The sequence below is a fragment of the Mytilus trossulus genome, chromosome 2 (genome assembly GCF_036588685.1).
Source record: "Mytilus trossulus isolate FHL-02 chromosome 2, PNRI_Mtr1.1.1.hap1, whole genome shotgun sequence".
Classification (NCBI taxonomy): Eukaryota; Metazoa; Mollusca; class Bivalvia; order Mytilida; family Mytilidae; genus Mytilus; species Mytilus trossulus.
In genome coordinates, this window is record NC_086374.1 from 58,483,915 (window position 1) to 58,545,239 (window position 61,325).

Genomic DNA, 61,325 nt, shown 5'->3' on the forward strand with positions numbered 1-61,325 from the left:
TATGACAGTTCTTGTCAATTCGTTTTTGATGCGTTTTGTTATTTGATTTTGTCATGAGATTATGGACTTTCCGAATTAATTTTCTTCTTAGTTTAGTATTTTTGTGATTTTACTTTTTACACCAGGCTAGTTATAACATTGCGTTAGAACGTTTGATAACATGCAGGTATTCCTTCTTACAAAACGGTATAAAGATATGCATGGAACAGCCTTCCCCAACCTTTGGTGGAAAGTAATGTACTAGATGCTTTCACACAGTATAAAGATATGGAACAGCCTTTCCCAACCTTTGGTGGATAGTAATGTACTAGATGCTTTCAAACGGTATAAAAGTATGGAACAGCCTTCCACAACCTTTGGTTGATAGTAATGTACTACATGCTTTCACACGGTATAAAGATATGGAACAGCCTTCCACAACCCTTGGTGGATAGTAATGTACTAGATGCTTTCACACGGTTTAAAGATATGGAACAACCTTCCCCACCCTTTGGTGGAAAGTAATGTAATAGATGCTTTTACACGGTATAAAGATATGGAACAGCCTTCCACAACCTTTGGTGGATAGTAATGTACTAGACGCCTTTACACGGTATAAAGATATGAAACAGCCTTCCCCAACCTTTGGTGGATAGTAATGTACTAGATGCTTTCACACGGTATAAACATATGGAACAACCTTCCCCAACCTTTGGTGGATAGTAATGTACTAGATGCTTTCACACGGTATAAACATATGGAACAACCTTCCCCAACCTTTGGTGGATAGTAATATACTAGATGCTTTCACACGGTATAAAGATATGGAACAGCCTTCCCCAACCTTTGGTGGATAGTAATGTACTAGATGCTTTCACACGGTATAAAGATATGGAACAGCCTTCCCCAACCTTTGGTGGATAGTAATGTACTAGATTCTTTCACACGGTATAAAGATAAGAAACAGATTTCCCTACCCTTTGGGGGATAGTAATATACTAGATGCTTTCACACGGTATAAAGATATGGAACAGCCTTCCCAAACCTTTGGTGTATAGTAATGTACTAGATCCTTTCGCACGGTATAAAGATATGGAACAGCCTTCCCCAACCTTTGGTAGATAGTAATGTACTAGATGCTTTCAAACGGTATAAAGATATGGAACAACCTTCCCCAACCTTTGGTGGATAGTAATGTACTAGATGCTTTCAAACGGTATATAGATATGGAACAACCCTCCCCAACCTTTGGTGGATAGTAATGTACTAGATGCTTTCACACGGTATAAAGATATGGAACAGCCTTCCCTAACCTTTGGTTGATAGTACTGTACTAGATGCTTTTACACGGTATAAAGATATGAAACAGCCTTCCCCAACCTTTGGTGGATAGTAATGTACTAGATGCTTTCACACGGTATAAAGATATGGAACAGCCTTCCCCAACCTTTGATTGATATTAATGTACTAGATGCTTTCACACGGTTTAAAGATATGGAACAGCCTTCCACAACCTTTGGTGGATAGTAATGTACTAGACGCCTTTACACGGTATAAAGATATGAAACAGCCTTCCCCAACCTTTGTTGTATAGTAATGTACTAGATGGTTTCACACGGGTATAAAGATATGGAACAGCCTTCCCCAACCTTTGGTGGATAGTAATGTACTAGATGCTTTCACACGGTATAAAGATATGGAACAGCCTTCCCCAACCTTTGGTGGATAGTAATGTACTAGATGCTTTCACACGGTATAAAGATATGGAACAGCCTTCCCCAACCTTTGGTGGATAGTAATGTACTAGATGCTTTCACACGGTATAAAGATAGGGAACAGCCGTCCCCAACCTTAATGGATAGTAATGTACTAGATGCTTTCACACGGTATAAAAACATTGAACAGCCTTCCCCAACCTTTGGTGGATAGTAATGTACTAGATGCTTTCACACGGTATAAAGATAAGGAACAGCTTTTCCTACCCTTTGGCGGATAGTTATATACTAGATGCTTTCACACGGTATAAAGATATGGAAATGCATTCCCAAACCTTTGGTTGATAGTAATGTACTAGATGCTTTCACACGGTATAAAGATATGGAACAACCTTCCCCACCCTTTGGTGGATAGTAATGTACTAGATGCTTTCACACGGTATAAAGATATGAAACAGCCTTCCCCAACCTTTGGTGGATAGTAATGTACTAGATGCTTTCACACGGTATAAAGATATGGAACAGCCTTCCCCAACCTTTGGTTGATAGTAATGAACTAGATGCTTTCAAACGGTATAAAGATATGGAACAGCCTTCCCCAACATTTGGTAAATAGTAATGTATAAGATGCTTTCAAACGGTATAACGATATGGAACAACCTTCCCCACCCTTTGGTGGATAGTAATGTACTAGATGCTTTCACACGGTATACAGATATGAAACAGCCTTCCCCAACCTTTGGTGGATAGTAATGTACTAGATGCTTTCACACGGTATAAAGATATGGAACAGCCTTCCCAAACCTTTGGTTGATAGTAATGTACTAGATGCTTTCGAACGGTATAAAGATATGGAACAGCCTTCCCCAACCTTTGGTTGATAGTAATATACTAGATGCTTTCGAACGGTATAAAGATATGGAACAGCCTTCCCCAACCTTTGGTGGATAGTTATGCACTAGATGCTTTCACTCGGTATAAAGATAGGGAACAACCTTCCCCAACCTTAAGTGGAGAGTAATGTACTAGATGCTTTCACACGGTATAAAGATATGGAACAGCCTTCCCCAACCTTTGGTTGATAGTAATGTACTAGATGCTTTCAGACGGTTTAAAATTATGGAACAGCCTTCCCCAACCTTTGGTGGATAGTAATGTACTAGATGCTTTAACACGGTATAAAGATATGGAACAGCCTTCTACAACCTTTGGTGGATAGTAATGTACTAGATGCTTTCACATGGTATAAAGATATGGAACAGCCTTCCCCAACCTGCGATGGTTAGTAAAGTACTAAATGCTTTCACACGGTATAAAGATATGGAACAGCCTTCCCCAACCTTTGGTGGATAGTAATGTACTAGATGCTTTCACACGGTATTAAGATATGGAACAGCCTTTCACAACCTTTGGTGGATATTAATGTATTAGATGCTTTCACACGGTATAAAGATATGGAATAGCCTTCCACAACCTTTGGTGAATAGTAATGTACTAGATGCTGTCACACGGTATGAAGATATGGAACAGCCTTCCCCAACCTTTGATGGATAGTAATGTACTAGATGGTTTCACACGGTTTAAAGATACGGAACAGCCTTCCCCAACCCTTGGTGGATAGTAATGTACTAGATGCTTTCACACGGTATAAAGATATGGAACAGCCTTCCCCAACCTTTGGTGGATAGTAATGTACTAGATGCTTTCACACGGTATAAAGATATGAAACAGCCTTCCCCAACCTTTGGTGGATAGTAATGTACTAGATGTTTTCACACGGTATAAAGATATGGAACAGCCTTCCCCAACCTTTGGTGGATAGTAATGTACTAGATTCTTTCAAACGGTATAAAGATATGAAACAGCCTTCCCCAACCTTTGGTGGATAGTAATGTACTAGATGCTTTCACACGGTATAAAGATATGGAACAGCCTTCCCAAACCTTGATGGATAGTAATGTACTAGATGCTTTCACAAGGTATAAAAATATGGAACAGCCTTCCCGAACCTTTGGTGAATAGTAATGTACTAGATGCTTTCACACAGTATAAACTTTATACTGTGTGAAAGAATCTAGTACATTACTATCCACCAAAGGTTGGGGAAGGCTGTTCCTTATCTTTATACTATAAAGATAAGGAACAGCCTTCCCCAACCTTTGGTGGATAGTAATGTACTAGATTCTTTCACACGGTATAAAGATAAGGAACAGCTTTCCCTACCCTTTGGTGGATAGTAATATACTAGATGCTTTCACACGGTATAAAGATATGGAACAGCCTTCCCAAACCTTTGGTGTATAGTAATGTACTAGATCCTTTCGCACGGTATAAAGATATGGAACAGCCTTCCCCAACCTTTGGTAGATAGTAATGTACTAGATGCTTTCAAACGGTATAACGATATGGAACAACCTTCCCCACCCTTTGGTGGATAGTAATGGACTAGAAGCTTTCACACGGTATAAAGATATGAAACAGCCTTCCCCAACCTTTGGTGGATAGTAATGTACTAGATGCTTTCACACGGTATAAAGATATGGAACAGCCTTCCCCAACCTTTGGTTGATAGTAATGTACTAGATGCTTTCAAACGGTATAAATATATGGAACAGCCTTCCCCAACCTTTGGTAGATAGTAATGTACTAGATGCTTTCAAACAGTATAAAGATATGGAACAATCTTCCCTTCCCTTTGGTGGATAGTAATGTACTAGATGCTTTCACACGGTATAAAGATATGAAGCAGCCTTCTCCAACCTTTGTTGGATAGTAATGTACTAGATGCTTTCACACGGTATAAAGATATGGAACAGCCTTCCCCAACCTTTGTTAGATAGTAATGTACTAGATGCTTTCAAACGGTATAAACATATGGAACAGCCTTCCCCAACCTTTGGTGGATAGTTATGCACTAGATGCTTTCACACGGGTATAAAGATATGGAACAGCCTTCCCCAACCTTAAGTGGGGAGTAATGTACTAGATACTTTCACACGGTATAAAGATATGGAACAACCTTACCCAACCTTTGGTGGATAGTTATGTACTAGATGCTTTCACACGGTATAAAGATATGGAACAGCCTTCCCCAACCTTTGGTTGATAGTAATGTACTACATGCTTTCAAACGGTATAAAGATATGGAACAGCCTTCCCCAACCTTTGGTGGATAGTAATGTACTAGATTCTTTCAAACGGTATAAAGATATGAAACAGCCTTCCCCAACCTTTGGTGGATAGTAATGTACTAGATGCTTTCACACGGTATAAAGATATGGAACAGCCTTCCCAAACCTTGATGGATAGTAATGTACTAGATGCTTTCACAAGGTATAAAAATATGGAACAGCCTTCCCGAACCTTTGGTGAATAGTAATGTACTAGATGCTTTCACACAGTATAAAGATAAGGAACATCCTTCCCCAACCGTTGGTGGATAGTAATGTACTAGATTCTTTCACACGGTATAAAGATAAGGAACAGCTTTCCCTACCCTTTGGTGGATAGTAATATACTAGATGCTTTCACACGGTATAAAGACATGGAACAGCCGTCCCAAACCTTTGGTGTATAGTTATGTACTAGATCCTTTCGCACGGTATAAAGATATGGAACAGCCTTCCCCAACCTTTGGTAGATAGTAATGTACTAGATGCTTTCAAACGGTATAACGATATGGTACAACCTTCCCCACCCTTTGGTGGATAGTAATGGACTAGATGCTTTCACACGCTATAAAGATATGAAACAGCCTTCCCCAACCTTTGGTGGATAGTAATGTACTAGATGCTTTCACACGGTATAAAGATATGGAACAGCCTTCCCAAACCTTTGGTTGATAGTAATGTACTAGATGCTTTCAAACGGTATAAAGATATGGAACAGCCTTCCCCAACCTTTGGTAGATAGTAATGTACTAGATGCTTTCAAACAGTATAAAGATATGGAACAATCTTCCCTTCCCTTTGGTGGATAGTAATGTACTACATGCTTTCAAACGGTATAAACATATGGAACAGCCTTCCCCAACCTTTGGTGGATAGTTATGCACTAGATGCTTTCACACGGTATGAAGATATGGAACAGCCTTCCCCAACCTTAAGTGGGGAGTAATGTACTAGATACTTTCACACGGTATAAAGATATGGAACAACCTTACCCAACCTTTGGTGGATAGTTATGTACTAGATGCTTTCACACGGTATAAAGATATGGAACAGCCTTCCCCAACCTTTGGTTGATAGTAATGTACTACATGCTTTCAAACGGTATAAAGATATGGAACAGCCTTCCCCAACCTTTGGTGGATAGTAATGTACTAGATTCTTTCAAACGGTATAAAGATATGAAACAGCCTTCCCCAACCTTTGGTGGATAGTAATGTACTAGATGCTTTCACACGGTATAAAGATATGGAACAGCCTTCCCAAACCTTGATGGATAGTAATGTACTAGATGCTTTCACAAGGTATAAAAATATGGAACAGCCTTCCCGAACCTTTGGTGAATAGTAATGTACTAGATGCTTTCACACAGTATAAAGATAAGGAACAGCCTTCCCCAACCTTTGGTGGATAGTAATGTACTAGATTCTTTCACACGGTATAAAGATAAGGAACAGCTTTCCCTACCCTTTGGTGGATAGTAATATACTAGATGCTTTCACACGGTATAAAGATATGAAACAGCCCTCCCCAACCTTTGGTGGATAGTAATGTACTAGATCCTTTTGCACGGTATAAAGATATGGAACAGCCTTCCCCAACCTTTGGTAGATAGTAATGTACTAGATGCTTTCAAACGGTATAACGATATGGAACAACCTTCCCCACCCTTTGGTGGATAGTAATTGACTAGATGCTTTCACACGCTATAAAGATATGAAACAGTCTTCCCCAACCTTTGGTGGATAGTAATGTAATAGATGCTTTCACACGGTATAAAGATATGGAACAGCCTTCCCCAACCTTTGGTTGATAGTTATGTACTAGATGCTTTCAAACGGTATAAAGATATGGAACAGCCTTCCCCAACCTTTGGTAGATAGTAATGTACTAGATGCTTTCAAACAGTATAAAGATATGGAACAATCTTCCCTTCCCTTTGGTGGATAGTAATGTACTAGATGCTTTAACACGGTATAAAGATATGAAGCAGCCTTCCCCAACCTTTGGTGGATAGTAATGTACTAGATGCTTTCACACGGTATAAAGATATGGAACAGCCTTCCCCAACCTTTGGTAGATAGTAATGTACTAGATGCTTTCAAACGGTATAAACATATGGAACAGCCTTCCCCAACCTTTGGTGGATAGTTATGCACTAGATGCTTTCACACGGTATAAAGATATGGAACAGCCTTCCCCAACCTTAAGTGGGGAGTAATGTACTAGATACTTTCACACGGTATAAAGATATGGAACAACCTTACCCAACCTTTGGTGGATAGTTATGTACTAGATGCTTTCACACGGTATAAAGATATGGAACAGCCTTCTCCAACCTTTGGTGGATAGTAATGTACTAGACGCTTTCACACGGTATAAAGATATGGAACAGCCTTCCCCAACCTTTGGTGAATAGTAATGTACTAGATGCTTTCACACGGTATAAAGATATGGAACAGCCTTCCCAAACCTTTGGTGTATAGTAATGTACTAGATCCTTTCGCACGGTATAAAGATATGGAACAGCCTTCCCCAACCTTTGGTAGATAGTTATGTACTAGATGCTTTCAAACGGTATAACGATATGGAACAACCTTCCCCACCCTTTGGTGGATAGTAATATACTAGATGCTTTCACACGGTATAAAGATATGAAACAGCCCTCCCCAACCTTTGGTGGATAGTAATGTACTAGATGCTTTCACACGGTATAAAGATATGGAACAGCCTTTCCCAACCTTTGGTTGATAGTAATGTACTAGATGCGTTCAAACGGTATAAAGATATGGAACAGCCTTCCCCAACCTTTGGTAGATAGTTATGTACTAGATCCTTTCGTACGGTATAAAGATATGGAACAGCCTTCCCCAACCTCTGGTAGATAGTAATGTACTAGATGCTTTCAAACGGTATAACGATATGGAACAACCTTCCCCACCCTTTGGTGGATAGTAATATACTAGATGCTTTCACACGGTATAAAGATATGAAACAGCCCTCCCCAACCTTTGGTGGATAGTAATGTACTAGATTCTTTCACACGGTATAAGGATAAGGAACAGCTTTCCCTACCCTTTGGTGGATAGTAATATACTAGATGCTTTCACACGGTATAAAGATATGGAACAGCCTTCCCAAACCTTTGGTGTATAGTAATGTACTAGATCCTTTAGCACGGTATAAAGATATGGAACAGCCTTCCCCAACCTTTGGTAGATAGTAATGTACTAGATGCTTTCAAACGGTATAACGATATGGAACAACCTTCCCCACACTTTGGTGGATAGTAATGGACTAGATGCTTTCACACGGTATAAAGATATGAAACAGCCTTCCCCAACCTTTGGTGGATAGTAATGTACTAGATGCTTTCACACGGTATAAAGATATGGAACAGCCTTCCCCAACCTTTGGTTGATAGTAATGTACTAGATGCTTTCAAACGGTATAAAGATATAGAACAGCCTTCCCCAACCTTTGGTAGATAGTAATGTACTAGATGCTTTCAAACAGTACAAAAATATGGAACAATCTTCCCTTCCCTTTGGTAGATAGTAATGTATTAGATGCTTTCACACGGTATAAAGATATGAAGCAGCCTTCCCGAACCTTTGTTGGATAGTAATGTACTAGATGCTTTCACACGGTATAAAGATATGGAACAGCCTTCCCCAACCTTTGGTAGATAGTAATGTACTAGATGCTTTCAAACGGTATAAACATATGGAACAGCCTTCCCCAACCTTTGGTGGATAGTTATGCACTAGATGCTTTCATACAGTATAAAGATATGGAACAGCCTTCCCCAACCTTAAGTGGGGAGTAATGTACTAGATACTTTCACACGGTATAAAGATATGGAACAACCTTACCCAACCTTTGGTGGATAGTTATGTACTAGATGCTTTCACACGGTATAAAGATATGGAACAGCCTTCCCCAACCTTTGGTTGATAGTAATGTACTACATGCTTTCAAACGGTATAAAGATATGGAACAGCCTTCCCCAACCTTTGGTGGATAGTAATGTACTAGATTCTGTCAACCGGTATAAAGATATGAAACAGCCTTCCCCAACCTTTGGTGGATAGTAATGTACTAGATGCTTTAACACGGTATAAAGATATGGAACAGCCTTCCCAAACCTTGATGGATAGTAATGTACTAGATGCTTTCACAAGGTATAAAAATATGGAACAGCCTTCCCGAACCTTTGGTGAATAGTAATGTACTAGATGCTTTCACACAGTATAAAGATAAGGAACAGCCTTCCCCAACCTTTGGTGGATAGTAATGTACTAGATTCTTTCACACGGTATAAAGATAAGGAACAGCTTTCCCTACCCTTTGGTGGATAGTAATATACTAGATGCTTTCACACGGTATAAAGATATGGAACAGCCTTCCCAAACCTTTGGTGTATAGTAATGTACTAGATCCTTTCGCACGGTATAAAGATATGGAACAGCCTTCCCCAACCTTTGGTAGATAGTAATGTACTAGATGCGTTCAAACGGTATAACGATATGGAACAACCTTCCCCACCCTTTGGTGGATAGTAATGGACTAGATGCTTTCACACGGTATAAAGATATGAAACAGCCTTCCCCAACCTTTGGTGGATAGTAATGTACTAGATGCTTTCACACTGTATAAAGATATGGAACAGCCTTCCCCAACCTTTGGTTGATAGTAATGTACTAGATGCTTTCAAACGGTATAAAGATATGGAACAGCCTTCCCCAACCTTTGGTAGATAGTAATGTACTAGATGCTTTCAAACAGTATAAAGATATGGAACAATCTTCCCTTCCCTTTGGTGGATAGTAATGTACTAGATGCTTTAACACGGTATAAAGATATGAAGCAGCCTTCCCCAACCTTTGGTGGATAGTAATGTACTAGATGCTTTCACACGGTATAAAGATATGGAACAGCCTTCCCCAACCTTTGGTAGATAGTAATGTACTAGATGCTTTCAAACGGTATAAACATATGGAACAGCCTTCCCCAACCTTTGGTGGATAGTTATGCACTAGATGCTTTCACACGGTATAAAGATATGGAACAGCCTTCCCCAACCTTAAGTGGGGAGTAATGTACTAGATACTTTCACACGGTATAAAGATATGGAACAACCTTACCCAACCTTTGGTGGATAGTTATGTACTAGATGCTTTCACACGGTATAAAGATATGGAACAGCCTTCCCCAACCTTTGGTGGATAGTAATGTACTAGACGCTTTCACACGGTATAAAGATATGGAACAGCCTTCCCCAACCTTTGGTGGATAGTAATGTACTAGATGCTTTCACACGGTATAAAGGTATGGAACAGCCTTCTCCAACCTTGATGGATAGTAATGTACTAGATGCTTTCACACGGTATAAAAATATGGAACAGCCTTCCCCAACCTTTGGTGGATAGTAATGTACTAGATGCTTTCACACGGTATACAGATAAGGAACAGCCTTCCCCAACCTTTGGTGGATAGTAATGTACTAGATGCTTTCACACGGTATAAAGATATGGAACAGCCTTCCCCAACCTTTGGTGGATAGTAATGTACTAGATGCTTTCACACGGTATAAAGATGTGGAAAAGCTTTCCCCAATCTTTGGTGGATAGTAGTGTACTAGATGCTTTCACACCAAGCATGGGCAATAGTACTTAGAGGACTGTACTGTATTGGAAGAACAAAAAGAACTCTGAAATGATATTGGGGACACTACTAGTAAAAAGGTCAAAAGGCATGTTATGATTTTTACCAAGACCAAATATTGTGTATAGTTTCCAGTCATTTCAAAAAATACTGAACTCCGAGGAAAATTAAAAACGGAAAGACCCTTATCAAATGATAAAATACTCGAACGAATGGACAACAACTGTGATATTCCTGACTTGGTACGAGACTACTAGTTTTAGTAATCTCAGTTTGGTACAGGCATTTTCAAATGTAGAAAATGGAGGATTGAACCCGGTGGTATAGTGCTAAACCTCCCACTTGAATGACAGTCGCATCAAACTCCATTATATTTACAATGGAGACATGGTAGGTAAAATATTCGTTAAATTTGTTTTAAGATGTTTGATTAACATGCTCTACATTTGTTAGCATGTATGTGAATGGATAGACTACTGCAGTAACAACCATCAGAAGCTTATTACTTGACAACTATTGGACTTATGTAAACACACATATGGACAGAATAAGAAGATCCCATAATATGTCCCATTGATGACAATTATATTAACATTTTCAATTAAGAGCAATAAATCCTATCTAAAGGAAGTCCTTGGATAAATTAGGTCTACAGTGATAAAGATCGGGAAATTTGGTGCATTGATGCTTTATTAGAACTGTTCATTTTATTGAATTAAAGAAAAGTATACAATTACTGGCATTTTACATGTGTACAATGTATAATCTGTCTTTATTCATGATAGGAAAGGTTTACGTATGGCAGGCATAATTGATATAGTTTTCAAACCCTATGAATGGCTGAGTTTGGATTATATTGGACTGGTGGTTTGAGAGAATATTTTGTAAATGTTAATATTGACGTTGAATGCAGAAGATTGATGAAAACGATGGATGACAATGGACATTTAGTGATGACTTAAAATGTATAACTCACATGGACCCTCTGTTTTGAAAGGCTCAAAGCCGAAAATTTGAAAGCCAAGCATGTAAACAACATGTTTAGCAATCTAATTTCAAAAATGGTGTTTGGTACAGGCAAATAACTTCTGATCTGTAGCTTCTTTGGAAAATACAATTTTAGTCTTTTATACTACAACAAGACTATTCAATGTTGTCTTTATTTCCAATATAGTAACATAGTGATAGTTTGTACAACCATAAGAATGTCCTGCAATCACCTTTATTCAAATTTTATCAGACACATTTAATTGACATGATTGTAGCGTAGTACCATAACAGCAGTATAAAACAATGATCAATGTTTGAAAATATTTACCGTTTTTGTTTTAGGCCAAAACACTTTCCACCTTAGACCAAAGGACATGCTTTGTAATTGTATAAAATCATCACTGATTTGTTTAGAAAAATGACTATCAATATCTTGGGTGAAAATTGCAAAGCAGGACAAGTGAAAATAATAATAATAATAATAGATTCTTTATTTTCAGAAGGTAACACAATTAACAAAAATTAACAAAACAGTTAATCCATCTCGTGGCCTTCCAGTCTACATGTACAATACACAATTTTTAAAAGATAATAATACATAAACATAAGGGCAGTATAGCAAAAATATACTACACTGCACATACTGTAGAAACAATAATGTTTATGGGGTTCAAACTTCGTGGTTTTGTTTCTATATAAAATTAATCATAGGAATTTAATTCCATGGTTTGCATTAAATGAAAGTGATTTAATATGTAGGTTAAATTTGCATGGGTTTTTTAATTTCGTAGATATCCTTTCGTCAAAATAAACGTAATAAACTTATTGCTTTTACAGTATATATATATCACAGGTTAAGAATTACCTTTCACTTAAATAAAAGTATATTTATAGAAAAAATTGTTCTCCTTGTATTTTAAGAGATAAGATTGACATTTTGCTTTAAAATCATTTATACTTTTACTATCCTTCAAAGTGAGAATTCCACAAAAATGTTCCAGAATACATGAATTTTTCTTTACCATTATTAGTTTCACATCATTGAACAAGTATATTATGTTGCGTTGATGATCTTAATACATGTTTATTAAGGAAGCTGGCTTGTCATGTTTTGGATTTTTTGTCAGATTTTCGGAATCCTCTGGTTTTATCCATTTAAATGCCTTAAAAAATTTGCCCGGTGACCCCCATTTTTCTTTTTAAAATTCTTTAACATGTATAAAGAAGAAGCCATATGTAAAAGTCTTATAAAATTCTAATTACTTTTTAGAGTTTTTGAGAACTTTAACTTGACAATGAAAAACCTATGAAAAGTCAAGAGAGAATATTTTCCCGCCAAAATTTCAATAGCTCATATCTCGAAAACAAGCATGGTGACCTATATATTTTTTTTACTTTTTGGATTCCTTTATTAATTCCTTATCAATATAAACTAGTGTTTTGAAAAGTTAATTACTTTGAAACTGAGAAGCGAGCTCCCTTAACAACTGAACAACTTGAAAAAAGTTATATAAATATGCAGGTGCTAGTAGATTATTCAAACACTTATAAACCATTGCTATGCAGAATGAATTTTGGTCTTTGGTATAAATATAATATGTTCATATTGTAATATGTCAAAAAAATTGTTTAAAATGTCAGATCTTTAAAGCAAAATAGCATTATACATTTAAAATAAGATTTCAAAATAACACACAGATGAGGTGTTTAATGAAATTCATTCCTATTATAATCACAGATAGGCATGTATATATAAATATTTACCATAAAGTTTTAAAAATAAAATTAATATAACAGCATAAATAAATAAAGTGTGTACAATTCTTGAATACTTAAACAGTTTCAATGAAAAACATAAAGATGCCCTGAAAAATTAACATATTAATAATAATAAATAACCTTCTGCAAACAACTTTGTTTCATTCACCTTACATCATTAAGAATCATAATATTCAAAAGTGAAAAGTGAAAATGCAAATAAACAAATATCAGGTCAAAAGTATTAAAACCTATTAAGTTTCAAGTTTCAATGATCAATTTGGTTTTAAAACTAATGCATCATTTTGGAAAATATGTTTATGTGTTAATTGATTACTGAAAAATTAGTATTAAAAAAATGTCATCTTCAACTAAATGTTTGTTTTTTAATAGCTGAAAACCCATTTTGGATATCAGGAAAAACTTAGTTATTTCCTTTCAAAACGTATACCTTAAAGTTAGGCTTCATGTACATGTACAAAACACATGATTGTAATTGTAATCTTTCCAGTGGCAGCTAGTCCCAGTCATTTTTAAAAGGGGGGTTCCAAACCCAGAATGAATGGGTGTGTGTTCAAACATATGTCCCCATTCGAAAGTATTAATGGGGTTCCAATACCTGGAAACCCATCTCCCTCCTGGATCTGTCACTGCTTTCTGTCAAAGAATAATGTTTTTGCTGACATTATACTACGTCATTCGGCCTTGATTGGGGATAAAATTTGTCAGTAATTGAAAAATGGGAAAACTATCTCAATTGGAACAATTTCCATTTAGCGCCTTACATCATCTGCCTTACATAAATATTCTATATGAAAATTTCTTACAGTCTAATTAATGCAAAAATAGAGATTAACTATTGCTTGTTTTACTATTTCATAAAATGTGCATATTAAATTAGTATGGCGTTCCTTATCACTGTACTAGTATATATTTGTTTAGGGGCCAGCTGAGTGACGCCTCCAGGTGCGGGAATTTCTCGTTACATTGAAGACCTGTTGGTGACCTTCTGCTGTTGTTTTTTCTATGGTCGGGTTGTTGTCTCTTTGATACATTCCCCATTTCCATTCTTAATTTTATATGAAGATCAAATTCATTATGAAGATATGTAACATATACAGGTATAAGTGAAGAATGAGATACAGACTTTAAAAATTTAAACATGAACATTTTGAATAAAATATATGGTAATTTTCAATGCCAATGAAATGATAGCCCCAAAAAATAAAAAAAATACAAGGTACCAAAAAAAAAAACATTGCCAGTTCGCAGACATCTTTCAACAAATCTTATATTTAAACAATAATAAAATTAATCAATCTAAATAAAATACTCTAAACCAACTTATTTTCACGAGCAAATTATTTTCGGGAATCAAAAATATCGCTAATAAAATTTTGCAAAAATATGAAACTTTGATTTTTCGTTACTTAAATACTGTACATCAAGTAAATGTGAGAATCGATTATTTAAAATAAATCGCTGAAAAATGGCCTAGAAAGGTATAAACACGAAACAAAGTATTCACAAAAATAAATTGGTTTTCAGTAAATGATGCATATTGTCTTGGATCTATAAAGGCTGTTGTGTCTCCTCTTTCTTCTTCTTCTTTGATTCAGAATATCCAGTATAAGCCAGTCCACCAACCACAACAGCTGCACCAATGCCCATTACCCTTTGCAAGAAACTATCAGCCTGAAATAAAAAAGAAAATGGAAATGGGGAATTAATCAGATTGATTGGTGTTACAACGCCACTTTTAAGTGACAAATTTGGGCTATTTTGTTGCAGCCAATTTTAATTGGTGGAGGAAACCAGGATGCACACAACTCCTAAACATATAAATGAACTAAATGAACTAAATTTTATAAAAACAAGACTAACAAAGGCCAAAGACTCTTGATTTTGGATAGGCGCAAAAATGCAAAGGGTTAAAACTTGATTAGTGAGATCTCAACCAGCTCCTATACCTCTAGCCAATGTAGATTAAACAAACACACAGCAATACACACAGTAAAACTCAGGTTAAAAGAGTCAGCTGTCAGAATAGGTATGCAAAATGACAATGATATTTGCATACATAATTTGTTCACAAGTTGTGCTGTAACACCACTGTCCTAAGTTTGGGAATGGGTAACGGACACTTACAAATATGATTAACCCTGTCACATTCTTTGTGTGTCTGTCCCAAGTCAGGAGCTGTAGTTTAGTGGTTGTTGTTGGTTCATGTCTGAATTATTAGTTTTTTGGTAAATTGTTTTGTTTTAAATTTGGCCATTAGTTTTCTCATTTGAAGTGTTTCTTATATTTCATGTCTTGATCTGTTGAAGCATTTTAAACGAACAGGTTTTTCTCAGTGTTGAATGTCAAATGGTTTCCTTCAATTGCTTTCATCCACTTGATTTGATGGATATAAGTTTCATCGGCAATCATACCCTATCTCCTTATTTAATTTGGATACAAATATTTTATAAGATGTGACCGGTTTTGTGAGAGAGCTGATTGATGAGTTATTTTTTGTCCTTTGTGGAAATTTGCTTTCCAAGTTGGATTTTTTCATGGATCTATCATCCGTGACTTGTAATTAGCACATTTTTCTCTGTGATGAATGTTTACATAGTCACCATTTTTTGTGAACAGTGATGAGGATGTTAAGCTGTTTAAGGTAGTTGATGATGGAAGCGTTTAACAATTTTGACTGTATATACATCCCTAATGCACGGTCAGGGATATACTGCCATCTTGAAGTGTATATCCATAGTAAATAATCCTTCTAGTAATATGTTTCATGTTCTAATTTGTTTTACAGTTATAAACATATAAACATTCATTATATGTTTTCAAAAACATATATATAAGCTACCAACCTGTTGAGACCAGTTTTCTCCATTTCTACACCAAGCAGCAAAGTGTTCACAGTTACACCACAATACATTATAAGGTATTGATCCTATCCTTGACTTTCCTCTTTCTATTATTTCATTTGGTGGGAATGCTCTGAAAACACCAATTTACCAAATTAAAACTTTTTGGTTATCATTTAAAGCATGATAATATCAAAGAAAGAAAAATTCTATATCGAGATATAAAAAAAAATGTGAAAATTAGGATTGCACCTCTCTTTTAATTCATAATTATGAAAATTATATACTGTCTGACTGAATATCCTAATTGATTTTTCTTAAATCAATTTTTTTAAGCAACTCCAAACCTTTGAAACAAACTGTCTATTGATCTTTCATTCTTTGTTTATTGTTTGTACATAAATGGTTTTCTCTTTTGAATTGGTTTGTAAGTCATTTTGTCATAGCATGGTCTTTTAAGGCAGACCATACTTAATGTGTTGTGTTTCCTGTAAATAATTAAATGCTTTGCTGACTCAGCCTCATACAGCTGCAGAGGTCTAACCCTGAGCAGTTGGTGCAAGTTTGGACACAATTAATTCTAGCTTGATACAAATCTAAATTTGATTGTGATCAAATTTTTGACGTAATATAGTTTTTTGACACAAAATAAATGTTGTCAGAGGTCTAAAAAATCTATTGTGCAATACTGTGCAATTGAACATTTCATCTTGAAACTTTTCAGCATTTTCTTTGTAGTATGGAACCTTGTAGTTCAATTTCAGAGAGATCCATACACTCAAACACATTAAGTTACATGTTTTGTCTGGAAACTAGAAAAATGTTTGTTTTTGGCCCTTTTTTGGTCCCAAATTCCTGCATGTTTGGGGAAATTACCCCCGAACTCAGCCTTCCCTTTTTAAAATGGAACCTAGTAGTATAATGTCAGACAGACACACATACTTACACACAAAATAATTGTCCACAAACTACAACCAGATGCTACGCCCTGCGTAGCTTTATACGACCGCAGAGGTTGAACCCTGAACGGTTGGGGCAAGTATGGACACAACATTCAAGCTGGATTCCGCTCTAAATTTGGATTGTGATTAAATAGTTGACACAGCATAGGTTTCTGACACAGAATGAATGTATTCAAATGAACTTAAAATTTTTGTTTTATCTTAGAGCAATTCACTATGCTGTTGAATATTAATCCTCTCAAAAAAATGTTTGAAGAAATTTTCTTTTTATTTATAAAATTTCAAATGAGAAAAATTGAACCCAATTTTTTAATCACATCCCCATTTCCCTTATTCCAAAACTAATTTCAATTAAAATATTCTAATGGAGTTTGCAACAATTACTACTCATTTAAATACTTCATAAAATATTAAGATGTAAAAAAACTGCTTGTTATCACTGAATGGTAAAGATTATTTAAATTTATCAGTTGGTAGTAAAAAGTGAATGTATATTGTATATAACAAAGATTTAAGTTGATTCTGGACAAAGAAAGATAACTCCAATTAAAAACCAGATGCTCTGCAGGGCGTAGCTTTATACGACCGCAGAGGTTAAACCCTGAACAGTTGGGGCAAGTATGGACACAACATTCAAGCTGGATTCCGCTCTAAATTTGGATTGTGATTAAATAGTTGACACAGCATAGGTTTCTGACACAGAATGAATGTATTCAAATGAACTTAAAATTTTTGTTCTCTCTTAGAGCAATTCACTATGCTGTTGAATATTAATCCTCTCAAAAAAATGTTTGAAGAAATTTTCTTTTTATTTATGAAATTTCAAATGAGAAAAATTGAACCCAATTTTTTAATCACATCCCCCTTTCCCTTATTCCAAAACTAATTTCAATTAAAATATTCTAATGGAGTTTGCAACAATTACTACTCATTTAAATACATCATAAAATATTAAGATGTAAAAAAACTGCTTGTTATCACTGAATGGTAAAGATTATTTAAATTTATCAGTTGGTAGTAAAAAGTGAATATACATTGTATATTGTATATAACAAAGATTTAAGTTGATTCTGGACAAAGAAAGATAACTCCAATTAAAAAAAATTCTTGCAGATATTTCTTGCTTACTTTACTGGACAAAGAAAGATAACTCTTAATTAAAAAAAAAATTGCTATTTCACAATATTGTGAAATTAGATATTTCTTGCCATTGCACAATACTGTGCAATTGAAAAGACTTGCTATTGCACAATACTTAATATAATAATTTTAGATCCTGATTTGGATCAACTTGAAAACTGGGCCCATAATCAAAAATCTAAGTACATGTTTAGATTCAGCATATCAAAGAGGCCCAAGAATTTGATTTTTGTTAAAATAAAACTTAGTTTAATTTTGGACCCTTTGCACTTTTATTTAGACCAATTTTAAAACTGGACCAAAAATTAAGAATCTACATACACAGTTAGATTTGGCATATCAAAGAACCCCAATTATTCAATTTTTGATGAAATCAAACAATGTTTAATTTTGGACCTCGATTTGGGCCAACTTGAAAACTGGGCCAATAATAAAAAATCTAAGTACATTTTTAGATTCAGCATATCAAAGAACCCCAAGGTTTCAATTTTTGTGAAAATCAAACTAAGTTTAATTTTGGACCCTTTGGACCTTAATGTAGACCAATTTGAAAACGGGACCAAAAATTAAGAATCTACATACACAGTTAGATTCGGCATATTAAAGAACCCCAATTATTCAATTTTGATGAAATCAAACAAAGTTTAATTTTGGACCCTTTGGGCCCCTTTTTCCTTAACTGTTGGGACCAAAACTCCCAAAATCAATACCAACCTTCCTTTTATAGTCATAAACCTTGTGTTTAAATTTCATAGATTTCTATTTACTTATACTAACGCTATGGTGCGAAAACCAAGAAAAATGCTTATTTGGGTCCCTTTTTGGCCCCTAATTCCTAAACTGTTGGGACCGAAACTCCCTAAATCAATACCAACCTTCCTTTTGTGGTCATAAACATTGTGTTTAAATTTCATTGATTTCTATTTACTTTAACTAAAGTTATTGTGCGAAAACCAAGAATAATGCTTATTTGGGCCCTTTTTTGGCCCCTAATTCCTAAACTGTTGAAACCAAAACTCCCAAAATCAATCCCAACCTTTCTTTTGTGGTCATAAACCTTGTGTCAAAATTTCATAGATTTCTATTAACTTAAACTAAAGTTAAAGTGCGAAAACCAAGAAAATGCTTATTTGGGCCCTTTTTGGCCCCTAATTCCTAAAATATTGGGACCAAAACTCCCAAAATCAATACCAACCTTCCTTTTATGGTCATAAACCTTGTGTTAAAATTTCATAGATTTCTATTCACTTTTACTAAAGTTAGAGTGCGAAAACTAAAAGTATTCGGACGACGACGACGACGACGACAACGACGACGACGACGAGGACGACGACGCCAACGTGATAGCAATATACGACGAATTTTTTTTCAAAATTTGCGGTCGTATAAAAATTCTTGCAGATATTTCTTGCTTACTATACTGGACAAAGAAAGATAACTCTTTATTAAATTTTTTTAGCTATTTCACAATATTGTGAAATTAGATATTTCTTGCCATTGCACAATACTGTGCAATTGAAAATACTTGCTATTGCACAATACTTAATATAATAATTTTAGATCCTGATTTGGACCAACTTGAAAACTGGGCCCATAATCAAAAATCTAAGTACATGTTTAGATTCAGCATATCAAAGAGGCCCAAGAATTTAATTTTTGTTAAAATCAAACTTAGTTTAATTTTGGACCGTTTGCACTTTAATTTAGACCAATTTTAAAACTGGACCAAAAATTAAGAATCTACATACACAGTTAGATTTGGCATATCAAAGAACCCCAATTATTCAATTTTTGATGAAATCAAACAATGTTTAATTTTGGACCTCGATTTGGGCCAACTTGAAAACTGGGCCAATAATCAAAAATCTAAGTACATTTTTAGATTCAGCATATCAAAGAACCCCAAGGTTTCAATTTTTGTTAAAATCAAACTAACTTTAATTTTGGACCCTTTGGACCTTAATGTAGACCAATTTGAAAACGGGACCAAAAATTAAGAATCTACATACACAGTTAGATTCGGCATATTAAAGAACCCCAATTATTCAATTTTGATGAAATCAAACAAAGTTTAATTTTGGACCCTTTGGGCCCCTTTTTCCTTAACTGTTGGGACCAAAACTCCCAAAATCAATACCAACCTTCCTTTTATAGTCATAAACCTTGTGTTTAAATTTCATAGATTTCTATTTACTTATACTAACGCTATGGTGCGAAAACCAAGAAAAATGCTTATTTGGGTCCCTTTTTGGCCCCTAATTCCTAAACTGTTGGGACCGAAACTCCCAAAATCAATATCAACCTTCCTTTTGTGGTCATAAACATTGTGTTTAAATTTCATTGATTTCTATTTACTTTAACTAAAGTTATTGTGCGAAAACCAAGAATAATGCTTATTTGGGCCCTTTTTTGGCCCCTAATTCCTAAACTGTTGAAACCAAAACTCCCAAAATCAATCCCAACCTTTCTTTTGTGGTCATAAACCTTGTGTCAAAATTTCATAGATTTCTATTAACTTAAACTAAAGTTATAGTGCGAAAACCAAGAAAATGCTTATTTGGGCCCTTTTTGGCCCCTAATTCCTAAAATGTTGGGACCAAAACTCCCAAAATCAATACCAGCCTTCCTTTTATGGTCATAAACCTTGTGTTAAAATTTCATAGATTTCTATTTACTTTTACTAAAGTTAGAGTGTGAAAACTAAAAGTATTCGGACGACGACGACGACGACGACGAAGACGCCAACGTGATAGCAATATGCGACGAAATTTTTTTCAAAATTTGCGGTCGTATAAAAATGCTTCTTTTTAACCCCTTTTTGGCCTGTAAGTCCTAAATTGTTGGCACCATAACCCTTAAAATAGATCCCAACCTTCCATTTGTGGTATTAAACATTGAAGTACACACTTTGGTTATATAACATCACAGTACCTAAATTGCACCTACATGTATTCAACAAAAAAAGCTGCAGAAATCTTTCAAGCTTTCTTTCACCATGTGAAGTTATATAATTATCATATTTTTAAAAAGAGAAAATGAAGAGCAAGATGTGGTATAATTGCCAATGAGACAACTGTCCACAAGAGACCAAAGCAACACAGAAATTAGCAACTATAGGTCATTGTACAGCCTTCAACAATGAGAAAAATCCACACCACATAGTCAGCTATAAAAGGCCCTGATATGACAATGTAAAACAAAAATTAACTTTGTTACCAGCATCTTTTTCTTCAAAAAAATAAGCACAGAATGGTTCATAAAAAAAGTTGGTGAAAAAACTGACAATGTAGGTGCAATTTGAGTACTCTCATGTTAGCAAATTTACAACTACAAATTTATTTTAAGGACCAAAAAAAAAAAAAGTTCAAACCTAAAGGCAATAAATGCTTCCCCATGCACAGCCTGATACAACAGCAGTACAGATGTATATTTAGCATATATAAAAAACACCATTTTTTTTTTATGTCAGTTGAAATCAAACATATTTTAATTTTTGACCCTTCAAACTTCAATATGGACTAATTTGAAAACAGATATAAGGTCAGTAATATTGTTTGCCTTAAATTAGTGGAGAATAAATTAAGGCTTTTTCTCCTGGAGAATAATCCCAATTTGAAAATAAATGGCTTAAAATAATTCCCCAAAAGACAACTTCTTTCCCGACCAGTACAGTATCATTGGTAATTGTGCATGAATACAAACTGAAAAACTCTCATTTAAACAAATTTCTTGCCTAAAATGACTAATTGTGCACTTTGTAGGGTCTATTTATGTATCATCACAGACAAAAAGGGGTCTGATTTTAAAGCAGGGTTTGACTCTTGAAAATGGGTTTGTAAATTAAAGTGTCAGTCAAATTCATGGTTCATTTTAAATTTCTTATTTGATAAAAATGATGCATATTTTCCCAATAAAAAAGGGCAGAGGTAGTTTTGAAAAAAGCCAGCAATATCACTGCAATTTTATATGATAGTCCTACAAAAATATTGAAAATGTGTAGATTTTTTTCTTTCTAGCTTCTCTCATGTGAAAGCGGTACCTTATTGGTCACTATTTATGTGTTGCATCTAAATAAAAATTGTAACACTTTTTAGTGACTGAACAGGTTAAACAAATACTTCTCAAGAAACATAAAAAGAAGACAACTTGGAACAGCACCAGCCATGCCAGTATATGTATGAATAAAAACTCAGATCAGAATAGCATGGACAATATGTTAGATATGTGTCCTTGTGAATAGTAAGAAAACTTATCAATAATTCTGCAGATAATGCAATTTTAGTATCAAGTGTTTTATACATTTGCTGTTAAAATTTTCACACAATCAGTGGAACATTCAAAAAAGTTGTAAACTAAATTTTGATTACTGAAAGTTTCAAACAATGGCAAGTGTTTTATTTACAAATAACTCATGTGTTTCTGTGAGAAAAAAAAATCAAAGTCAATTTTTGGAATTAAATTGGAAAAAAATCTTTTGAAACACACTGGCGCATGTCAATTGTGAATATACTTACCAAATATATTTTTTTTATCATGATACTATCAAGGAGTACACGTCTTTGGAAAAAATGCACAAATTACAGATAAAATTGTTAAACCACCCTATTTAGTATGCATCTCCTGCAAAATCAGTATTAGTTGAATCTATATACTAGATGAGTAATAATCAATGTAAATATGGTAATTTGTTTAAGAAAAACCAAAAGTTTTGGTAAAAAACACCCCAAAAATGTTGAACCATACCCCAAAATCAATTCAAATCTTCCTTTTGAGTATTGACCTTCTAGCACAATTTCATAGAGATCTTGAACTGAATTTTAATGTACGTATTGTTATGCGTTTACTTTTCTACATTGGTTAGAGGTATAGGGGGAGGGTTGAGATCTCACAAACATGTTTAACCCCGCTGCATTTTTGCGCCTGTCCCAAGTCAGGAGCCTCTGGCCTTTGTTACTCTTGTTTTATTTTAATTTTAGTTTCTTGTGTACAATGTGGAAATTAGTATGGCGTTCATTATCACTGAACTAGTATATATTTGTTTAGGGGCCAGCTGAAGGACGCTTCGGGGTGCGGGAATTTCTTGCTACATTGAAGACCTGTTGGTGACCTTCTGCTGTTGTTTTTTTAATTTGTCGGGTTGTTGTCTCTTTGACACATTCCCCATTTCCATTCTCAATTTTATCCATTCTCTTATACTAAAGTTATTGTCTGGAAACCACATGTGTCTTCTTGAAAACAGAGACATATGTATAATAATTGTATTATATGTCCGTTGAAAACAACTATGACATGATTAAGCATTAATCGAAAGCAATTGTATTTCCCATTTCCATTCTCAATTTTAAAGCTAGCAAAAAAATATATGCAAGAAACGACCGTATTTTCACCTAAAAAATTTGTAAGGGTTCCACGGAACCCAGTGTCTCGCCTACTATTGCTGTAAATCACAGGCTCAACAAAAATGAGGAAAACAATCAATAAAAATATTCCTCATTATACTATCTTTTGATTGTAAGAAGCTTCTGTCCAAGTTTGGTAAAAATCTAGCATAGTTAATGAATCTAATAAATGTTTTGAAAACTTTAACTGCAGACTGTATGCAATGTTAACTGGAAGAAAATCTAAGTCCAAATTTACTTCTGGATACTATCTTATGATCATAAATAATTAAGCTACTGTCCAAGTTTGGTACAAACCTAGGATAGTTTAAGAAAGTAAACTTTAACCACAGAGTGAATGTAATGTTTCCCCGCAGAAAAACTAAGTCCATTTAAAAGTAAATACGGAAAAAATGGAATTTTATTTTTACAAAATTTACTACTGGATACTATCTTATGATCATAAACAAGTTTCTGTCCAAGTTTGGTACAAACCAAGAATAGTTTAAGAAAGTTATTAAAATTCTAAAAACTTTAACCACAGAGTGAATGTAATGTTTCCCCGCAGAAAAAACTAAGTCCATTTATAAGTAAAATACAGAAAAAATGGAATTTTATTTTTACAAAATTTACTTCTGGATACTATTTTATGATCATAAACAAGCTTCTGTCCAAGTTTGGTAGAAATCCAGTATAGTTTAAGAAAGTTATTAAAATTTCAAAAACTTTAACCACAGAGTGAATATTTGTGGACGCCGCCGACGACGACGCCGACGACGGAAAGTAGGATCGCTTAGTCTCGCTTTTTCAACTAAAGTCGAAGGCTCGACAAAAACTACTGTGTACAGACGTACCTGTGCGGTTTGGGATGTTTTAAATGTTTTACATATATCATGTATATATAAAAGATAAATTTATTTTGCATGTCTGAAAGATAAAATCGTTTTTGGTGAACATCTGGAAAAATAATTTTTTTGTCCTCTGCCTGAACAGATATTTTTTTCATCAATTTGGAAATTGAATATTTTTTTTAATAAAAAAAAAAGTACCATTTACCCCCTCCGGCCTTTTGAGGTTCAATGAAACAATGTACCATTTATCATTCCCTAAACATTTTCCATCTGCACTTTTTATTTTATTTTAGACAAAAACTATATGTTAATGTAGCCTAGGACATTCGTCCTGAACATGCATAAAATATTTGCCACTGGACGTAAAGCAGCCAACAACCAATCAATATATAAAGGACATTGTCTTGGTATAAAGCTGGCATTCAAGGTAGCGCCTTCCTCATATTAATTATATACAGACCACATCTAATTATCTGTATCATGTTTATATGATATTGTTTTACTTATTATATAAGAAAGAACTCTATATAAGAACATACTTGCATTTTTTATCTTTGTCATTATTCTTTTTGGCCTTACTGGTGCCCACTACATCCCAAAAGTTATCAATTTTCACATTAGCTTTGTTGAAACGTCTACCACAAATAGTAAACAGGTGACCAGAATCAAAATTTCCATTAATGCCATCATTTTCATCACCTGCTAAATGTATTATTTCTTCATTACCTGCAATGCAAAATAGTTTTTATACACCACTGATTTGAATTCACCAAAAGCATCCAGAAGTTTCTATTTTTTTCAATATAATATTGGCATCTACTATTTTCATTTTTTTGAGTTTAACATGTTTAATACACATACAGTTTTAACCCCCAGGAACCCATCCCACACCCAATATATCTGCCACTGAGGGGAATTGATCATACTCAACTGAGAATTTCAAAAAGATATACAATTGTTTATTACATAAAATATTTGCTACCTAACCAAGCTGACTGTCAGGAAATTTCATCAGACAATGTTTATTAAATTTAGCAAGTTCCATGTATGTCTGTTGAGGGAGCCTGGATGGAAGGGTCTTTCCCTAAGGGAGCTACCATTTGATTTCTATGGGGGGCTAGGATGAAAAATTTTGTGTTGCATTATTTTTTTAGTTGTAATCTCTGTCCTGCCTTTTTATTTTTCACTCAATCCGGTCCTGCTTTTTTTTTTTTTATCCTGACTTTTTTTACATTAATTGTCATCCTGACTTCTTTTTTTTTGCAAGTGTCTCATTCTGTTTTTTTTTTACTCAAAACTCCTGTCCTACCTATTTTTTCAAATTTCATCCTAGCCCCCCCCCCCCCCATAAAAATCAAATGGTAGCTCCCTAACTTAGATAGGGTGATAACTGACAATAGTCTGTCTAGGTTTTTATTGAAATAAGCAAATTGTCAGGAAGCAATCAATTCTATTGTCACAATTTTCATCTATAAGAAACATTTTATGTGATGTTAGCTTTTTACATGTATAGTTTTGAGATGAAATGACTGTCCCCCTATTAGAACTGAAGACAAAGTATCTATGCATGTTTGAAATATCAAAATTTAATACAAAGAAATTGATAGATCCATGAATAAGTGGTGTTATTCCTAATTAAAGCAGTTAACTCCTTATATATTCATTTTAAAGCATCTCGAAAGCCAAATTTAGAAAAAAAAGCTTAATTCTAGATATTGAAGAAACAGAACTTCCTGAACTATGCCTGAATATACATGATATTAGCATGATTAGGGAAATACACAATTATTTTTTTCACAAATTTATATCAAATAAAGTTGCCACTATCAGAGCCTGAAAAAAAGGACATTAAGATACAAACAATCAATCAAATAATAAAAAAAAAATATAAAGGCCTACCCATATAAACTCCCCAGTGTGAGTAAACACGTCCCCTTGGAAACTCAATTAAGTCCCCTTCATCTAAGTTCTCTAAAACTGTTTGGTTATGTTCTCTTACTAACTTCTGTGCCATTTTGCTTCATAACAATTTGCTGGAAAACAAATAAGTAGTGAATAAATAACAGAAAAAATCAAAAACTTACAATAACAGACTACATATATTATATCAGGGTTCTTACTTAGGTGAGTCTATGAATCCCTGGACATGAAAAATCTGTCGTGAATCATTATTCATGTTGTTTCAGAATTGGTGAGTCCAGAGATGTATCAAGATATTGTTAAACATTGTATCAACGGACTAGGCCAAACAAAAAAGTATGTGTGTTTACTGTCACATGCAGAAAAACTAGAGGCTCTCAAGAGCCTGTGTTGCTCACCTGTTACTGTATTTACTGATGTCGGCCATCTTGGTTGGAAGGCGGGGTCATTAGACACTTTTTTTAAATAGACACCCCAGTAATGATTGTGGTCAAGTTTGGTTAAATTTAGAAAAGAAGATTTTTTGTACAAGTTACAAAAATGACGAAAAGTTGTTCAATATTGACTATAAAGGGCAATAACTCCTTAAGGGGTTCTCTAACAATTTGATTATGTTAACTTATTTGTAGATCTTACTTTGCTGAACATTATTGCTGTTTACAGTTTATCTCTATCTATAATAGTATTCAAGATAATAACCAAAAACTGAAAATTTCCTTAAAAATACCGATTTAAGGGCAGCAATCCAACAACTGGTTGTCGGATTCATCTGAAAATTTGTTAGGGGATAGATCTTATTCTGATGGACATTTAAATCTTGAAAGATTTGCCCTTAATGTCTTAGTTTCAAAGATATAAAGTAAAAAACTGCATTTTACCACTATCTTCTAATTTTAGCCATGTCTGCCAATTTGTTTGGAAGGCGGGGTCATCGGACACATTTTTAAAACTATATACAACAATGATAATGGTGGCCAAGTTTGGTTAAATTTGGCCAAGTAGTTTCAGAGAAGAAGATTTTTGTACAAATTACAAAAAATTACGAAAATTTGTAAAAAATTGACTATAAAGGGCAATAACTCCTTAAGGGGTTGACTGACAATTTTGGTCATGATGACTTATTTGTAGGTCTTACTTTGCTGAACATTATTGCTGTTTACAGTTTATCTCTATCTATAATAGTATTCAAGATGATAACCAAAAACTGCAAAATTTCCTTAAAATAACCAATTCAGGAGCAGCAACCCAACAAAGAGTTGTCTGATTCATCTCAAACTGAAAATTTCAGGGCAGATAGATCTTCATCAGATAAACAATTTTACCCCATGTCAGATTTGCTCTAAATGCTTTGGTTTTTGAGATATAAGCCAAAATATACATTTTACCCCTGTGTTCTATTTTTAGCCATGGTGGCCATCTTGGTTAGATGGCACATTTTTTAAACTAGATACCCCAAGGATGATTGTGGCCAAGTTTGGTTAAATTTGGCCCAGTAGTTTCAGAGGAGAAGATTTTTGTAAAAGTTTACAGATGACGGATGACAGATGACAGACGACGGACGCCAAGTGATGAGAAAAGCTCAGTTGACCTTTCAGGTCAGGTGAGCTAAAAATAGGGTAGGAAGGTAGGGATTTTTTTTTATTTTTTTTACATTGAGTCTATCATGTCTATGAGAGCAACATTGTGACTTTAACAGTGCTTAATCAAAAGTGGCAATTAAACTTTAGGGTAGAGGATATTCTAAATTTAATTTCATCTTCTAGCTCTATTTAGTCATACAGACTGAAATAAAAGATTATAAATAATTAATAAAGTTTCATATTCTCACTGCTGGACCACCATAGCCATATGATAAAATGATAGAGTTCCTGGAGTCCCCTGCAATAATCCTAAGGTAAAACTCTGGTGTACATATATATGTAACCTTTAATTCTTCAACCATTTGGTTATGCTTCTGACAGAGGCAGAATATACCAATAGCAGATTTAGGGAGGTTGGGGAGGGGGGGGTCGCAAACACCTCCCGCTTGAAAATCTTAAAATATTTTTTGTATTTACCATTTCTTGTTTTAATGTTATCTTTACTATAAATGGAATATCCACTGAAAAGGGTGACATGTTGTCGCTACACTCCTTTAAATATACACCTCTGACACGGCATACAAAATCATCTAATTGCCATCCTTTTTTTATTCTTTGTTAAATTTGTTTTTTTATTTATATTGTTTTATCAATTCACATTATTCTAAGAAGGTTTACTTAAAACAGGATTTAAAAGGGGAAGTAATTCGGAATTTCTTTGAAGTGTTCTGAGGCAAAAGTCGTTAATGATCGTTAATTAGTACTATGTTTGACACCCAAGCTATCAAGTGAAGCCATTTAATTTCACTTAGTCTGTGATTTGCAGGTAACAACAACCCTCATCAGTGCAAACACGTATTAATTAATGTTGACTTGTCATTCAAGATTGAAATATCCAAAAGCGGAAGATTCTATACTCCCGCGCGGGAGGGTACCGGCAAGCGGGAGATTTTCTGATTTTCACCTTTTGAATGGGAGTCTTCCGCTCAAAATGGGAGGGTTGGCAGGTATTCACGTGTCATAATTACATTGGCCTGAGGATTACTTGATAATTAGAGGATCAAAGGATTTAATTAAGACAATCAAAAGCAGCTATCCCTATATTTTATTACTTTGTTGGTTTTTATGATTAAAACGACGTTTTTTGTTAGATAGTTTGAAGAAAAATACTTTTTCACATAAGATTTTTTTTTTGAAAATGACACCTGCTGAATCTAAGGATATTGCAAATAGATATATGAAGATGTGGTGTGAGTGCCAACTTTATTTCCACATCTGTACCTAGTGCTCAAATGTATAGCATTCTAAATGAAAACTGGAATCCACCTAGTTCTTTTCCTTTTCATAAACATGAAATGTACGGATTAAAAAAAATGCTTCTAATATGCGTGGCTGCACTTTTTCCAATGCATTGTCTATTCAAATTCACAGGACGGAATTTATTGCAAATTTTGTGTTTTGTTCGCTACTGATGACAACCCTGGACAGTTTGTTAAAAAACACGTTTAGAATTGGGTAAAGCTGGGGTCACACATTCACGATCTTTACTACCTTTCTTGACAGGACCATTCCCCATTAAAATTTATTAAAAGTCTGATCAAGATCCTGTGAATCGTGGATGGAAATTAATTCAAACTTAAATTAAAATTTGTAAGAAAAATAATTTGATCACGACAACAATCAGAGTGTTCAGGAAGCACCAATATTCAACTGTTTCTAAGCGAATTAGTCCCGAAAATCCCGTTCTGAATCCGCTTCTAACAGACTTGGGGTCAATTACATTGGAATGTAATTAATTAAATTACACATTACATTGCAAAAATTATCAATTACATCAATTACACATTACACAGTTTTTGAAATGTAATTAATTAAATTACAATTACTTTACTAAAGTAATTAATTAAATTACACATTACATTTCATCATGATTTTTTTTAACAATAATTATTCATGGATATATAATGCAAACATGTTAAATATTCATGTAAGCATAGTTTTAGTGTTGCATTTGATAATCATTAGTTATTTCAATGTTTTGTCGTTTACTCTGAATCTCTCTGGTTTGAACACGTTGACAGCAATTCTAAATAGTCTTTCGACAGGAGCTAATGAGGCAGATATTGCTTGATCAGAGCATGGAAGTTCCATGAGCAGAAGATCATCATATTGTCATATTGATAGGAGAGGGAATTTGTTCCTATTAACTTGCCAATACATCAAGGGGTATCTTGACATCTCAGAAATGAAGTCATTTAAATTAAACAAATTAAAAAAGAAATTATAAATAAACTAAACATATTTATTGTTTACTTTAAAAATATTAAAAAGTGTGCTTGTCACAATATGGAAAATATTTTTAGTACAAACAAGGTATATAATGACTAAATATTAGCAATATTTGCTAATTAGATAACTTACATGTAATAGTGGCATTGCCCCTGGACATTATTATCTGATTAAATGCTGTTTGTTTTTACAGCTGTTAATTTTTATTTCTATAATCCTTTTGTGTATACTAATTTGACAAACTGATTAAATGTGTGCAGTGATTTTAAATTCAAAATAGACTGTCTAAGAAAGAATTTTCACAGTGACACATATTTTTGTTTTTGTTTAACAAGGTGATTAATTACTTATCAATCTATTAAGTTAAAAGATCTTTCTTAAAATCTGTACAACACTAATATATGATCCTCACATTTTTTTTTAAATTATAAGACTATTAAAAAAAATCTGTAGGTCATGCAATTAAATAATATAAAACTTCAGAATAAATTACAAACTGTATATATTTAAAAAGTTTGTGATATCAATATTTGAAAAATAAATATCATTTTAAAATTATATTATTACTAGAACACACCCGCGAAATCGCGGGCATATACAGCTTATAAACTGTTCTAGAATGATTTTTTGTAAAAGATATTATGTATTGAGAATTACATAAAAGGTAACTCCCTTTTTCCAAAGTTCATTATTTGTTTCCTTTCTGCTAAATTCAATTATATTCGTGTTTCTGGCCTACGACCACATATAATATAGACCATTATTAGTCTAAAAAATATGCTTCTATGACAATCCATCAGTGCTTTTTTTAGAGCCTTATTAACATGCCAATGGTAGGATTTGAATCATGTTTAAATGACAAATACTGACTAAGGCTAATTTGAGTGGTTGTCGATCGAAGGGGTCCTGATCGCAAAATCCCGGGCTTTAAACTATGAAATCCCGAGATGCAGATTTTAAAGAAATTCATATCCCGAAATCGAAAAATATTTTCCCGGGATCCCGGAAGGATCAATCCCCAAATCCAGAGCTTAAAAACACCCGAGACCGACGCCCCGAAAAAGGTCCTGCCTCCCTCTAATCTCTACCTTACTTTCATTTTTGCCAAATCACTATTTTCCATTTTAACAATACATTATATATAGAAATTCCTTGACAGAATACAGAGAGTCTCTATATATTAAAGTAGTATAATTATAGTTTACATGTAGATAAACGCAAAAAATATTTGTCCTCTCTAAGGGATATAATAGTGGTGATTTTTGCGATCTTAACACCATAATATTGAGAATGCTCTACGATTGGTTGTACTTGTGTCACATGTTTTACTTATTTTAATATAAATGCAACTGGTATGACCCCTTGAATAGTATAATGTTATAACATTAAAAAAAAACCAGCAGACAGAATACAGAGATTCTCTATATATTAAAGAAGTATAATCGTAGTTTACATGTAGATAAACGCGAAAAATAATTGTCCTCTCTAAAGAGGTATAATAGTCGTGGTTCTTGCGATCTAAACACCATGACATGGAGAACGCTCTGATTGGCTTATCTATTTTTCTTTTTTTTGTTATCTATCATACGATTGGTGTATTTGTGCATGTTTCAAACAGGAAGTCTTATCTATGACTAAAAGTCAGTCTGATGACGGAATCATTTCCGGACTCCATTTTTTGCATTTTTCTCCCAAAATAACTCAATCTGAATAATTATAAGAATGGATGACAAATGCGACTATGCATGTAACCTATAGGACACAGAGGCATAATGATTGATTTATTGTGGAAGGAAGAGAAGCGACACCCAAAATGAGGTCTTCTCGTTTAATAGTATAGAAGCACAAATCCCTATCTTTAACACCACAAAAGTACATGTAATTGTAATGTAATTCAAAAGTAATTGAGCATTACAAGACTATTTTCCATTTTAACAATACATTATATATAGAAATTCCTTGACAGAATACAGAGAGTCTCTATATATTAAAGTAGTATAATTATAGTTTACATGTAGATAAACGCAAAAAATATTTGTCCTCTCTAAGGGATATAATAGTGGTGATTTTTGCGATCTTAACACCATAATATTGAGAATGCTCTACGATTGGTTGTACTTGTGTCACATGTTTTACTTATTTTAATATAAATGCAACTGGTATGACCCCTTGAATAGTATAATGTTATAACATTAAAAAAAAACCAGCAGACAGAATACAGAGATTCTCTATATATTAAAGAAGTATAATCGTAGTTTACATGTAGATAAACGCGAAAAATAATTGTCCTCTCTAAAGAGGTATAATAGTTGTGGTTCTTGCGATCTAAACACCATGACATGGAGAACGCTCTGATTGGCTTATCTATTTTTCTTTTTTTTTGTTATCTATCATACGATTGGTGTATTTGTGCATGTTTCAAACAGGAAGTCTTATCTATGACTAAAAGTCAGTCTGATGACGGAATCATTTCCGGACTTCATTTTTTGCATTTTTCTCCCAAAATAACTCAATCTGAATAATTATAAGAATGGATGACAAATGCGACTATGCATGTAACCTATAGGACACAGAGGCATAATGATTGATTTATTGTGGAAGGAAGAGAAGCGACACCCAAAATGAGGTCTTCTCGTTTAATAGTATAGAAGCACAAATCCCTATCTTTAACACCACAAAAGTACATGTAATTGTAATGTAATTCAAAAGTAATTGAGCATTACATGCTTTTTTCAATGTAATTAATTAAATTACCATTTCATGTAATTAAAAAAATGCTCAATTACACATTACATTCAATTACATGGAAAATTGTAATGCATTACACCTAATTACCATTACATTTTCAATTACCCCATCCCTGGCTTCTAATCCGATTTGTATTTTTCGCCAGGTAAAATTCTACCGAGTCTGTCACGACTGCTTCCCGACATTACCAGACAGTGAACCGACGCTGACGGAAGTTATCCGTTCGAAAACTCTTGGCATATTCAGGTACTGTCGGAACGTAATCCTGTCACGGTCTGCTCTATCGCATTGCAAACGGCTTTGTCTGGTCTCAGTCGTATTGTATTCTGTAATTGTCGGGACTCTGAGGTGGGTATCATTGACGAAATCGTATTAATAACGGAACTGTTTCAGAATGGTTTCGGCAAAAAACGGTTCGCAATCGACAAGATCTGGATGCAATCTGGACTCAATCGGCAGAAAAACAGCTATGAAAAATTACTCCAGATCATTTCCGTTCCACAGGACACCGTCCAGAATACACAAGTATTGTTTGGAATTCGATCCGATACAGCAGAATCTGTCACGACATTGCCACGATTGTAATCCGACTAGACAAAATAGTCTGAGTTGCCCCGAATGTTACGGACGCACCTAACTGTCGGGATGCTTTGCCGAACTATTCGGACCCTTCCCGATCCGTAGGAATCTGTTACGAACTAAAACGAATGCGTTCAGACAATGATAGGACATTCCAGATTATTGGGGATACTAATCCGACTTTTTCACTTTTCGTGTCGTATTGCTGTCTGACCTCAAACGGGAGCAATAATCGGCAATGTGTGAACCCCGCATTAAGCAATTGGTGAATGTTAATCTCACAAACAAACAAAAATATACCACCAAACAGCCTTATTAAGATAACAAAACTTTACCAGCACACATGATAAGACGTGGCTAGTGGAATAGATGCAAGGAGTGATACAGCAATTGCTAAACGGGTAGATACAATCTGTTATTAAATAATTAAACTAATCTAAAAAGTTTATTTAGAGTAACCATATGCCGGATGAACAAAAAGTGTGCCAATTATTGAAAAACATATGGTTTGGTATAACAAGAAAACTTCTCTCAAAAACATTTCTCCCCCCCCCCCAAAAAAAAACAAACTTAGTTTACTGTTGGACCCTTCAAACTTTAATATGGACTTATTTTAAAACAGGGGGGCTCAAAATAAAAAATAAATAAAAATTTAAATCAACAATAATTCAGCGTATCATAACTGCATTAATTTAGTTTTGTTAAAATTAAACAAAGTTTGGACTCTTTGCATGGTTCTCAACATGCTCAATGTTAATCAATCCAAAATGGGGCCAAACATCCCAAATAGTAAAAGAAGGTTAGAACTTCCCAAAATTTAAGACTTTAAAGATCCATTCACTTAAACTAATGTTATAAATTTCCTGTGGAACTATTTGGATAAAATTGATTAAACAAATAAAATATTTTTTTTTCGATGGTAAACACTATAACTAAACAGTCATGATTGACAGTGCTATAACAAACTGTTTGAAACAATCTATTTTGTAGCTGCGGAACCGTAGCTCGTAGGTCCTTATGTTATTTTTTTACTATTTGCGGACAACAAATAGTCAAAAAATAGCATAAGGACCCAAGCTATCTATTTTGTTATTAAAACCTACAAGGCTGTAACAGTATTGGCTATAAATACCTTATCTATTTATACTTCAGTAACACTACCTCATTATGTTAATGAGTTACACGTGCTATGATAAGACATGCTTTGTATACTGTGTATTGATATTCGCCATTAAATAGTTATAAGTCTACTTGGATTATATACATCTTTATGCCTTCATCCAAATACTTAAATATGGTGTCAGATGTGGGATATTAACTTTGATAAAGAACTAATGTCCACGGAAAGTTCAGAAAGCGACACAGACATCGGAGAAGAAATAGCACATGAACTTGAAGAACCGCAAATAAACATGGCTGCCGCCGCCCCATCGTTTATTCCTGATTTCCTCAAAAACTTGATCTTGATGGAAATATTGCGACGAATTGGAGAAAATTCAAAAGAACATGGGACAACTACGAAATTGCGTCACGACTATCAGAAAAAGAAGGAAAATTACGCACAGCAACACTTTTAACTTGCGTCGGATCAGATGCAATGGACATTTTTGACGGGTTCGCGTTTGAAGAAGAAAATGACAAGGAAAGATATTGCAAAAGTAATTGAGAAATTCGAAGCGTTTTGCGTAGGAAAAACAAATGAAACTTTTGAAAGGTATTTCAATATATGTGATCAAAAAGAATGCGACAGTATTGATGGATACGTGTCAAAACTAGGAAAACTCGCGAAAACGTGCAATTATGGACAACTTGAAGAAAGCCTCATCCGTGACAGGATCGTGTGTGGTGTAAGAGACAACACTTCGCGTAAGCGCCTACTTCAAGAAGATGGACTGACTTTACAAAAAAAGTATAGACTTGTGTCGCTCATTCGAGTCAACAACAAAAAAACTACAAACAATGGCAGGATCTAACGGGATAAATGAAGGCAGTGTCTGCGCGTACCCGCATGCGGGTACGAATAGTCAAATTGCCGTTCTAGGCTGCGCGTACCCACATCCGGTTTTCTAATAAAAGGCCATCGAATCGGGAATGAAACGTGAAATATGTAAGAAAATTATCGATAGTGTAGGGATTTCGTGTAGAACGAGTGAAGAATATGAAAAAATAATATTTTCAAATTGTATTTATTAATTAAAATTAGATGCACAATGATGGAAAATGAAACTGTACAGTCCCTGAAAAGAAAAAAGTAAAAGAAAACTACTAAAATTAAAGCTGAAGTTTATAAAAATTAAAGAAGCAAGTTATAATATCAATTTAAACCAATTACAAAAGATTCGTGTAACTAATTAAGATTTGGAACACATTTTACATATCAAATATGATTGTTTTGGCACGGATTTCAACCCGGCTGCACATTTCAAATGTTGCCAGCCTCCGTTCACGTTTCATTAATCATTGTTACTTGCTTCTTTAAATTTTAATTTTTATAAACTCATGCTTTAATTTTAGTAGTTTTATATATTTTAAAATTTTAGTTTCTGTTTTACATTTTACTTAAAATATCATATGGGTATATTTTTAACTTATAAAAAAAATATTATTTAAATTTGCATTAAAATTTTATAATAGTATTAATTTCTATCATGTTTTTCTTTTACAGGGACTGTACAGGTTCATTTTCCATCATTGTGCATTTAATTTTGCAATGATTATTATGTATCATTATTTGATAAATACAATTTGAAAATATTATTTTTCAGACTTTTCACTCGTTCTACACGATATCCCCATTTTATCGATAATTTCCGTAGATATTTCACGTTTTATACCCGATCCAATGGCATTTTATTAGAAAACCGGATGTGGGTACGCGCAGCCTAGAACGGCAATTTGACTATTCGTACCCGCATGCGGGTACGCGCAGACACTGCCATAAATGAAAGCACAGACATTAAAGCGGTAAGACACAAAACTACTAAATTTCAAAAGCGTAGTCAATACAAGAATGATTAACAATCAGACAATAAGAAATTTCCAAAGAAAGCAAACAATTGTGATTATTGTGGAAGGCAATGTGAGAAAGGAAAGTGCCCCGCATATGGCACACAATGCAATTCGTGTGGAAAATATAACCACTTTTCATCTCAATGCAGACAAGGACAGTACATGAAAAGACGCTCTGAAGTAAAACATGTTAGTGCAAATGTTTACACAGATGACAGCGAAAGTGAATTCGAAATCAACACAGTAGAATCAAGTGAAATAAACATGGTGCAAAGCAAAATATTCGCTAAGATGCTTTTAATTGATCAAAACAAGCAGATAAAATTCTAATTAGATAGCGGTGCAACAGCTAATCTAATTCCGAAGTCACTGGTGCATGAGTCACTCATTGAAGAAACTGATAACACACTAACGATGTATAATAAATCGCAGATGTCAGCGTATGGAATTTGCACGCTACGGTTGAAAAATCCTAAAACAAACAAACGATATAATGTGAAATTTATAGTTGTCGGTGATGAATACACACCTCTGCTGGGGTCAAAGGCAATCCAGCATATGAGTTTGATCAAGATACAGTTTCACAACATACTGACATGTGAAAAGGGAGATAACGTGAACGATTTTTCAATGCAGGACATTGTCAAAGAATATGCAGATCTATTTGACGGAGAAGGAAGCTTTCAAGGAAATTTGCACCTTGAAATTGATGAGACAATCACACCTGTGAAGTCACCGTTAAGACGCATTCCAATCGCGATGAAACCGAAATTGAAAAGTGAACTTCAACGATTAGAAACGAACGGAGTGATTAAAGCGGTTGATACGCCAACAGACTGGGTATCAAGTCTTGTAACTGTCAAGAAGCCGAATGGGAAACTTAGAATATGCATAGACCCAAAGCCTCTTAATAAAGCGTTAAAGAGATGTCACTACCCTCTTCCGATTATAGATGATTTATTGCCCGAGCTGAATAAAGCGAAAATATTCAGTAAATGTGATGTTAAAAACGGATTTTGGCATGTGAATATGGACGAATCGAGTAGTTACTTGACTACATTTGAAACACCGTTTGGTCGCTTCCGATGGATGAAAATGCCTTTTGGAATCTCGCCCGCCCCTGAATATTTTCAACAATTTCTAGAGCGCGAAATAGAAAATTTACCAGGTGTATATACGTAATTTATATACGGTGAAGGAGATACGGTAGAAGAAGCAACTGCCGATCATGACATTAAGCTCAAAGCATTTCTCGACCGATGCTGTTCTAGAAATATTAAGCTAAACCGAGACAAATTTCAGTTACGCCGTTCTGAAATGCCTTATATCGGACACCTACTTACAGCAGACGGTGTTAAGCCCGGTCCGGAGAAAATCGCTGCAATAACGCAAATGGATAAACCGAAAGATTTAAAAGGAGTTCAACGTTTACTGGGAATGGTAAACTATCTCACGAAATTTATGGAAAATCTAAGCGATTTGTGCGAGCCGATCAGAAATCTTACACACAAAGAAAATGCGTGGAACTGCACAGATGATCACGATAACGCGTTCGCATGAATTAAAGACGCAATAACCAAAACGCCAGTGTTAAGATACTTCGATCCGAAACTTAGCACAACCCTACAATGTGACGCGTCCGAAACCGGACTTGGTGCAACGTTAATGCAAAACAACCAACCAATCGCATACGCAAGTCGAGCGTTGACTAAAACAGAACAAAATTACGCACAGATTGAAAAAGAAATGTTAGCTGTTGTATATGGTATGGAAAAGTTTCACCAATACACTTACGGTAGAAACGTGTTTGTGGAAAGCGACCACAAACCACTTGAAATTATCTACAAGAAGCCACTGTTTCAAGCGCCGAAACGACTCCAACGAATGCTCTTGAGATTACAACGATATTCAATAGAAATAAACTACAAACCAGGAAGATACATGTATATAGCAGATACTTTATCGCGTGCGTACCTGAACAATGGAAAAAACAAATCGTAAAAGCAGGACGAGATATGTCATGTAAGATCGGACATTGAAATAGAACTTGAAAACATCAACATGGGGGCAGAGCTCCAGATAAGCTGCGTATTTGCGTGATCACGCAATACAAATAATAAAAAACCCAATGCAATTGCCCATTGCAGGGTTCAATTACCCAATAAATTCAATGGAAAACCCAATTATATGCCAAAAACATGAGTTCTTAACCCTTTATTCGGCTACCGTTTGCGTTATTAACCCTTATCTGGTTTACAGTCGTCGCGTAAACCTTTTTTAAAAATATTGAATAGAAGCATGTTATTGGCTTCTATTGAAAAGCTGGGGGAAAGTAATGATGATAACAAGACTCAGCCAGTGTTTTAAGGAAGGGTCCATCGAACGCACGTGCATGTGTGCGTTCCATATCGAGAACATTGCTAATAAACACGGGTTTTCATCAAAAACGAAATCAGTTGGGAAAAGTTAAAGGCCAAATCAATTATGAAATGATAAAGCATCAGAAACCAAAAGTTCTAATTAAAGACAACTAAACCCGAATTTCTGTAAATTGAATAAAAAAAAATAAACATTTTTAAGAAAAAATTGGGGTCAGATATTGCCTAAATATTCAATATGTGTCGATGAAAAACCCAATTCATTAAGGAGCTTGGTGGTGAAAAACCCAATTTGATATTAACCTGAGGGGTGAATTGGAATTGATAATGCAATTAAAAAACTTTATCACCCTATCATATAAGAAAATGGTAGGTAAAAACCCCAATTTGTGAATTCTTATCTGGAGCTCTGTGGGGGATTACCTTGCAATATCAGCAAAATTCCTCAATTCGTTTGCTCGGACAACGGACCACAATATTCATCCGAGGCATTCCGCGAATTCAGTAATAAATGGGACTTTAAACATATAACCTCAAGCCCAAGACATCCACAATCGAATGGAAAGGTGGAAAACGCAGTGAAAACAGCAAAGCGTTTGATGAAAAAAGCCAAAAAGTCGCAATCCGATCCTTTAATAGCGATTTTAAATTATTATCGAAACACTCCTCAACAAAGTACAAACTATAGCCCGGCTCAACAACTTATGAATAGGAGAACTTGAACATTGCTACCAACCAAATCTAGTTTACTCAAACCGGAACTAGCCGAAAGTGTGCCCGAGAATATTGAAAAAAGTAAAATAAGACAATCTCATTATTACAACCGCTGTGCGAGTGATCTTAAACAACTCAAACGTGGAGATATTGTCCGAATCCCGCCGGAAAGTAAGAAACAGTGGGAAAAAGGAATTGTCACGAACACTCACAGTGCAAGATCATACGACCTTAGAAAAGAAAATGGACAAATGATACGCCGAAACCGATGAGCCGTGCGAATAACAAATGAACAATACAAACCGTTTAATGAACCGGAGAACATAGAAGTTTATATAGATGTTCCTAAAACTGACAATCCAGACAATCAAAACGAGACGCAAAACAATTCAAGAGACGAAACAGAATCGGTACCGTCCGACCCTATGGTTACATGCTTCGGGAGAAAGATCGAAAGACCAGCAAAATACAAAGACTTTATTATGAACTGAATGTACTTTGATTCTAGTTTTGAAATAGATTGGATTAGAAAAAAGGACTTTAACTAAAATAATGATTTGAAAGTAATTTGTTAATTCATAAAATAGACATTCGATTTTGAAAGTTAATTTGGTTAAAATAGACATTCGATTTTGAAAGTTAATTTGGTTAAGTAATGTTAAAAATAATATCTGTTATATTCTTATAATTGATTAAGCTTGATATATTACAGTAAATTTAATTACACTCATTTGACAGTTTAAGATTAGACATTATCTTATTTTCTAAAAGAGAAAGGATGTAACAGTATTGGCTATAAATAACTTATCTATTTATACTTCAGTAACACTACCTCATTATGTTAATGAGTTACACGTGCTATGATAAGACATGCTTTGTATACTGTGTATTGATATTCGCCATTAAATAGTTGTAAGTCTACTTGGATTATATACATCTTTATGCCTTCATCCAAATACTTAAATAAAATAAAATTGAGAATGGAAATGGGGAATGTGTCAAAGAGACAACAACCCAACCAAAATAAAAAAACACAACAGCAGAAGGTCACCAACAGGTCTTCAATGTAGCGAGAAATTCCCGCACTCGGAGGCGTCCTTCAGCTGGCCCCTAAACAAATATATACTAGTTCAGTGATAATGAACGCCATACTAATTTCCAAATTGTACACAAGAAACTAATATTTAAATAATACAAGACTAACAAAGGCCTGAGGCTCCTGACTTGGGACAGGCGCAAAAATGCGGCGGGGTTAAACATGTTTGTGAGATCTCAACCCTCCCCCTATACCTCTAACCAGTGTAGAAAAGTAAAAGCATAACAATACGCACATTAAAATTCAGTTCAAGAGAAGTCCGAGTCTGATGTCAGAAGATGTAACCAAAGAAAATAAACAAAATGACAATAATAAAACTTGCATGTCTTCTCTTTCTTATGGTCATACACCACATTTTTTTTTAGCTTTTTCAGGCATTGCGTGTTAAAAGAAAAGGATTAAAATGTAGAAATAACCGACCGGTGACAAAGGCTACATTGTCAAATTATTTTTTTTCAGTTTCAATTTTATCTGGTAAACATTCAACAATGTGCTGTGACAAAATTAAAATAAAAAAAGTGTGTATTTGAAATATATTTGTTTACCTACAGGCTTCAAATGCAGAAGAAATCAACCAAAATAAAAATGACGTAGATTTCGGTTTGTTTGGGTTACCCGTTTAGTTTCTGTTTAGTAAAATGCCAAAAATAGAATCGACCGCTTGTATCGTTAGAAAATTTTTAACTAAAAAATGTATCGTTTCTCCGATCCCAGACCCGATAGTCAATCATGCATTTGGAGAAATTCCGATAGTGTTCTGAGATAAGAAGCCCGAATAAAGAACAGTACATTCCGCTTATTTTTTTATGAACGAACTTCAAAAGTAGTTGCAACTTTATCCCCATGGGTTTGGTTAATTATATGTTACAAGTTTATCCGTAAATTACAAAATCTTCCACATACCATAGTACATCTGTTATACCTTCAAATTGTTCCTACCAGAACCAGAATTAGTCATAATCCTTCTTTGCAGAATAATAAATTAATTTTGACTTTTTAACAGACGAGGTAATTATTGTTACTGTGTCAGCCGTATAGGTTCTAACTCTGACAAAGAGCTAGCTATAATCCAAATAATTAGGAGCTGTTCAATACGTCATAATTATTAAGACTAAAAAAGTCTTCCACAAGGGACAGTCCTGTCATGTTCCTAAATCACATCAACGGCATACCGGATTGTACCTCTTCAGACGTTAAGATTTTTTGGCGAACGACATAGCGGCTGGCCATGGTATACATGTAAATAAGAAATTCAGATAATGCAACAAATGATCTCATGAGAGACCTCACTGGCCTGCCTTGTAAGAATGGGAAGTCCTAACACAAGTGACAGATGTGCATTCATCTAAATAAACTGTTATCACAGAGACATGTCTCACTTTTAGGTAATTTCGATAATGCAAATGTTGAAATCAAAATAGCATCACTTTAATATGCAAGGTTTGGAAATATCCAAAGTCAATAAACCATGACTGAAGGTACATGGCTAAACATTCTCCTTGGAAATGAGATGTGCCAATGCTAATGTAACTGCATACCAAATATCTTTGATTTACCACTAGTCACCATACACTAGAACTAATCACAAACTAGTACATTGTTGACGCCGCCGCCGGAAACAGCATATACCTATGCCTCGCTTTTCGACTCCGTCAAGCGAGACAAAAAGTGCACTGTCATTGGGATTTATAACAAGCGTCATACCCTGCAAAGAATATACACCTTGCACGGACAGTATCTAGAAGTTTTTGTAAGTGGAAAATACCTTGGTGTTAGTACCATTAGTCTGGACCTACAGTGGAATAAACACATTTACAACACCACCAGAAAAAAACAACCAGTACAAACAATCAGAGCAACAAAGTTTACAGCAACTCCTTTTCTCGTGTTCTATAACAGACTGATGGTGAGTTTCCTCACATGTCTTTACATGTCGTAGGATTGGCGCCATGACTTGCATGTCTTCTCTTTCTTATGGTCATACACCACATTTTTTTTTTAGCTTTTTCAGGCATTGCGTGTTAAAAAAAAAAGGATTAAAATGTAGAAATAACCGACCGGTGACAAATATAGACTCATACTTTAAACTCTTTGATCTGATATATTCAATGAATTCAAATAGCCTATAATTGGCATATAATTGAATATTAACAAATGAAAGCAACATAAGGGCTAAAACAAATAACGAACAGTCCTTTTTGTAACTAACAGTAGTTAGCTGGCTGACATTGCTTCTTGGTAGCTGCGAAAACGTAGCTCTATTGTCCTTTGAAATTTTTTTTGCCATAGGTCAGCAAATATCAAAAATCATCAAAAGGACCTTAAGAGCTACGTTTTTGCAGCTAGCTTCTTGGTAGATTAGGAATCTGTAGCCGGTGTTGGCAAATTCAAAGGTACGCTTTAGCAGAAAGTTGTGTTACAAGAAAACCTCAGGTGTACCTTCTTGTAGATCTAGAAGAATCAACAGACCCGCTTGGAAGTGTTCTGAGCTTAGAAGGATCAAATGAAGAACAGTACTGTTTAGAAACATCATTCAGGTACCTGTAGTCATTTGTTTTAAGTATCTTTTACAGACTTTGCAAACATCATGTGCTATTATATATGTAGACTCGGAAGGATATATGTCAATCGGAGATATACAGAAGAAGAAAAATAACTCGGCAACTCAATGATTATCTAGAATAACGTGATATTCCAAATGTTGTACTCGATATTTGGTTTCCAAATTTTTCAGGTATTGAAATGTAGCAACACGATTTCTTTTGAAAAGTGATAATTAGTCTTCCATGATCAAGATTTTAACATGCAAGACGAGAAAAAAAGGAAGGATCTTTTCGTAGAGGCAGTTCGAATTGAATATCCATGCAGGCTTCTGCTGTTAAGTCAACTTAAACCTTTAAATCTGGTCTTATTTCTTTGATTGCATTTAAATGTAAAGAGGATATCTCCGCTTAATAAAATGGAACTAAGGCAAAAGTTCGAGTACCTGTTGTAGTCATAAGTAGGTGGAGGGTCTGGATAAGGTTTACATAATAGATAACAATGAGTAAAACATGCCGAATAAAGAGGAAAACAATAAAGAATAAGTAATTTGGTGCCGAATTATAAAGAACGTATATAATTTGATCTATACATTCTATCCGAAATCTAAGACTCTCTTTTGTAGATAATGGCTCTAGGAACAACATATAATAAAATCAACCCTCTCGGGGTATCCATGAAGAAGCTAATTTCAATTACAAGTGGAATTTTCTTGTTAAATTTTGTAGACACAGTTAATATCATAATTGGTTACATAACTGTTGTATAATACTAACATTGCTTTAATTTCAAAGAGTAATCTGTAAGCTATCCATAAATACCACTTTTTATAAAATTTCAAGCATTATAAAGAAAGTTACAGCATTTTAAAACTGGGGAATTGGAGGTTTCAAATCTTTGTATAGTGCTACCTTAATTCAAATAATCCTCTAAAACCGATATCAACAAGATGCCTTACTTTTCTTATTGTCAACAAACAATCAATATTCATGAGGCAGATTTTTATCTCTGATGAGTATTTTTCAAACCGGAGCTAAAGAACAAGAATGAAAAACTTGCACTATCCTTGAACTTGTCATTCCGCCATAAAAGTGATGTTCTCTCGCTAAATAAAGTTTGGTCACTATATAAAAAAAATCCATCTAATCAAACTTATCTCGATACAGTTAAGTCTGCTACATATCTTGATTTCCATCTAAAATTGAAAAATTAATGAAGAACAAATCTTTATTACAACAGCTAGATCCTCTAACGGCAAACATTCTATATTTGAGGATAATGTTGAACACATCTTTTCCATCGAATTTCAAATATAAAAGGAAAGCAAAAATACAGATAAGTCTGTCTCATATCTGACTAGACTTATAATAAGCACTAGTAATTTTGGGGCCCTTTATAGCTTGTTGTTCGGTGTGAGCCAAGGCTCCGTGTTGAAGGCCGTACGTTAACCTATAATGGTTTACTTTTTAAATTGTTATTCGGATGGAGAGTTGTCTCATTGGCACTCACACCACATCTTCCTATATCTATTTATAAGGAGATCGTTTGAGAACAAAACTTTATTACAGTATAGGGGATTTAGACTTTTCGATTGTGACCATCCATTTTTTTGTAGCTACATTTCAGCATCGCCTGTATATCGAGCAGACCACTCAAAGTTGATACGCCATTCCAAAATTTAAGTTTCTTATCATATTTCTCACAAAAAAGGGTTAAATTAAGTCTTTCAGGGGAAATTATGGAACCAAGTTTCCAAATGCCATACAGTTAACGTAATTCTCTTCGAAAGTTAAGACACCATCCCGATTTGGTTCGCCTAGGGGATTTCTGGATCACTGATAACCACGGATATGTCCATTTGTCGATTCCAAAAATCCGTACTCTTTTCCTCGATTGTGACAGCATCGAATGCGAGTACTTTCCAAGAGCTGCATGACGTGTGTCGCTAGTGAAGCACCAAAGTGTTTGGTGTTGCTCAATTTTTGTTTTTGATGTACATTATATAATTTGTAACTTTTCAGGAACTTGTTTGTCTTTTTGTCGTCTTTAGGGGTTTTTATTCTTATTTTGTAATGCCGTTGTCAGTTCGCTTCCATTTATGAGTTATGAATGTCCTCTTGGTTTCTCCCGCTTATATTTTCTCAAATTTATTTAAAAAAAATACATACTCTTCAAACACCGCAAAAATGTTTTACGATATTTGTGTAGCTCTTACATAACGGTTAGGATTCACATACACTTATTGGTCCTTTGGAGAAGAAAAAACTTAATGTATCGCAGTAAAATCTTGAATGTTGTCTTTTGTAAAAAAAAAAAAAAAAACCCCAACACTATAATATAAAGTAGTTATCTAAAATAAATAATTCTTATGATTTATATTTATTTATTGAGAACTAGTCTATTAATTCAGACTTTATTCTAGCTTATAAAAGTTGCCAGAACGGTATGTTGCGCATTTCGTCTTGAGTCAATACTTTTCCGACTAAGTGTTGCAGTTTGTTCCTATATCATATTGTTCCACCACTTACCAAGACTAGAGGCGGTTGAAAGCTTATACAAACATGTTTAACCCCGCCATGTTCTGTACCTGTCCCAAGGCAGTCCTGTAATCTAGTAACAGTCGTATGTTGCTGTCTACCATAGAAGGAACCAGGGTATCAGAGTTCTCGTTTTGTTTTGTGTTGGTTTGATTTGGTTATAGTATGGCCTGAGACTTTACTGCAATAAGGGTTTGCCCATCTTTGATGTCGTAGAAGGATATGCAATTGCTTTCATAATAATCGTTTGGTATAAAAAGATGGTGGTCTAATTGGCTAGCATACTACATCTCTTTATTTCTTTATTACATTACAACCGTTTTACAATTCAAGAAACGAGTGTTATGCACATGATAGCCATAATTATACTTTCAAGTTCATCTGGCCTGCACGTATTGTACCTGGGTGTAATCTTAAAACAGAAATAACACGAATGTAAACCTTGATGTTCTAAGCATACCCCACTTGCAACTCAAACGTATCGGAGCACAGGAAGTAGGTTTCCGGAAAATTCCGTTAAAGAGCTCACTCGTACATTTTATCATTCATCATTGGCGCATTTATACGACTGTATACAGAAAGCTGTGATACTATATTTATGTTTAGTTGTAAACAACACGTGAATTTTCAAGCCCAATTCGCAGTTTTTTCGACACAAATATATCGGCGCAGAGTTCTCGGTAAATATGGTATTGTTTCATATGATCATAAACAGATTTCATGGTAACACCAGCGTTTACTAGTTTATCACTTGTGACAAGTTCCTCCATTTCAACTGACCTTTTATCTTTGTAATAAAAAGTAGGATAACCTCTTAATACCATGAAAACGACAACTGGTTCATAAACAGCTGTGTTTGAAATAGATTTTTCTGAATCCGATGTTTCTTCGTCAAGAGATGTACAATGACGGTTCAAGCTTATTTCTTCTAACTCGTAAGTCTGTTTAGTTTCAGTTAATATAATTTGATTATCATCCAACTCTGATGATTCGTAATCATTATCCACATGGCTTTCTTGATGGTTAGTTCCATCCAGTTTGAATGTATTCTCGTCAACTATTTGTTGAATACTAGACGATTCCTGAAGCCTATCATTTTGCATCTTTCTGTCCATTTCAACAGAAACGTCAATAGTTTTCTCGTCCCTAACCATTGTTTCCAATGAATCTTTCTCCGGACACATTTCATTGCCACTACATCTTGCATCATCATTAAAATCCTTCCGTGAACAATCTGAAGGGGTCAAATTGTAACATGCACTTTTAGTTGCTGAATTGTCATTATTCGTTGTAAAGCTTTCAGTATCAGCTAATTTGTTATTGTTATCATTGATATCTGGTCGTATATTTTTTTGAACTGACTGTTCATTTGAGGGGCATTCGTTTGCATCATTCAATTCATAGTCAGTGTGGTGTGTATCATTCAATCCATAGTCAGTGTGGTGTGTATCATTCAATCCATAGTCAGTGTGGTGTGTATCATTCCATCCATAGTCAGTGTGGTGTGTATCATGCAATCCATAGTCAGTGTGGTGTGCATCATTTAATCCATAGTCAGTGTGGTGTGTATCATTCAATCCATAGTCAGTGTGGTGTGTATCATTCAATCCATAGTCAGTGTGGTGTGTGTCATCAACTGATAAGTCTGACAAATATTCTTTATTCTCATTGAGCTCTTCTGCGAGTAAATTAATCTCACTGACCTGATCCTCATCTTTACGATCATCTGTAACATTTTCTTGTTGTGTTAAACATAGATTGAAACCATCCAAGTTTGGAGATGTATCAACCGAAACTTCTTCTAACTGATTTGAATCGGTCGAAATGTCTTTTGATGTGTGTTTATTCGAATCATCCCTTAGGGGCATGTTTTGGTAAGTAACGCTTTTATTGACGCTACAACCTCTCCGGTCATCATCAGATCTGCATTTTTCAGTATGATTGATATTCATGGAAAGCCTATCAAAATTGGATTTAGAAACTGCCGCATTATTTCGAGGGGCGACCATTTTTACATATGTTATTTCATTGTCAGAGTCTGATTCGTTACTTTGCATGTTTTGTGTATTGTTAGTTAACACTGAATCAGAGGGGTCATCTTGTTTGACATATATTGTTTCCTTGAATGAAGTTGACACTTTGTGCCGTTGAGATTCATGATCACGACGAATCTCTTGTGAACATTCATTTTGAGCTATTTGTAAATTAATTTGCCTTTTACTCTCCTCGGATGACAACCCTTTTTCCTGTAATATAGGAACAATACCAGGCGAACCATCCATACCGAATTGATATTTACAGTAACATAATTCAACATTAGGGTCATCTAAACCAATATATCCATTTTCATAAAACATGTCTAAGCTCCAAGCTCGAGCCTTGTTGATAACATTCATATCTTTCTGTAATATTTTTATGTTGTAAGCAGTGATCTGGTTTGGGATGCTATACGATTGCCCAAGTACATTAAATAAACAATCATAGTTAGAGTCTATGCTACATAGTATCTTTGGAGGTAAGGATTTATTATCCCTCTCTGTCAGTTCCAATATTGCAACGTCCAGTTCTTCATTTGCGTATTGCATTTGTCCACGAAAATGAAAAATACGACTATCTTCCTTGAACTTATATGTATAACCAAAGCATATATAAACATCTGGGCTTTCTAGATTTGATTCTTTGAAAATTCCACCAAAACCTAGAAAATAACGAAATTATGTGTACCTTCTAATTATATATTCTTTTTATAAACGATGAATTCAATCTTACTAAATGATAGTTCACATTATTTTTGTAGTGGAAATTCCCCGCGAACAGCTCTGAAATTCGCACTGCATTGTTTATGGGAAAATTTATATCTACCGCTTCAAACCATGTTTTCAACCTTTGTGAAATTTGCGACCGTCCGTTCACTGACGTTTTCGTACATGCATGCTTTGGCTGTACGTGTACATCAAATATGCACAGCACTTGGATGGACTTAATTATAGAAAACTTTTGTCTCGACCTATATGTTGAACTAAGTGAATGTGATGATGATTCCTTATATACAATCTGTCTAGGAAAAAATCCTTCAACCATGCTTAGTGATCCCGACTTAGAGTCATTCAAGCAACTTTGCTACATCCATGTAACAAAATCTGCATCCGAATACAATCGTCATTTGAACAATATAGTATAATGCTAGCACATGTTATATCGACAGCACGCGATATAAACTATTTTACTTTTGAACTGAGCATTTTCATGTATATGTAAATATTGCGTATTGCTTACAACTTTATCATTTATATGTTCTGTTTTAATGTATTGTTCATGATTATATAATTCATGTAATCTCGGTAAAGAGGAAATAAAGATATGAATGAATCTGTTTATTTGAACTAAATTTTTTAGTTCTTGTTACTCTTGATTACGAAAGTCGGAAGTTTGGTATTTGGTCGACAGGCACTTGTTTCAGAATTTTGTTTCCCTATATACCTAAGTGCCTGTGATTTGTTCACGTGATTTAGATTGGTATGAACGAGGAGACGTTTCAATCTAAAACATGATAAGTCTTTATTTGTTTCTTGATCATGACATATATCAATGTTTATATGACTTGTGTACTTTATAACAATGACCAAGCAAGCAAGAAAATTGGCAAATGAATCGTGACGTCATACAACCCTGTGTACCAAAACGCTTTTTAAAAATATTTACCTGTTTTACCCACTTTTCATTCCTTTTGATATTGTGCATATTTAAATGTTCGCTACTCTGTTTCAAAATTACAAGCCTTTTAAAAGACTTTTATAAATTGATAGTACGTACTTAAACTAAATAAAGGTACTTTAAAAGCAGAAATAAAGTAAATGTCTTATACATGTATCTCGAAAAGAAGCACACGAAACCTTTATTTAGATCTGGTTTTTTTTTATATACTTTCTATTTATCATGTCGGAAAGAGTCTTTGAAAAAGCTTGTTATCTTGAAACAGAGTAATATCAGATCCTTTATTTTAAACCTAAATGTTTGGTTACAATTAAAGACCAACATGATATAGTCGTGAAACCATCTGTTAACAGTGTCAATCCGTCACGATATAAAACGTGTTCGCCTGTATGCCAAAACACACACACTTGTATAGTATCGAACTGTAACTTAAATTGTTAAACCGTTCAATGTGCAATCATGGGCTGTACGGTTTGTGATTAAAGCAGTGCTATGTTTTCATCTTGGCTTTATAATTATGAAAAACGTTATATATATGGCATGTGGTCTTTGGTACAGAGTTGTCTTATTTGCAATCATAATTATAACTATTGTTTTAATTACTTCCACACTTGATCTTAGCTTAAACAGTATTTATAATGGATAAATTACAAGAACAAAGTATATTAGTGTTACATGAACTTCAAATATGGGATTCGGAAAAAAGTTTGTAAAAACTTATATAAATCCGTTTCCTAATTTGATCTTGTTACCAATAACTGTTATATAAAACTACTCTTTGGGGTCATATCAGTATGAATTTATATAAGGATGATAAATGATCTTACTGCATATGTCTTTCACAAAATGTAGCGATGTCATTACATATTTCTCTCCAACTCGGAATCCGGTACCGTAGGTTAGGTATCCCATTATCAGACCAACAGATTTAGATGTCTTTTCAGCAAGTTGTATTGAGATTCTGTCCTTGTCAGAATCTGTTGTTGTATGCAATTCAATTTTTGAAACTGTTACGTCATCATCTTGATCTTTTAATAATGCAGCTACAATTATAGTTTGATATATATGAACGGTTTGTATATTATGTTTTTGGTTACCATGCAGAAAATTGCTTTTACCTTTCGTTTAGTTTCAATGCATAGTACTGGAGTTATCGTTTATTTGGTTTATGTAACATAGAAATAAAGTAGTTACATTATAACTATTAGACTTTTTCTAGAAAACAAAAAGAAACATGGTAATAATCAATGTATGATTGTTTTCCTCTTTAACCAAAGAAACACATAAGTCTTCGCAAATGTCCTTTCATCTTTAATCAGTACTTTTTGTTTAGCAAGGGCAGACTTTTGTTATGCACTTTCAACACAGGCACTTGTCTCAGAAAACAAAAAATCCTATACTAGTACAATTTAAACAACACAGGCACTTGTCTCAGAAAATTGTCTATGACTTTCAAATGTTCAAGACTGGAGTCTGCTATTAAAAGGGATATAAAAACGAACTCTCGTAGCTCTGATATGTAATTCGTGAAAAAATGGTACTGAGAAACATTGGACAGAAGCAATTTTTACAATGTATCAATATTCAAAAGTTGTTCAAAATTGGTGGTTTTTTTCGTGGGGAGTTTTACCTCCATTTTACCATTTAAAACCTTGATATTTGTGCACATTTTGTTTTATTTTTCACAAAATCTTATTCCGAAATTGATTGATCAATTTTCACAACAAAAATAACATGCACATCCACTCCGAATGCCTTGTGGTTGCGTCTGTGAAAAATAATTAAAAATGATCACTTCACTGAATTAACCACTTGGAACCCTTCTTGGCCATGTCAGCTAGTAAACACCAATCCTCTATCAAGGAAAGCATGCTAAGAAACGCAAGATCTCGAATATCGTTTCAAATTGAAGATATAATTATACTCCGTATGCTGTTATTCAAGAAATGAGGCTGACGGAACCGAATATGTGGTATACTTCATTTCAAGTTCGACGGGATACTAGTAGATGCATTCATCAGGTCAGGGAAGGTTTTAAAACAGGACACATAAAACTTGGACAGCTATTTTTGATAGCCTCTTAGGTGCTATTTTACCGGCTCTCGAAAATAGCCTCTTTGGCGCTATACTTTGAACGTTATAAAGATACATAACTCAAGAACCATAAAAAAGACGCACTGCAAAAACTCCACTAAAGTCTTTGATCCATGCAGAATTGTGTTTTATGGTAATACGCATATTGTGTATAAGTTTTATAGTATGATTTGGTTGAGGTAACCTAAAATAAACGAACAGAAACTAATGTTGGGACAAACAAGCACGTATGTACGGACGGACGGACCTACAGACCGTGACGCACAAGGGAAAAATGCTATCCCTCCTCCGCTGCGGCGGGCATAAAAATGAAGGGAACTTGCGTAAAAAATTTAGTTTTTTTTTTAATTGAAGTAGCAATCTTTCCTAAAAGCCATAACTTAAACAGTTTTCGTATTTTTACGGTTAAATACAATCTGCTAGGTCAGAAGCATATTTAAATTCTCCCTCATAAATTCGTCCGAATTTAAAACATTTCTAATCTATATGCATGGCGAAATAAGAGGCAAGTCAAAATGTAGGTTTGGTTTGCTCGCAGTAACTTCGATAATATACTATGCAGAACGTGTTGTTACTTTGAAGTTACTGTGAGAACCTCGATACAAATTATCCAAGTATCGGACTTATATACCCCACCCGTATTCCCGCCTATGAAATGCTCGTGCAGTATTCACTAAAGATTTGTATATATAGATACTATCCAACCGGTTCTTAAACTTGTTTTACAACTTGGTTTACAAACCACAGTTACTAAAGATAGAAATAAATAACGGAAAACCCCAAATATAACGGAAGAGAAATAAATATATATATTGCGTCAGCTAGAGCTTTTGACTAAATTCGTTAAAAATTATTATATAACGTAGAATATAATTTTTTTTCTTCTTTGAAATGCAAGTCTCTATATAATATGTATCAGTGACTGCTAAAATTAATAAAAAGGAATTGATAGTAAATAGCAAATACACATTATTTCTAGTAAACTTCAGTGGCGGATCCAGGGGAGGGTTCGTGCGATTGTAACCTCCCTATAGTTGAGATAATCAATGCATTTGAATGAGGACATAAAGTTGGACACCCCTTTCTCCTGAGTTGGGAACCCCCATTTCAAAAATGGCTGGACCCACGGATTCCATCCCTGAACGTATGTTCATATGATACAGAAAACGCGAAACTATTAAATAGAATGCTATTCAGTGAGATAATGTTCACCCATTTTGCATAATTTGACTATTTTCTTGAAAATATATTAAAGTAAGCATGATAAGGGAAGAAATCATGTAAATGGCAAAATGATTGATGAACACAGGCACTTGTTTCTGTCAATAAAAGTACACCAGTCTTAGGAAGTTAATAGAACACAGCAATCCCATTGGTCACATTTTTCTGGTTTCTGGTAACTAGTATAAATAAACAGGTAACCAGATGAATTCGACCAATCATATTGCTGTGTTCTATTAACTTCCTAAGTAAACCGGAAGTTTAGTCCTTCCAAATTCAATGGTCTGGAAAAAAGTCTATAATTCTCATCTCAAGTGTGTTATACTGTTTGAGGGGTATTCTCAAGGTACGTGAGAGTTGTTTCATTGTATAGATAATTCAATTACCGAAAGACTGGTGTACTTTTATTAATGAAAGGGGCAAGGGAAAGTAATAAAATATTGGTTGAAGCGAACACATTGAAAATTCCCGTTAGCTACCTTGTGTTTTTTTTGTACTGGTATGGATAGTAAACCCCATATTGACAGAAACAAGTGCCTGTGTTGATGAAGCAAAAAAGTCAAAAATTTTAAGCATACTTTATGGGATGGGTTTTGCTCATTATTCGATATTGAAAGGCATATCTACAAGTATAGTTGTTAATTGCTACATAATTTTGTACAAATTCAATGCATATTATAGAGATATATAGCATTGGCAATCATACAAAATCCTTCTCATTTTATATAAATGGAAAATTTAAGTTTAACCCTTTATGTTTCGCTATTATCTTGAAAACTACATAATAAACAGAGAAAAACTCCCCCAGCAAAATTTGTAAGCAAGAAAAGATGATGATCTCCGAATAATTAAGTCAGCATACATTGTATTAACTGAAATTCTATTAATAGTCAAATAGGTCAACACATACATTTGTATTTGTTACTTAGTTAATTTGTATTAAACCTGATCACTATATTGCATGCATAAATAGTGTGTGAATGATGGTTGTCACTGCTAATAAATCATGATGATGCTGTATATTTTACAGGGTGTGTGGTTTGACAGCCCCCTCTCCAAGAAGTCTCTGCATTGGCCTTTGCATTATACATTTTGTACATCTATAGATCACAAGCTAGGCAACATATTAAAATAATCATGACAATTAATTTTTTTTAAATACTGTAATTAATGTTTCCAAAACTTTCAGCATTTTCATATAAATCAAGAGTGAAAGAAAGAGTAGCATTGTCATATAATGGAAGGAATATCTTCTTCTTCTTCTGATATACAGTTACAGCTTCATTATTATTGAAGATTACGAACAGTTGCATGCGCGGAGTATATGATTAAAAAATATGAACAAAAATTTATCTTTAACTTAGTAGAATACTTGGTGATATTTACATGAAAGAAAACAACAAGTTATTAAAAAATATGTACATTGTTATTTATAGAATTAAATTATGTTGTGGAGAACAGTTGGTGTCAACTGATCTCTGTAAATTTCAATGGTTTGACTTGCTACCACAACTTGTGGCAACATGTTCCATTGAATGATTGTTTGCGGAAAGAATGACCATTTGTAGCTGTCTTTAGAGGTGGATATTTGCCGAAATGTTTGAGTATGTAATTTTCTTGTTCTAGTATCTGATGGTATGAGGACTAGTGATGGGATTGCAATGAGTCCATGGATGACCTTGTAGAACATGATAAGTCTGGTTTTGAGGCGGCGTTCACTGAGTGAGGGCCATTGTAGTTCGTTTAACATGGATGTAACACTACTGGTGTTGTGGTAATTGTTACATACATATCAGGCCGCACGCCTCTGTACCATTTCTAGCTTATTTTTATAATCTGCTGTGTGTGGATCCCATAGACTACAGGCATATTCAAGTTTTGGTCTCACTATTGATTGGTAAGCACGGGATTTGATACTGGAGTTAGAAATTTTTAGGTTTCGCCTAAGAAAGCCAAGAGATTTATTTCCATTTGATACAATGTTGTTGTAGTGAATGTTCCATTTTAAGTTAGACTGTAGGGTTATGCCAAGATATTTTGCAGATGTTACTAGTTCTAAAGTATGGTTATGAAGGATGTAATCGTGTTTAAATAGTTGTTTTTTTTGTGTGATGGTTAAGATAGTGCATTTTCCAGGATGGAAGGCCATGAGCCAATCAGCCTCCCATTTCGCTGCTGCGTTAAGATCTTTTTGTAAATTTGTGCAGTCTTGTTGACATGTAATTTCTCGGTATATAATACTGTCATCAGCGAAGAGTCGTAGTTTGCTGTGTTCCAGGTATTCTGGAAATTCATTAATGTATATTAAAAAGAGTATAGGCCCAAGGACAGTTCCTTGGAGGGACACCTGATGTTACTGGTGCTGTATTTGATGTTATTCCATCTATTACCACTGTTTGCGTACGGTCTGATAAGAAAGCCTGAATCCATTTTAGAGTGTTACCTTGAATGCCATAGTATTTTAGTTTATAGAGTAGACGTTTGTGGGGAACCTTATCAAAGGCCTTGGCAAAATCCATAATAATAATGAGGTCTGTTTGTATATTTTTGCTGTTGTTGTTATGAAGTTCTTGTAAAAATTGAATAAGTTGTGATTCGCATGATCTGGATTTTCGGAAACCATGTTGGAGGTCATAAAGAATGTTATTTGCCTCTAGATAGTTCATGATGTTACTTGTCACTACATGTTCCATCAACTTACAACAAATATAAGTTAGTGAAATCGGTCTATAATTTTCAGCCTTGTATCATCCACCCTTTTTAAATGCTGGTGCAACAATTGCATATTTCCAGTCTTTTGGAAATACATGTATATATATATTCACTCTTAACGTGCTAAAAGAAACAATTTTTTAAATGTCCCCCTTTTCTCAAAACTTTGTTTGTGCCTTCCTACATGTAGATCATGTAGATGGACAGAAAAAGAGAGAATTTAAGATTTAATAAAGCAGTTCACCTTTTTGCTGTATATCCAACTCTGGTTCATCTGAAGGATGATATATTATTGTCTTAGGACGGGTATTTTTTCGTCCACAGCCACAAAGTAATTTACTTCCTTGTTTCCCCATCAATTGTATGTACTACATGTACTGCATGTATGCTGTAATTAAAAAGAGTTCATTATCAGAGACATACATTGTACACTATATATATATATATGTTTGTGGCACAACATCGTAGCCACTAGTTAACAAAACTATTTTTTCTGTGACGTATTAAATCTATATTCAGATCCATTTTGTTACAAATTGTGATCAATTTTATTTGGCAATCGTCAATGGCAGTCAGCAGGGTTAAAGAACATCAGTTGTTCGACCTGTTAGTCAAATGCGTTTTGTTTAAATATACTTTTTCACTTTTTTTGGTCTTTTGGAAAATGTTGTTTGTGCTGTTTTTAGACCCTTCTACAACCATGACAACGAAATTTGTTTGACATGCACACGTATAAAAATTGCGGTTTTTATCCAACGCAATCATAGGTTTGAACGTAGTTTTTAATTTAGACTCGTTTATATATATATATATATATATATATGTATTGTTTCATATGTACGTACATGTAGCAGTTTATTTTTGAATTTGCTATTTAAAAGTAATTTTGCTTAACATTGTACCAATGATTTGTAGTAAGACCTAATCAGTTGATTGTAATATTTCAAACTGTTTTTGTAGAATCCCTTATAACTTACCAGTTACTGAGTTATGATTCTGATTTAGAGGAAAATAGCTATCCGATGTGTTTACATTTTGAAAACGAAAATAGGCGTTTCCGGTAACGTAATTCTTTTTAAAGGGTCACACTAATGCCATGACGCAGGAATCCGAGTAGCGTAGTCTGACGAGTCGATAACAAGGGTAACGGGGATAATGATTACAAATGGAATCGAAGAAGAAGCCGTATTAGTCATTTTATTCTTGTGTGTATTTTATTAAGATTTCATTTCAAATCCTGAGATATGCAACATCTTCTGAAAGTGTTACTGCATCTTGAAAATTTGACTGAGATAAACTAATGACACTATTCCTATGTTATCAAAACTTATTACGCTCTTAAATCTTTTAATATAAGACTCATATAAGGTCATTCGTTTGACAAAATTTAGGAAAATTGTTGATTTTGTTTCTTTTGATTTGAGACCCAAGTAATACCAAGGATTTGTATAAAGTCTCACTATACAAATCCTTAATTAATTGGTAATACCAAAGCAAATATAAGGTAAATGTCCGATTCAATCTTTTCCAGCCATATTTTATAAATGAAATATTTCGAAAACGAGCCAGATGCGGATTTAGGGGGCGGGCATGGGCCCGGGCCCACCCCTTTATGGGCAAAAAATTGGTTGCTTATATGGGGAATCATTGAAGCATGACTAGAGCGGGCCCCCACTTATGTAAATTTCTGGATCCGCCAAGTAGAAGCTGCGAGCTCCTTGACCTATTAATGTTTTAGATTATTTTGATCTTTAACCAATACTCTTGCAGCTTATAGTATCAATTTTAAATTCTTGATTTATTTAATTTCACCTAGGATCAACTTAGTAAATCCTGAAGAACAAGAGAAAAGATATAAAAAAAAATGTGTTTCTATGTAATTCAATCCGATGAAGTCGTTTCATAAATTATCTTCGGCACGAACGCCCCTCATATATAAGAAGCATATATCGATATACACGATGTATTTATACAGACTTTTTGTTATCAACATCGCCATGATAAGTATTATAAGATCTTATAAGATAGTTACCAATTTTTTTTATGGAGGATGAAATATTTTGTCCTTCATTTTTTTGTTGTAATATCTGTCCAGCCTTTGAATCTTTATTTTTTCACTCTATTCAGTCCTGCATTATGTTTATTAGTTTATCCTGCCTTGTTTGTTACCAAGTTGCTTACCTTGGCTTCTTTTTTTAACTGAAAACTCCTGTTCTACTATTTTATACTAGCCTTCAAGCTAATATGAAGACGAGATCCATGCCCTTTGCAACAACACGGTTTTGTGTTGGACCATTGGATTGTCGGATTAACAGACTTTCGGATTATCGTACCATCGTACTATCGGTCTGTCGGAATACGGAACCGTTGTAATTTCGGAGTGTCGGATTATAGCTACGCTCGGGAAACGAATACAGTCATGTGTTTCAAATATTCAAGTATATTACATTTTTTACTAAATTTTGATAAGCTTGAGAGAGCTTGACATATATTGTTTCTTATACCTGTCTAGTTGTTGGCTCCTCGATATCTTGTTGGGATTATGATTTTGTTGGGTTGCTGTCGTATGACGTACAACTGACAATGTCTATTTTTCAAATTGATAAGATTCTAAAAATCAAAATAAAGCCAAATAATTTATGACAGCAATTTCACGTGTCCTGTGTATGGTACATGTACAAGTTCAAAGTGTGTTCTTATAGTACATTCAAATATAAATATAACGAGATTAAGTATGGGTTCCTTCAAAGTTCAAATGAAGTTAATGTAAGCAATAATGGCAAACTCACGGCCTCCAGCAATGAGAAAATCCATACCATATAGTCGGATAGAAAAGACTTCGACACAAAAGTTATGATCAATTCAAATGGGAAAACCAGGGATTTTATAATCCTTGAGAAAACTATTGGTTTAATTCATAAAATAAATACACATTTTTATTTAGGGGACAGATGAGGCCAACCATCGGGCGCGAGTTTTTCTCTCTGCGTTGAAGATCCATATTGGTGGCTTTAATTCCGCTGATATCTGCTCTTTGGTCGGGTTGTTGTCTTCGTGATATATTCCTCCGTTTCCATTCTTCATTTTACGGCCCATGATGACAGACACATTGTCAAAACAACAACCACTGGACCTCCTTGTGAGAGTCAAGTAAAGAACGTTGCGGAGTTAAACGTGTTTGAGAGCGTGAAACCTTCTAATCTGGGACAGTGGTGTTACAGAACGACATAAGATCGTTCCATAAAAATAAGTTGAAAATGGCTAACTCATCACATCTATACAAAGCATAAAAACATCTAACAAAATCAAAGACTGAATGTAATAAGGTATTTATACATCCCTTACAAAAAAATACACGACATACAGATCAGATAGTACTCGCAGTTACATGTACTGACATCTAATTAAAAGCAAACAACAACTAATAAAATAAACAACAAATGGAAGTTTTTAACGACCTTGACTGGTTATACAGCCCTTGCACAGGCTGCTCTGGCTTGCGCCTTATAGGGATCAAATAATTTAATAATTTAATAATTTAATAAAATAGATCATGTATCTTAGATTAATATACCAATCAGTACACACCAAACAGCCAATGGATTTGGCACGGTTAATTCAACAGACACGTGATAACTGGTTTCCTTGCCCATTGTACTATGAGTACGGGTAAGATTTTAAAAGGAATTCGCAAGATATTGTTTTTCAATGACTTCACTGACCTTTTCGAAAAACCACGTTAGTAAATGAGACAGGTGAGTTCTACTTTCTTTAGAACATAACATAATAATACCTTTTCTCTAATTTTTACTAGATTTTCTCTTTTCCTGACCTGTTGATTATTTTTCTTTAATCAACGTGTTGTTCTTTCATTTTTGCTAATGTGCTTTGTCTATATGACTTTTTGTGTTCCTTTGATACATATGAAATGGCTCTGTACCTACACATCCCACCATTGTGTGTTATTGTTCTATGATCTTTTTTTTTTATCGTGTCTTTTATATTTGTTAATGCTTTGTCCATATGCCCGTTTGTGTTTAATTGATACATAATGATGTCGCCTTTTTTTTTATTAAAGAAATTCACATTTAGCATATATAGAGGAGAGGCAAGAAGGAGAAGGGAAAGTTATAATTAAGATTCTGCAGATGATATGTATAAAAGAACTATAATAAACTGCATTTTATTTTCATACTTTAAACGACACAATAATTTTATTATTATGTACCTGTGTGACAACAAACGCGCGATTCTGCGTCAGAGTTAATGTTAATCTAACCATATGCCTGTAAGGGTAAGGATACATTCCCAGTACTTTAAATATCTCAATCCTTTATGGGTGTATTCAATCTTATTAAAATAAGTTCTCATCACTTGCTCCTCGATTTTTTTTATGTCGCCGTGTGAGCACGGCGACATAAAAAAAATCGAGGAGCAAGTGGTGAGAACTTATTTTAATAAGATTGGGGTGTATTAACATAAATAAACAAAATCATGTATTAAAAAAGCAATGAATTACATTGTTAAATTTGATGTATGCCTTTTTGTGCTGCTGTGTTACATTTTTTAAGTGATTAAGATTATAAGACAATGTTGACTGCTGTACCCTATTTTTGCCATTTCTACCTATTGTGTCTGTTTGTTTTGTTCACTCATCGTTGTCAATATAAGTGGGAGGTTTAGCTAGCTATAAAACCAGGTTCAATCCACCATTTCCTACACTAAGAAAATGGATGTTCCAAGTAAGTTATATGACCGTTGTAATTATACTCCAAATATACACCAAGATAAAACCACTTCCTTTACAGACTATTTCGCAGGTGCTAATTTGTTCTGATACATTTCAAAAGATCACTATCGAGTTTGTCCGTCACCGGAAAAAAAACCTCGTCGATAATGCGCGCCTTAATGACGTCATGTACCTTATAGAGGGGATCGCCTGTATCCCTGCACCATCAACATTGATCAAGCGTCAAAGTGATCGTCATTGTGAAGGATACACTAGAACTAATATTTGTTCCATAGTACCTGATCACTATTCTCTTATAATAGCAGTGCTGTATATCAATTATAAGAATTTAATTTGCCGAATAACTCGTGCAATATAGCTAATATTTTTTCCACCATTCGCTCAACAGAGGAACGGGAATGACGACGCCCCCTAAAAGCATGACTGACGTTCACTAAAACCAAAGTGTTTGACGGATTTGCAACGAACTCGAAAGTTGTCTATTAAGATCAATTAACACAGGTTAGATCTGATCCAAATTGAAGATGCAGTCAACATAGTAACCAAACTTCATATTATTTTAGGACATCATTCAGATAACGGATAGTGAAGGAAAAAGTGAATGCCAGCTTCTTTTCATACTGATTTTTCTTTAGAAGACTTATAAAATGAAGGATTCGAACCTGTCGGCAAACGATGATTGATTAAATTTTTGTAATAAGAATGTTTAGGAACTTTCATTGCAAACAACACGTAAAAAATAAAGCTACTATTGCAATATCGAACGTTTCTTGAATATAAATTTTCTTATGACGTAGACTCCCAAGCTTCTGTTTACTGAATAAAAAATAAGTGGGGAAATTTTAAAAAAACAACACTATAAAATAAATAATTTGAAAATGAATTGAGAATATTGTGGTTCTCAACATATAACAAAACACGGAGAAAGGCAACCGACTAGTAAATTGAGGAACATTGAAACAAAACCTCCTT

At 34.3% G+C, this 61,325-nt stretch overlaps 2 protein-coding genes across 4 annotated transcripts; both read right to left on the reverse strand.

The window, feature by feature from the left end:
- Positions 1 to 11,994: 11,994 nt before the first annotated feature.
- LOC134707636 (phospholipase A and acyltransferase 3-like) lies at positions 11,995 to 41,910 on the reverse strand. Of its 3 annotated transcripts, none has more exons than XM_063567586.1 (5): positions 41,724 to 41,910; positions 26,371 to 26,504; positions 25,011 to 25,197; positions 16,144 to 16,273; positions 11,995 to 14,971 (listed from the first exon to the last, which is right to left on the reverse strand). In XM_063567586.1, the coding sequence occupies exons 2-5, from the start codon at positions 26,483 to 26,485 to the stop codon at positions 14,849 to 14,851; spliced, it is 555 nt and encodes a 184-aa protein (XP_063423656.1). In that variant the 5' UTR covers positions 26,486 to 26,504; positions 41,724 to 41,910; the 3' UTR covers positions 11,995 to 14,848. The 3 variants fall into 3 exon arrangements, with proteins under 3 accessions (XP_063423656.1, XP_063423655.1, XP_063423654.1); XM_063567585.1 differs by lacking the exon at positions 41,724 to 41,910 and adding an exon at positions 41,334 to 41,455; XM_063567584.1 differs by lacking the exon at positions 41,724 to 41,910 and adding an exon at positions 41,330 to 41,446.
- Positions 41,911 to 45,701: 3,791 nt separating this feature from the next.
- LOC134707639 (putative uncharacterized protein DDB_G0282133) lies at positions 45,702 to 56,669 on the reverse strand. The gene is made up of 4 exons (XM_063567588.1): positions 56,581 to 56,669; positions 55,848 to 55,991; positions 50,404 to 50,619; positions 45,702 to 48,560 (listed from the first exon to the last, which is right to left on the reverse strand). The coding sequence occupies exons 2-4, from the start codon at positions 55,957 to 55,959 to the stop codon at positions 46,465 to 46,467; spliced, it is 2,424 nt and encodes an 807-aa protein (XP_063423658.1). The 5' UTR covers positions 55,960 to 55,991; positions 56,581 to 56,669; the 3' UTR covers positions 45,702 to 46,464.
- Positions 56,670 to 61,325: the final 4,656 nt, after the last annotated feature.

Coding starts and splice junctions, on each gene's coding strand:
- LOC134707636 (XM_063567586.1), bottom strand. CDS start 26,485: ATGGCACAGAAGTTAGTAAGAGAACATAACCAAACAGTTTTAGAGAAC. Junction 16,274..25,010: donor GACAAAGATAAAAAATGCAA/GTATGTTCTTAT, acceptor TGGTGTTTTCAG/AGCATTCCCACCAAATGAAA. Junction 14,972..16,143: donor GAGAAAACTGGTCTCAACAG/GTTGGTAGCTTA, acceptor TTTTTATTTCAG/GCTGATAGTTTCTTGCAAAG.
- LOC134707639 (XM_063567588.1), bottom strand. CDS start 55,959: ATGGGGAAACAAGGAAGTAAATTACTTTGTGGCTGTGGACGAAAAAAT. Junction 50,620..55,847: donor GTTGGATATACAGCAAAAAG/GTGAACTGCTTT, acceptor CTATAATTGTAG/CTGCATTATTAAAAGATCAA. Junction 48,561..50,403: donor TTTTGTGAAAGACATATGCA/GTAAGATCATTT, acceptor GTTATTTTCTAG/GTTTTGGTGGAATTTTCAAA.